At 52.7% G+C, this 57346-nt stretch overlaps 2 protein-coding genes across 2 annotated transcripts; one reads left to right on the top strand and one right to left on the bottom strand.

Annotated features, from left to right (window-relative positions):
• Nucleotides 1-26614: 26614 nt before the first annotated feature.
• Nucleotides 26615-34153, top strand: LOC123373734 (interleukin-8-like). Its single transcript, XM_045022836.1, has 5 exons — nt 26615-26980; nt 27071-27203; nt 27908-27997; nt 28268-28356; nt 33445-34153. Exons 1-4 carry the CDS (start codon nt 26911-26913, stop codon nt 28341-28343), a joined length of 369 nt encoding a protein of 122 aa, XP_044878771.1. The 5' UTR covers nt 26615-26910; the 3' UTR covers nt 28344-28356; nt 33445-34153.
• A 1308-nt stretch (nt 34154-35461) lies between these two features.
• Nucleotides 35462-50980, bottom strand: TMEM72 (transmembrane protein 72). The gene is made up of 5 exons (XM_045024817.1): nt 50707-50980; nt 39306-39372; nt 38911-38982; nt 37940-38079; nt 35462-37634 (listed from the first exon to the last, which is right to left on the bottom strand). The coding sequence occupies exons 1-5, from the start codon at nt 50774-50776 to the stop codon at nt 37156-37158; spliced, it is 828 nt and encodes a 275-aa protein (XP_044880752.1). The 5' UTR covers nt 50777-50980; the 3' UTR covers nt 35462-37155.
• Nucleotides 50981-57346: the final 6366 nt, after the last annotated feature.

Here is a 57346-nt window from a genome sequence, read left to right as displayed (position 1 = left end):
AACCTGCTCCAGCTCACCACTGGGTGTGTTTGTTTCTTTGAAAGCAGCGAACCAGAGAGTTCTGTGAGCGTCCAGTGGGGCAGGGGCTGGGCACTCCAGGGACCGTCCGAGGGCTCAGGATTGGTATGTGCCCGTTGCTCACCTGTACTGAGAGCGAGGCCTGCGGAGGCCTGGTGGGCAGGGCTTGTGCTGCCAGAGGCCGGTGGAGTTGGGGAGCTGCCCCCCAGCAGGCACAGACAAGGCTACCCCTGGGCAGCGTCATGGTCAGGGATGCAGGCTCAATTCCCTACTCTGCTACAGACTCACTGGGTGCCCTTGTGCCAGTCACTTCGTCCCTCAGATCCCTGTCTGCCAGTTCTCCCAGGGTACACACATGAATGGCTGTGAGGTGCTCAGACGCAATGGCAAAGTCTTGTGGCTGGTCGCAGGGCAGGGTTACATACAAGGTCCTTGGGTGAGGGGCTGCCCCAGCAGGGTGTGCCTGTACCCCATCAGAGCGCGTGGGCCCCTCGTTGTCCCAGCACGCGAGCTTGAATGACAAATAGCTGCTGTCCATGTACATAAGACCGTGCACTTGCAGAATTGTTAAGCACAGTGACTCACTGGGAACTTCCCAACCACGCTGCCTCCCAGCGTCTCCTTTTCCCAGTCACTCACCTCTCTGTGCCTCTGCTGGTGACGGTTGTCCATCTGTAACAGGGGAAGCCACTGCATCCTAGAAGCACAGAAAGGCAGGGTCTGAGCAGATGAATCACTGGGCGAGATGACACATCTCATCCAACTTCCCTTCCCCAGAAAAGAAGCAGAACTCAGCACCCCATGCCTCTGTGGGGCTGAGCCCCCACGTGGGAGGCACCAATCAACCCAGCCTTGGGATTTTCCTGAGCCTACCATGGGGCCAGTCCTGCCAGCCCACCTCTCCGGGTTCTAATTCACACGCAGGTGGGATGAATACCCCGGTGTGCAGAACAGCCAGGCCTGGCCATACATGCACCACCTTGAAGGCCATACAAGTGCTGAGGGGCGAAGTGGCTTCTGGCCCAGAAATACCACTCTGCTCAGGAAGAGCTCACCCCTGTGGCAGGCACTGGGCCAGGCAGGCATAGCACCACTGAGCTACACCCACCGCCGGCAAATCTGCATGGCAGGTGGCACAGAGAGGATGGCAATAGATGCTTGTGGCTCAGGTCAGGAGGAGCTTGAAGACCTGGGGCCATGCTCCCCGGCCCACTGCAGCTGCCAACAGAGAACTGCCTTGTGCAGGAGAACTCTTGTGCCTGCCACCCCCTCTTTGTGGCACGAAGGAAGGAGGGGTGCTTTGGGGGTGTCTATGCCCAAGTGGGGTGCCAAATCAGAGCCCCACTGGTGTCAGGTCACTCTGGGGCCTTATGTCAGTGGCATAAGTCAGAGCTGCCCCTTGTCCTGCCCTAGCATATGCCAGGGCTGAGTGCTACTGGTCCTTAGGCCTTCCCACAGTTCCCCCATGCACCCAGGAAGGACAGACAAGGTCTCCCATGATACACTGCAAAAGAATTCAAAGAAGGGCTCTGCTGGCTCCTGCGCTAAGCACCATGGGATGTGCCCTAGCAGTCTTAGTGCCATGTAGTGCAGTGCCAGGGCAGATGCAGGCACTCAAGGTTTATACTGCAGCACCCCTGCCTCCCTCTAGCTATGTGGAGTCACATGAGTGCAGATCACTCCAGGGAACTCTGTAATGAAAACAGAGCTGCAGCTGCCAGTTCTTAGACTTTTTGGCTGTCCAGTGGTTAGACGTTTGCTGCTGGTCCTTAGGCCACATCTACACTACAAACATTCGTCATCTCAAGTTACATCGGCATACAGCGGCTGCAGTTAGTACATTACGTGTGTATGCACATGAGGCACCTTGTGTCGGTGGTGCGCGTACTCTCCAGGAGCACTTGTATCAACGCAGAGTGTGGTGCACCATGGATAGGTATCCCATGGTGCAACTCACCACTGTCTGGCACATTGTCTTTTGGGAAGTTTTGGCAATGCATGATGGGGCTGAAATGAGTCATGCAGGGGTGACTGGGAGCAGGGGGTCAACTTCCCAGTTTGCAGCTGTCTCCTTCCCACAATGGCATCTTTTTTTCACCTTTTTTTTCCGAAATCGCACATACTCATGCAGCCTTCCTCACTGTCCTCCATCTCCGACAGAAGCACGGCACCTGCATAGCTCTGTGCTATTGTTGTGAACGTTGCAAGCACAGGGCGTGTGATCCTGCTATATTTGCCGAGCCTCAAGAAGAACTGAATGAGTGTGGAACATGATTCTTTGGAGGACAGATTGCTATGGGACATACTGAGAGCCAATTCAAGGTTGTTGGTGGCGTTCACAGAGCAGCCGCAGATGGGGGAGTGCCGCTTCTGGGCCCGAGAAACAAGCACTAACTGGTGGGATCACGTCGTAATGCAGGTTTGGGATGATGAGCAGTGGCTGCAGAACTTTTGGATGTGCAAGGCCACGTTCCAGGATCTGGGCGCTGAGCTCACCCCAGCCCTCCAGCACAGGGACACCAGAATGAGAGCTGAGCTAACAGTGGAGAAGCGAGTGGCAATCACAATGTAGAAACTTGCAATGCCAGATTGCGTCCAGTGAGTGGGAATCAATTTGGAGTCGGGAAATCCACTGTAGGGGCCATTGACTCTCAGCAATGTGCAGGACATAGTGGATGGATTTGCAGCAACGGGCTTCTGTCAGCGGTCCCTGTTATAGTCTCACATGGGATCTCTACTGCTCCCTGTCTGGCTCTCTTTGGTTAGCCCCTAATCAGGGAGGTTCTTAGCCCCCTGGCCTCTAATTAGGCCCTGGAGTCTGCTTTGGTCCCTGTTTCTGGAGGCAGCCTGGGACAGAGGTGTTGCTCTTTCACTGTCCCAGGCCTTTCCACCCCCTTTCCTTCTCTGAGCCCTCTCCTTTTATAGTAGGCCTTGTTTCCCTTATTGGTTGCAGCTGTGGGTGCCTGCCTCCATGACTGGCAGTAGTGGCAGCTGCATAGGGGTGTGGTTAGCCTCCCCTCCCTCTACTGCCTCTGCTCAGTATGAGTTTTGTAGACCCCATTACTGCAATGGGGCAATAGCTGGCATGCATTTTGGCACTAGCCCACCCTGCCCCAGAATACCTCAACAGAAAGGGCTACTTTTCTGTCATTATTGTGACAAAGTTCCTCCTCTACCTTGGTGGGTCCTGCACTTATTGGTGGATTTGCTCACCTCAGTGATCTTCCCCTCAGAGGGAACCCACAGTCTGGGTCAACTCATCCTGTGTCTGATCAGGAATTGGGAGGTTTGGGGGGAACTCAGGCCCGCCGTCTACTCCGGGTTCCAGCCCAGGGCCCTGTGGATTGCAGCTGTCTATAGTGCCTCCTGTAACAGCTGCATGACAGCTACAACTCCCTGGGCTACTTCCCCATGGCCTCCTCCAAACTCCTTCTTTATCCTCACCTCAGGACGTTCATCCTGGAGTCTGATAATGCTTATACTCCTCAGTCCTCCAGCAGCACACCCACTCACTCTCAGCTCCTTGCACCTCTTGCTCCCAGCTCCTCACACTAAGTGGGAGGTTTTTAACTAGTTCCAGCCAGCCCTTGATTGGCTTCAGGTGTCCCAATCAATGTAGCTAGCTCCACTGCCTTCTAGAAGGATCTTAATTGGCCCCAGGTGTCTTGATTAACCTGGAGCAACTGCCATTTGGTTACCATGGTACCAGGGATTTGTTTAGCATGGGGCTAACATACCTGTTCCTTACTACTTTACTGTAGTCATCTGGCCTTGCCCCATCACATAATACAAGCACTGGTGGATCACTGGGGATGCTTCACTGCCATCAGTGTGGGCTGGTCAGGGAAGGTGCATGCCACTCACATCTTTAAGAACACAGGCCTGTTCAGAAAGCTGCAAGCACGGATGTTCTTTCCTGACCAGGACATTACCACTGGCGATACTGAAATGCCAGTAGTAATCCTGGGGAACCCAGCCTGCTCCCTGCTCTATAGGCCCATGAACATAAGAACGGCCATACTGGGTCAGACCAAAGGTCCATCAAGGCCAGTATCCTGTCCTTTGACATGGCCAATGGCAGGTGCCCCAAAGGGAATGAACAGACAGGTTATCATCAAGTGATCCATGCCCTGTCACCCAATCCCAGTTTCTGGAAAACAGAGGCTAGGGACACCATTCCTGCACATCCTGGCTAATAGCCATTGATGGACCTATCTTCCATGAATCTATATAGCTCCCTTTTGAACCCCATTCACAACACCCTCTGGCAAGGAGTTCCAGAGGTTGACAGCGCGTTGTGTGAAAACATACTTTCTTGTGTTTGTTTTAAACCTGCTACCTATTAATTTCATTTGGTGGCTCCTTGTTCTTGTATTATGAGAAGGAGTAAATAACACTTCCTGATTTTCTCTATACCACTCATGATTTTATAAACCTCTATTATATCCCCCCCTTAGTTGCTTCTTTTCCAAGCTGAAAAGTCCCAGTCTTATTAATCTCTCCTCATACAGAAGCCGCTCTATACCCCATATCATTTTTGTTGTCCTTTTCTGAACCTTTTCCAATTCCGATATATCTTTTTGAGATGGGGCGATCTGCACGCAGTATTCAAGGTGTGGGCGTACCATGGATTTATATAGAGACAACATGATATTTTCTGTCTTATGATCTATCCCTTTCTTGATGATTCCCAACAGTCTGTTCACTTTTTTGACTGCCGCTGCACATTGAGTGGATGTTTTCAGAGAACTATCCACAGTGACTCCAAGATCTCTTTCTTGAGTGGTAACAGCTAATTTGGATCCCATCATTGTATATGTATACTTAGGATTATATTTTCCAATGTGCATCACTTTACATTTATCAACATTGAATTTAATGGGGCAAAGAGTTGTGTGGCACCTTATAGACTAACAAACATATTGGAGCATGAGCTTTCGTGGGTGAATACCCACTTCGTCAGATGCGACGAAGTGGGTATTCACCCATGAAAGCTCATGCTCTAATACGTTTGTTAGTCTATAAGGTGCCACAGAACTCTTTGCCACTTTTACAGATCCAGACTAACACGGCTACCCCTCTGATACTTGACATTAAATTTCATCTGCCATTTTGTTGCCCCATCACCTAGTTTTGTGAGATCCTTATGTAGCTCTTTGCAGTCTGCCTGGGACTTAACTATCTTGAGTAGTTTTGTATCCTCTGCAAATTTTGCCACCTCACCGTTTACCCCTTTTCCCAGATTGTTTATGAATATGTTAAATAGGACTGGGCCCAGTACAGATGCCTGGGGAACACCACCAATTACCTCTCTCCATTCTGAAAACTGACCATTTCTTCTCACACTTTGTTTTCTATCTTTTAACCAGTTACCAATCCATGAGAGAACCTTCCCTCTTGTCCCATGACTGCTAATTTTTCTTAAGAGCCTTTGGTGAGGGACCTTGTCAAAGGCTTTCTGAAAATCTAAATACACTGGATCCCCTTTGTCCGCATGCTTGTTGACCCCCTGTGACGTTATTGATATAAATTGGGACCATATAGAACATGGGTTGCAACCAAGGTCCTGTAGTGGCACCAAATCTTAGGTAAAGGGGGTCATATAAGGTGGCTAAGACCAGGTTATGGGTTGCTGGTTATGATTATGCTGTCTGTGTGCATGTATCATTTTTAGTTGAAGTTATGTATATTGGCTCTATACTGTCTGTATTTCAAGTTGGTGATGTGCTTCTGGGTGATATCCCAGACAAGTTGGTGTTAGCTCTGCTTAGCCTGCTTGATGGCCGATTAAGGACCATCAGCTACACAATTGACCCATGGAGAGAAGGCAAACACGCCTTATGACTCAGCAAAGTATGCAGGGACTGGCCCATATGACTCCAGACTCCATTTTGCTGTAATTTTCCACAGTAAGGACAAAGAGGTTCTTACACCTGGAAAAGCCTATATAAGGCTGATGCATCATCTCCATCTTGTCTTCAATCCTGCTTCTTACCTCTGGAGGGACTTTGCTACAACCTGAAGCTCTCCACAAAGGACTGAATGACCCATCCCAGCGGGGGATGTTCCAGAGACTTGATTTGAACCTGCAGTTTGTGCCATCGCTGCTGCAAGCCTGAACTAAGAACTTTGCCATTACTGTATGTAATTGATTCCATTTAACCAATTCTACCTCTCATCTCTACCTTTTTCCCTTTATGAATAAACCTTTAGATTTTAGATTCTAAAGGATTGGCAACAGCATGATTTGTGGGTAAGATCTGATGTGTATATTGACCTGGGTCTGGGGCTTGGTCCTTTGGGATCGAGAGAACCTTTTTCTTTTATTGGGGTGTTGGTTTTCATAACCATTCATCCCCAGGACGAGTGCACTGGTGGTGATATTGGGAGACTGAAGTGTCTAAGGAAATTGCTTGTGTGACTTGCGGTTAGCCAGTGGGGTGAAACCGAAGTCCTTTTTGTCTGACTGGTTTGGTTTGCCTTAGAGGTGGAAAAACCCCAGCCTTGGGCTGTGACTGCCCTGTTTGAGCAATTGGTCCTGAATTGGCACTCTCAGTTGGGTCCCACCAGAACCGCATCGTCACACCCCCTCAAAGAATTCTAGTAGATTGGTGAGGCATGATTTCCCTGTAAACGGGTCGACTCACCCCTGAGGCACCTCCGGCTGGTTGCTCTGTGAAGTTAGCTCAGTCCAGCCCTGGAACACCCTCTGCAGGCTGGTGATCCACCTGTTCGTAGGCCCCCGTGTTCCTCCCTGGACCCGGTGCCCTTCTACATGGGGCGCTGCCCCCTAGCAGTAACCCCTTTCTCTCTGGGTCTCCCTTTCTCTGTCAGGGAACCCCCACCCTCTATCCCTACCTTGCCTCAGTATTTGGCTACTGCCAGTCATTGTCTAGCCCCACACTCTGGGGCAGACTGCAGTCTTAGCCAACTCATCCCTGGCAAGGAGGGTTTGGACCTGCTGCTTTGTCCTACCCCTGGGCTGCCCTCTGCAACCCCCAGTACCTTTGGCCCACTGCTAGGCCGCAGCCTGGGGCTTTCTAGGCTGGAGCTCCCCGGCTCCTCAGCCTTCCCCAGCCCTGCTGCACTCAGGTACCTGGTCTCAAGCTCCTAAGCAGCCAGGCCCATCTCTTTCTGGAGGCAGAGAGAGACTATCTGGCTTCTGGCTTCCCTGCCTTCTTATAAGGCCCTGTTGCTCTGTTTGGGGCGTGGCCCCCAGCTGCAGCCACTTCCCTGATCAGCTCAGCCTTGAGAGCCACTGCTCTCAAGCCCTGTCAGGCCACTTTTTAAACCCCTTCCAGCAGGGGCAGGGTCCACCCTGCTACACCCTTTACAAAAACCAAGTTGACTATTTCCCAACAAATTATGTTCATCTATGTGTCTGACAATTTTGTTCTTTATGATAGTTTCAACCAATTTGCCTGGTACTGAAGTGAGGCTTACTGGCCTGTAGTTGCCAGGGTCACCTCTAGAGCCCTTTTTAAAAATTGGTGTCACATTAGCTATCCTCCAGTCATTTAGTACAGAAGCTGATTTAAATGATAGGTTACAGATGACAGTTAGTAGTTCTGCAATTTCACATTTGAGTTCCTTCAGAACTCTTGGGTGAATACCATCTGGTCCTGGAGACTTATTACTGTTTACTTTATCAATTTGTTCCAAAACTTCTGTGATGGGTTGGATCACAGAACCCCCCTTGGGAGCTGCCACCCAATGTGCCAAGACTGCTTCTACCCCTGCCTTCTTTGCCTGCTTGGGGCCCCAGCACCCTGTCTTGCTGAGCCAGACACTCCCGTCTGCTCCAACAAAGACCCAGGGTCTGAATTACCTGCCCCAAAGCTGCAGGTTTACCTGAAAGCAGCTAACAGAAGTGTTCCTGTCTTTAACATTCAGATGCCCAACTCCAAATGGGGTCTAAACTCAAGTAAATCCGTTGTATCCTGTATATAGCTTATACGGGGTAAACTCATGAATTGTTCGCCCTCTATAACACTGATAGAGAGATATGCACAGCTGTTTGCTCTCCCAGGTATTAATATATACTCTGGGTTAATTAATGAGTAAAAAGAGATTTTATTAAATACAGAAAGTAGGATTTAAGTGGTAACAGACAGATTTAAGTAGTAACAAACAGACAGAACAAAGTAAGTCACCAAGCAAAATAAACTAAAATTCGCAAATCTATGTCTAATCAAACTAAATACGGATAATCTCACCCTTGGAGATGCTTCAGTAAGTTTTTTCCTCAGACTGGACACCTTCCAGGCCTGGGCACAATTCTTTCCCCCGGTACAGCTCTTATTCCAGCTTAGGTGGTAGCAAGGGGATTCTTCGTGATGGCTCCTCTCCCTTTATTCTGTTCCACCCCTTTATATATCTTTTGCATAAGGTGGGAATCCTTTGTCCCTCTCTGGGTTCCCACCCCTCCTTCTCAATGGAAAGACACCAGGTTAAAGATGGATTCCAGTTCAGGTGGCATGATCACATGTCACTGCAAGACTTCATTGCCCACTTGCCAGCAGACAGGTATACAGGAAGGCTTACAGGTAAAACACAGCCATTTGCAGACAATGGTCCTGGTTAACGGGAGTCATTAAGATTCCAAACCACCATTAATGGCCCACACTTTGCATAATTTCAATAGGCCCTCAGAGTTATATTTCATATTTCTAGTTTCAGATACAAGAGTGATACCTTTATACAAATAGGATGATCATACTCAGTAGATTATAAGCTTTGTAATGATACCTTACAAGAGACCTTTTGCATGAAGCATATTCCAGTTCCATTATATTCACTCATTAGCATATTTTTATAAAACCATATAGACTGCAACGTCACAACCTCCTCTAATGACACCTCAATTTGGGACAGTTCCTCAGATCTGTCACCCAAAAAAGAATGGCTCAAGTTTTGGGAATCTCACAGACTCATAGACTTTAAGGTCAGAAGGGACAATTATGATCATCTAGTCTGCCCTCCTGCACAATGCAGGCCACAGAATCTCACTCACCCACTCCTGTAACAAACCCCTAACCTATGTCTGAGTTAAGTCCTCAGATCATAGTTTGAAGACCTCAAGCTGCAGAGAATCCTCCAGCAAGTGACCCGTTCCCCATGCTGCAGAGGAAAGTGAAAAACCTCCAGGGCCTCTGCCAGTCTGCCCTGGAGAAAAATTCCTTCCTGACCCCAAATATGGCGATCAGTTAAACCCTAAGCATGTGGGCAAGACTCACCCGCCAGCACCCAGGAAAGAATTCTCTGTAGTAACTCAGATCCCACCCCATCTAACATCCCATCACAGACCACTGGGCATACTTACCTGCTGATAATCAAAGATCAGTTGCCAAATTAATTGCCAAAATTAGGCTATCCCATCATACCATTCCCTCCATAAACTTATCAAGCTTAGTCTTAAAGCCAGATATGTCTTTTGCCCCCACTACTCCCCTTGGAAGGCTGTTCCAGAATTTCACTCCTCTAATGGTTAGAAACCTTCATCTAATTTCAAGTCTAAACTTCCTAGTGTCCAGTTTATATCCATTTGTTCTTGTGTCCACATTGTTACTAAGCTTAAATAATTCCTCTCCCTCCCTAATATTTATCCCTCTGATATATTTATAAAGAGCAATCATATCCCCCCATAACCTTCTTTTGGTTAGGCTAAACAAGCCAAGCTCTTTGAGTCTCCTTTCATAAGACAGGTTTACCATTCCTTGGATCATCCTAGTAGCCCTTCCCTGTACCTGTTCCAGTTTGAATTCATCCTTCTTAAACATGGGAGACCAGAACTGCACACAGTATTCCAGATGAGGTCTCACCAGTGCCTTGTATAATGGTACTAACACCTCCTTATCTTTGCTGGAAATACCTCGCCTGATGCATCTTAAAACCGCTTTAGCTTTTTTAACAGCCATATCACATTGGCAGCTCATAGTCATCCTGTGATCAACCAATACTCCAGGGTCCTTCTCCTCCTCTGTTACTTCCAACTGATGTGTCCCCAATTTATAACTAAAATTCTTGTTATTACTCCCTAAATGCATGACCTTGCACTTTTCACTATTAAATTTCATCCTATTAAAATCTCTCTCATCCTCAGCAGTGAAGACCGATAAAAAGAATTTATTTAGTTTCTCCGCAATGGCCTTATCGTCTTTGAGTGCTCCTTTAGCATCTCAATCCTCCACTGGCCCTACTGGTTGTTTAGCAGGCTTTCTGCTTCTGATGTATTTAAAAAAATATTTTGCTATTACATTTGGAGTCTTTGGCTAGCTAGTCTTTCTAATTATATTTTTACACTTCATTTGCCAGAGTTTATGCTCTTTTCTATTTTCCTCATTACGATTTATCTTCCACTTTTTAAAGGATGCCTTTTTGCCTCTCACTGCTTCTTTTACTTTGTTGTTTAACCACAGTGGCTCTTTTTTGGTTCTCTTACTATGTTTTTTAAATTGGGGTATACATTTATGTTGAGCCTCTATTATGGTGTCTTTAAAAAGTTTCCACGCAGCTTGCAGGGATTTTACTTTTGGCGCTGTACCTTTTAATTTCTGTTTCACTAACCTCATTTTTGTGTAGTTCCCCTTTCTGAAATTAAATGCTACAGTGTTGGGCCGCCGTGGAGTTTTCCCTGCCACAGGGATGTTAAATTTAATTATATTATGGTCACTATTACCAAGTGGTCCAGCTATATTCACCTCTTGCACCTGATCCTGTGCTCCACTTAGGACTAAATGAAGACGTACACCAGCCAGCCTGACAGCACCAAGGAACAATTCAATTACTGGCTCAACACGTACAGAATCTGCTTTTGGTAGATTGAAGGGGCACTGGCATTGTTTACTGAACAGATTGGACCTCAGTGAGAGAAATATCCCAGTGGTTAGAGCTGCCTGCTGTGTCTTGCATAGTGTCTGTGAAGCAAAGCAGGGGGGGCGGTAGGAGGAGTTTCTGCTGGGGTGGAGTGACTGTCTGCTGAATCTGAACAGCCAGATACAGGGCTATTAGAAGAGCTCAGCGTGGAGCTATATGGCTCAGGGAGGCTTTGGGAGACCATTTTAACAGTGAGCCAGAGTAGCGTGTGCTCTACCTGGCTGTTGGGATTTCCTCTGAGACCTTTTCCATTCGGCTTATCCAGAACTCCTTGTCCAGTTCTGGGAGAACACTTCCTTCAGTTCTCTGGGATCCAAACACTCAGGTTCCTTTATTTGGCACCCCTAACACCAGGGCCTGCATGGAAGCGCCCAGCTGCCTCCTGTTCCTGGAGAGAGGAGTCACCGCTGTGTGGTCAGATGATTTCTCAGCCTCGCAGTGCCATGAGCTGTAACTGCATGGTCAGGCACTCTCGGTTCACTCATGGGGATTGGAGGAAGTTTCCCGAGGGGAAGACAACAGTCAGGGGTTGCAAAAATGAAACTGTCTATACCTCATGGTCATTGCCCTGGGAGCTGGCTTTCCCTGGCCCCGGGGCCTCGTGCCGTGGAGGAGAAGGGGGACTAGGCCAGCAGCGTTCGTGCCGTGTCATACAGAAAGATTGGAAGCACAGCAGTGGATCCTGTCCCCCAGGAAAGCCCCACAGGGAAAGTGGAGCTGGCATCAGCCAGGCAGTGAGCCAGGAGTTGGACTCTTTGTTGGAGGGGCCCCAGGTCTGCCAGGGAGCCTTGGTGGAGCAAAGCCCCTGGGAATGAATCACCAGCACTAGGCCATGCCACAACACATCCCGGTATGGGGGGGGCATGGAGAATGAGGGCGTCTGATAGCCCATGGTCCCTGCTCCTCCCCAGAAACACCCCTCACCCCAACCTGTCAGCAACCCTGCCTCACGCTCCCAGCCACACCAACAGGCTAGGCATCCCATCCCACCCACATTCAGACTGGATACTGGCTCCCTGGTAGGGCAGAGCTGCGTGGCTGTGCCAGTGGGGAGTGTGTCCCTGGGGTGGGAGCAGAGGGCACGTACTGTTAGATGTGTTCTCATTTCATAGATTCACAGACTCCAAGGCCAGAAGGGACCACTGTGATCATCCAGTCTAGCCCCCCGTATAACAGCCCGGTCACTGGATCCACTCACTGCTAGCAGTGCCTCCTGCTGGTCACTCCGGGTATTTGCTCTTTGCAGGTGCTGCACCCTGCTCTCACTGTCTCTTCAATCGTTCTGTGATGCCCTGTGGCCCCTCTGGAGCTGCAGTGTCCTCTTTGTGGCGTGGCCCTTGGGCCAGGTTGGTGTTACCTAGGTTCCCCTAAAAACCAACCCAGGGTCACACTTGTATTAGTTTTATTACAATGCCGCTGTTAGGTCAGATAGAAAAGAGATGGAGCTTATTCATACACGCACACATTCACTGCATTCATACCCTCATGCACCACACACTTACACGGGCAGAGAGTTACCGGAGACAGCATGGAGGCCGAGAAGCCAAAGCGTGGTAGATCTGGCGTGTCCGCCTGCAGTCAGGGCTTGTGTGCATGCCTTCTTCCTCTTATATTTGGAAATGGGAGGCTCCTGTCACATACACTGAGTTTCCTTTCTGCGTCCATTACCGAGAAGCATTCCCAGACCAGTTCCTTTCATGAAGATTCTTCTTTTCTTTTCAGCACTTCATGACTGCCTTCTCCGGGCAGATTATATCAGATACATCTGTCTCCTGTCTCCTGGCTCCTCTCCGCCCAGTCCCACATACACTCCCTCGTTCACACTCTCTCTGAGGGATGGGATATTACAAAGCTTGGAAGTTCATACAAGTGGCAACCTGAAAAGGCCACAGAGCTTGCAAAGGTTACAAAACTTAAAAGGCTATGCTAACAATAACTGAAGTTACAAAGTCTGCAAAAAGGTTGCAGAACTTAATGATAGGAGGCTTTACATAACATTTCCCACCCCTTGGTCACCCCAAATTGTGGTGACCATCCAAAGGGGGACGGCATGCCTCCGCTCATCCATGCCAGTGCTTCAACTGCCGGAACAATTCCGGATTTTCATTACACATAGCGTGTCCACATGAATTTCTGTTACTATCAAAATATTGACCGGAGGATGTAACAATGAGTGTCAAACAGCCCTTCTCATGTACAACATTGAGATGAAAATCAGAACATTTGGTGGGAAGGTAAACAATTGGTAAAGGGGGTAGTTATCACAGGCTTTTGGACGGAGGTGGCCACCATGGGGGTAGGTATGTGACTGACAATTTGGCAGGAGACAGAGGGGTCAGGAGAGGGAGGGTTCTAGTTGGAGTTAAAGAGGGCTGTGAGAATGGTTTGTTGCTATTCCTTGTCTAATACGGTATCTTCCCTTTTCCCAAACACCACACACCATAATGCTAGCAATGAGACAAGCGCTACAAGACAAACATAAAACATGAAACATAAAACACAGAACATGAGACAACATAGAAGTTTTGTCGCGACGATGCACCATGGTACGTTTCAGTTGTTCTTCAGCTGGTACCAGCTCTTTCTGGTGTTCTAAAAAAACAGAAGCTGCGACAAGGACTTAAACATTGTAAACTGTAGGCTATCGTAGGGAGGAACATGAAGTCGGGGTCGTCCCCCCTATATGCTTGAGCTGTCCCCAATGGTCCCACTTCCCCTGGAGGCCTCAGTCAATTTGGAACACTGTATCACTTCCCTTATTACAAATAGTAAACGGCCCCTCCCACCTTGCTTGGAGGGGCTTAGTGTTCCATTTCATGTACATTACCTGATCACCCACCTGCCAGGCGGGTGGTTTCTGTCGCCCCTTGTCCATTTTTTCCTGAGCCTGTCCTATTGTTTGCTGCATGAGTTGAACAGCTTGAGCAAGCTCCTCCCTTGGAAGTTTATACCATTGGATCAGTTCCGGACCAGTGGCGTCGGAGGGGGAGGGGACCGATTGTGCTTGCATAAGGCGCATTGGTCGTCCAAACATTAATTGGAAAGGCATCACTGAGCTACTGTACTGGGATCTGCTCCTGATTACAGCTAACACTAAAGGCAAATGTTTAGTCCAGGCTCCCCCCTTCTCTGACAAGACTTTAGACAAGGCTGTTTTGATGGTACGATTCATACGCTCCACCTGCCCAGAGCTATGAGGGTGCCTAGGAATATGCAGCTTCCGCTGTATTCCCAAAGCATCCAACAATGCTTTCCAGACCGCCAACACAAATTGGGGTCCCCTGTCTGAATCAATTACCTTGGGAGATCCATATCTACAAATGATCTCCTTGAACAGAACCTTAGCTGTTTTTTCGGTGCTATGGGTTTTCATGGGGAATGCTTCTACCCATCCCGAAAACGCGTCCACTATCACCAAATGCGAGGTACATCCTCCTTCCCCGGGTGGTAACCCTTCAATAAAATCTACCTGAAGGTGAGCCCACGGACCTCCCGGCTCTCACTGATGACCTAAAGGCAGCTGATCCTCGGATTCCCCTGGTCGGCGTAGGTTAAAAGCAGCACATGTAAGGCAATTTTGTACCCAATTGGTCACGTCCTGTCGCTGTCCTGGCCAGCGGGCTATGTCTCTAGCTCGTTGCAGAGTCCCTTCCACGCCTTCGTGGGCCAACGCATGGGACCCACATATAATTTCCTGTTGATCCCACCGTGCTGGTACTACTATCGGGTGATCCTCTCGGTGTCCATCTTGCTTCAGCTGCTGACGCAGGGCCCCTCGTGTGGTGACAGCAGCCACCACTGGGGTTCTTGCTAACCCATCCACTTTACTGTTAAAAAGGGCTTCCACTGACGAGTCTGCACTTTGATGACCTTTAACATATCCTACTAACAATTGATTAGGGTTAGCAGTGACCCACTGGTGCACATCCTCCCAGTCCTTACGATGGACCAACTCCTTCCCGTCAGCACTATGTTTAGCTGAAGCCACCACGGACAGCTAAATATAGAAGCTACTGCCGAATTGCCACCACCGCGGAAATGCACGTGCCGCCCTAAGGGCACACGGACTGCCCCCGCTGTCCGCGGCGGCAATTCGGTGAGCTGCTTGGGGACAAAACGACAGGGACTAACGCCTCTTGCAGATTGCCGCCCCAAGCACCAGCTTGGAATGCTGGTGCCTGGAGCTGGCCCTGTGTTCAAAGTTATGAACATTGGCTGTATAATTGCTTGATTTCTAAGTAGCCTTAGTTAAAACATTTGGTCACTTCTTGGGAAAGGAATGTGCAAATTAAGTGCTCAGTCCAGAAGCACTTAACAGACAAAAGAGCTTGGAAGGCTCCAATCCACATAAGAAGTCTTCCTGGAGACATACAAGATACCATGTGTAAATTGGCTTCTGCCTGTAAAGACTGAGTCATGCATGGACATGTGACTTGCCCAGGTGACTCCAGAACTCCATCTTGGAGCTGGACTTTGCATAGGAGTGAGGAAGGGGGTCTCCACCCACAAGAGAGAGTCTATTTAAACCCGTGAGAGATCCCTCCATTTTGTCTTCAGCTGGCTAAAGAAGGAGCCTCCACCCTCCCAGGATACTTAAAGGAAACTGGAACAAAGGACAGTAACTACAGGGACGGGGTGAGATTAGCCTGTAAAAGGGAGCATTCTGGAACTGGTGAGGATCCTATCTGTATTTAGTTTGATTAGACATAGATTTGCACATTTTATTTTATTTTGCTTGGTAACTTACTTTGTTCTGTCTGTTACTACTTGGAACCACTTGGCTCCTACTTTCTGTATTTAATAAAATCACTTTTTACTTATTAATTAACTCAGAGTATGTATTAATACCTGGGAGAGCAAACAGCTGTGCATCTCTCTCTATCAGTGTTATAGAGGGCGACCAATTTATGAGTTTACCCTGCATAAGCTTTATACAGGGTAAAATGGATTTATTTGGGTTTAGACCCCATTGGGAGTTGGGCATCTGGGTGCTAAAGACAAGCACACTTCTGTGAGCTGTTTTCAGGTAAACCTGCAGCTTTGGGGCAGGTAATTCAGACTCTGGGTCTTTGTTGAAGTAGACAAGAGTGTCTGGCTCAGCAAGACAGGGTGCTGAAGTCCTGAGCTGGCAGGGAAAACAGGAGCAGAGGTAGTCTTGGCACATTGGTTGGTAGCTCCCAAGGGGGTTTCTGTGATCCAACCCATCACAGGAGCAAAATTTTGCTCAGTAGGGGACAGCTTTTTGCTTAGGTACGCCACAGGATGTCTTTTACCCACCCCTTGTGCATTAGCACTGCGCCCAGTTTAATATTGGAAGCATTTGTACATAGCAAAAAAGGCTTTTTAAAATCTGGGCAGGCCAAAACAGGCTTTTTGGCCAAAGCGCTCTTTATGCTTTGAAATTCCTTTTTGCAGGCCTTCGTTCATTGCACCCGGTTTGGCTTCTTCTTTTTGGTTAGGTTTGTGATGGGAGCAACAATGTTACTGAATTCCTTTACAAACCTCCTGTAGTAGTTGGCCAGACCAATGAACAATTGGACCTGCTTCTTAGTTCTAGGAGAAGGCCAGTTTTTAATGGCCTCCACCTTTAAAGGCTCTGGGCGGAGCTGCCCATTGCCCACCCTGTGCCCCAGGGAGGTTACCTTAGCAGCTCCCATTCTGCGCTTAGAAATGTTAACAGTAAGATTGGCCTCCCTGAGCCGGTGCAACACAACCCCTATGTGATTTAGGTGATCTTTCTACGAATTGCTGAATGTGGCTAGGTTGTTTATATAGGCCCTTGCAAAAGATTTTAGTCCCCGTAGGACCTCATTTATAAGTCTTACGAAAGTAGCCTCTGAATTGTGCATACCAAAGGGCAACACTGTGACCTCATACAGGCCCGATTTGACTATGAAAGCAGATTTTACTTGGGCATCAGTATTCAGGGGTATTTGCTAGTACCCCCATGTCAGGTCCAGGGTGCTTATAAACTTGCCCGCCCCCCCAGTGTATCTAACAGATTCTCTATTCTGGGTGTTGGGTAAGGGTTGGGCTGAGTGATAGCTTTTAGCTTTCTGTAATCCACACACAATTTTATGGTTTTAGCTTTTTTGGCACCATCACAATGGGAGAGGCCCAAGGGCTCATGAATTGGGTAATTACTCCTATTGTCAACATGCTTTTCACCTTTTCCTGGATTTGTTTTCACATCTTTCCTTTGGCCCTGTAAGCTTTGCTAGGAGCAGTGAGCCCTGGCCTGTTGGAGAATGTTTGCTTGTAGTGTTTTAACAGCATTAGCAGTTCCTTTCTTTGAGGGAGGTTAAACCCTCCCCCATCTTAATACTCTCAAGAGGCATTTCCTCCTGGCTTTCAGCAACCATGTCAATTAAAGGGACAGACACTGCCTCTTTCTTAGCAGGACAGATTATGTTGACATTTACCTCCCTCACATGGTAAGCCTTCATTTTGTTCACATGCACTGACTGCACACCTCCCCGACCCTGGGGTTTCCTTACATCATAGGTAACCTCATTCATTTTTTCCACTACCTTTACGGGTCTAGTTCAAACATCTTTTATTTTCTTCTTCCGGACAGGCTTTAGCACCAACACTACATTCCCTATTTTAAATGCTTTTTCCTTAGCATCTTTGTTATACCAGACTTTTTGAGTATTCTGGCTTTTTTTTAGATTTTGCTTAACCAACTTTATTATCTTTTGCAAACTTTCCTTGAACTGAGCCACATATTCAGCCACTGGCTGCGCTGTCTTCTTCACATTACCGTCCCACGAGTTACGAACCGAATTTAGGGGCCCCCAGAACCTGCCTCCCATAGAGCAGTTCAAAGGGAGCAAACCCAGTAGACTCTTGGGGCACACTCCTGTGTACATATAATAGATACGGCAGCATAACATTTTAGTTATTCTGGCATCTATTCACATACTTTTTAAACATAGACTTTAGGGTTTTATTGAACCTTTTCACTAGACCGTTAGTTTGGGAGTGGTAGGGAGCAGCTTTTAGGTGCTTCACCCCACATAATTTCCACAACTGCTTGAAAACCACAGACAAAGTTAGACCCACAGTCAGACAATATTTCCTTGGGAAAATCCACTCTGCTAAAAATAGAGAACAAGGCCATTGCCACTGTCTTTGCCTTAATATTAGCCAAGGCTACAGCCTCAGGATATCTGGTAGCAAAATTTACCAACACCAGGATGCATTTCTTCCCATTTTTGGAAGGTTTGGGAGTGGCCCCACAATATTCACAGCCACTTTGGCAAAAGCCTCCCCAATAATGGGCAGAGGCTGGAGGGGCACCTTGCTAGGCCCCCTTAATCCCTTACGCTTTTGGTACAGTTCGCAGCTCCTGCAATACTCTCTCACTGACCTAAAGAGGTGAGGCCAGTAGAAATTTTGCTTTAGCCTGTTACACGTTTTGCCTATACCCAGATGTTCTGCAAATGGACCATCATGAGCCAACTTTAACAAAACATTGCCGTAACTCATAGGTACCACAAGTTGTTTGCAAACTGCTGTTTGGGGAGTCTTCCTTCCCTTAGGAGGCTTCCTATACAACAGTTCATCCTGCATGAAAAACCTGCCTTTCTCTTTACTGGCTGGGACCTGCCTCTGAGCATTATTTCTGGCTCTTTCTAGTGACATATCACTTTGCTGATGATGAATCCCTGCTGGGTTTTGTTCGAATTTAGAACCATTTTGGGTATTTTAGACAAAGCCTTGCCTGATTTATCTTGAGACACACTCTGTCTGTTTGCAGTCCCCCTCACTGCCATCAGTCAGGGTATTTGCCACAGAGCTGCACTCTCTCTGTGACCTGGTCACCACATTAGCTCAGCCAGGCACCTGCAGTATGTTATTTTCTACCAAAACATCAGTCGGAATTAAATTCCGGACAGCAGCCTTTACGTTCCCTTCAAAGCCATTCCACTTGAGGTGGATTTTAGCTCTCGGCAGGTTCACAGAGTATTTAGATAGTGCCACTATTGTTACATACTCCCCCGGCAACATGTTCTTTGGCTTTACCAGATATCCCTTAACTATAGTCACATTAGAGCCAGTATCTTGCCATCCTATGCATTTAGCACCATTGATCTTTGCCTTCTTAATAAACCCCTCACTTCCTTGCCATGCCTTAGCGCTGACGTAATTGGTGAGCTCATCACCTCCTCCCATACTATTGGAGACGATGGGGTTGGCATTAGCCACTGATTTGCTTGCACCTGGACTTACAGTGGTGCTGTTGTGGCTTGGTTCAGCCTGGGTGCTCAGGGTAATGGAGTTGGCATTTACTGTAGCTTTTGGGGTTGCTGGTTTTGGGCTGCCCTTCAGGGTCGGGCAATCTGGTCTCATGTGGCCAAGCATACCACAGTGATAGCATTTAACCTGTTTATTCTTGGGGTGAGAGTTTCTATCCTCTGGGCCCCCATGAGCAACTTTATAGGAGTCAGGGCCAGGTTTACCATTAAATCCTTCACTCCTCTTGAACTGGGGAGAATGGTGATTAGTTTCCCCCAGGGGTTTATACCCTTCCCGAGCCCTGTTTTGGGTATGGGCATCCGCAATCTCTGCAGCCCGTAGGACTGACTCAGGGTTCCTATCACACACAGCTGCTCTCACATGGTCAGGCACAATGTCTAGGAACTGTTCCAAAGTTATTAAATCCATCAGTTTTTCAAAACTCCCATGCGCCTTGGCTTTCATAGCCCACTTTTTAACAAAACCCATCACCTTATGAGCACATTCTACAAAAGTACAATCATTAGACATCTCAAACTTTCTAAACTTAATTCTTTAAGAATCAGGAGTAACCTTGAACCGCCTTAACACAGAATCTTTAAACCGCCCATAATCCAAGGCTTCTTGTTCCCCCAATTCATTAAATACCTCCCTGGCTTTTCCAGTCAGTCTGGTCAGCAGGACAGGCATTCACTGATCATCAGAGATCTGCTACAGATTGCAGAGGCGTTCAAAGGTAGACAAAAACTCCTCTATATCCTCAGTATCGTTGTAGATGGGACACATCCTTTCCCAGGTTTTCTCATGGCGGTGGGGAAGTGGAGTACCAGGTGGTGATGACTTTCTTTGCTCTTCCATTACTTGGAGCTGAACTTTGGCCATCTCCTGTTCTATCTTGCGAGTCTTCTGTTTAGCAGCCAGCAGTTTCAGACGCCCCTTACGAGCTTTTTCTTCTCTCTCAGCAGCTTCTTTTTCTAATTCAGCTACTTTTTGCTTTTCCAGCAATTGAAGATTTGCTAGTTTCTGTTCGTAATCCAGTTGCAGTTTATTTGCTGCCTTTTTCATTCTAATTGCTTCTGCAGTTTCTGTGGTATTAGGTAAGGGCTGTGCTTCTGCCTCCTGATTACTGGCCATTACCAGATCTTTCAGTTCTTGATTTGTAGCTTTCTTTCTAAAGCTTACCCCCTTTTCTGAACACAAATCTTCCAGGGCTTTTTTGTCAAGACCCTCATATGCTCTTTGCTCATCCATTGCAACTGCTCTTTAACCAACCAAACTCTCAATACCAAAATTCAAATTTGGATAGCGTGAGGTTCTGACCCAAAGCTTAATTGACCTGGTTCTGTGGATCCTGCCGACTACGCCACTGTGACGGTGCTGCCCATGGGAGCCAACTGAGGTCACTCGATTAGACTGAACTGCAAACAAAACGGGGCAGACAAACCCCCGAAGCTGGTGGTTATTCTAATACTTAGATTTACCAAGCCAGCACAGCACAGCTTCTACAGTGCCTCACTGGTTACTTAGGCCTGGTCTACACTACGATTTTAGGTCAAATTTAGAAGCGTTACCTCGATTTAAGCCTGGACCTGTCCACACGATGAATCCCTTTTTTTTTACTTAAAGGGCTCTTTAAATCTATTTCTTTACTCCACCTCCGACAAGGGGATAAGTGCTGAAATCAGCCTTGCCGGGTCGAATTTGGGGTAGTGTGGACGCAATTTGATGGTACTGGCCTCCAGGAACTATCCCAGAGTGCTCCATTGTGACCGCTCTGGAGAGCACTCTCAACTCAGATGCACTGGCCAGGTAGACAAGAAAAGGCCCACAAACTTTTGAATCTCATTTCCTGTTTAGCCAGCGTGGCGATCTGCAGGTGAGTGCAGATCTCATCAGCAGAGGTGACCATGATGGAGTCCCAGGATTGCAAAAGAGCCCCAGCATGGACTGAACAGGAGGTATGGGATCTGCTCGCCATATGGGGAGACGAATCCGTGCTAGCTGAACTCCGTTGCAGTAAACGAAATGCCAAAACATTAGAAAAAGTCTCAAAGGGCCTGAAGGACAGAGGCCATAACAGGGACGCACAGTAGTGCCACGTGAAAATTAAGGGGCTAAGGCAAGCCTACCACAAAACCAGAGAGGCAAACGGAAGGTCCGGGCAGAGCCGCAGACATGCCGCTTCTATGCTGAGCTGCATGCCATGCTAGGGGGTGCAGCCACCACTACCCCAACCCTGTGCTTTGACTCCATCAAGGGAGAATCACGCAACAAGGAAGTGGGTTTTGGGGACGAGGAAGATGATGACGAAGAGATTGAAGATAGCTCACAGTAAGGAAGCGGAGAAACCAGTTTCCCCAACAGCCAAGATATATTTTTTCACCCTGGACCTGGAGCCAGTACCCTCCGAACCCACCCGAGGCGTGCTCCCGGACCCTGTAGGCGGAGAAGGAACCTCTGGTGAGTGTACCTTTGTAAATATTACACATTGTTTAAAAGCAAGTGTGTTTAATGATTAATCTGCCCTGGCATTTACGGACAGTACAGCTACTGCAAAAGTCTGTTAACATGTATGGGGATGGAGCAGAAATCCTGGTGTTTGCTTGCATTCAGACATCCTTTCTTTATCTCTCTGTGTTATCCTCAGGAGAGTGATATCATTCCTGGTCACCTGGTTGAAATAGGGTGCTTTTATTAAGGGGACATTCAGAGGTGCCCGTTCCTGCTTGGACGTTTGGCTGTGGCTGAACAGAAATGTTCCCCACTGTTAGCCATGCGGTGGGGGGAGGAGTGAAGTGATCATCCCAGAGAATAGCGTGTGTGGGGGGGGTTATTTGGGTTTGTGCTGCACGCTAACCCGCAAACCACAGCCCCTCCTTTTAAATTGCAAACCCATTTTAAATGGCCAACCCAACGGCTGCTTGGTATGGGAAATGAGGGCCCTGCTGTTTGAAACCATTCCCACGTGTTATGAAGGTTAAAGAAGCCAAAAGACTGTGGCTTACCATGGCTGCCTGCAAGCCAAATTCTGTTGCCTGGCCCTGCGTAAGTGTTCTCGCACACGACACTGGCAGGCCCTCAATATAAGAGGCAAAATTCTACCTTGTAACGAAAGCACATGTGCTATGTAATGTGAATAGCAAGGTTTAATGGGAAAGAGTGATCCTATTGTTCTCTAAAATGTGTCTTTTTCACTACCAATCTCCCTTTTCCCCCCCACCAGCTGCAAATGTTTCTCCTTCGCAGAGGCTAGTGAAGATTAGAAGGCAAAAAAAAAAAAACGCACTCGGGATGAGATGTTCTCAGAGCTACTGCTGTCCTCCCACACTGACAGAGCACAGCAGAATGTGTGCAGGCAGACAATGTCAGAGTGCAGGAAAGCGCAATATGAACGTGAGGAGAGGTGGTGGGCTGAAGAGAGTAAGTGGTGGGCTGAAGATGATAGGTGGCATCAGTTTGCTGACAGAAGGCAAGAGTCAATGCTCCGACTGCTGGAGCATCGAACTGATATGCTCCAGCGTATGGTTGAGATACAGGAAACGCAGCAGGAGCACAGACCGCCGCTACAGCCCCTGTGTAACCAACTGCCCTCCTGCCCAAGTTCCATAGCCTCCAGACACCCAGCCACTCCACCCCAGAGGATTGCCCAAGCAACAGAAGGCTGCCCTTCAATAAGTTTTAAAGTTTTTAAGTTCAAGTTTTAAAGTGCGGTGTGGCCTTGTCCTTCCCTCCTCCCCCACCCCACCCGGCGCTTCCCTCCGCCCCCACCCCTCCCGGGCTACCCTGGAAGTTATCCCCCTATTTGTGTGATGAATTAATAAAGAATGCATGAATGTGAAGCAACAATGACTTTATTGCCTCTGCAAGCGGTGATCAAAGGGAGGAGGGGAGGGTGTTTATCTTACAGGGAAGTAAAGTGAATCAAGGAGAAACAAACAGAACTTTCACACCGTAGCCTGGCCAGTCATGAAACTGGTTTTCAAAGCTTTTCTGATGCACAGCATGTCCTGCTGTGCTCTTCTAACCACCCTGGTGTCTGGCTGTGCATAATCAGCAGCCAGGCGATTTGCCTCAACCTCCCACCCCACCATAAGTGTCTCCCCCTTACTCTCACAGATATTGTGGAGCGTACAGCAAGCAGTAATAACAATGGGAATATTGGTTTTGCTGAGGTCTATCCGAGTCAGTAAACCGCACCAGCGAGCTTTTAAATGTCCAAAGGCACATTCTACCACCATTCTGCACTTGCTCAGCCTATAGATGAATAGCTCTTGACTACTGTCCAGGCTGCCTGTGTACGGCTTCATGAGCCATGGCATTAAGGGGTAGGCTGGGTCCCCAAGGATAACTATAGGCATTTCAACATCTCCAACGGTTATTTTCTGGTCTGGGAAGAAAGTCCCTCCCTGCAGCTTTTGAAACAGACCAGAGTTCCTGAAGCCGCGAGCGTCATGTGCCTTTCCTGGCCATCCCACATTGATGTTGGTGAAACATCCCTTGTGATCCACCAGTGCTTGCAGCATCATTTAAAAATACCCCTTGTGGTTTATGTACTTGCTGGCTTGGTGCTCATAATTGCCGTGGTGATCTGAGCAGGCTCCATGATCTCAGTGCTATGGCATCTGGGCTGAAAAAAGGTGCAAAACGATTGTCTGCTCTGATGGAGAGAGGGGCGACTGATGACATGGCTTACAGGGAATTACAGTCCACAAAGAGGGTGGCTTTGCATCAAGGAGAAACACAAACAACTGTCAAACACAGAATGGCCCCCTCAAGGATCGAACTCAAAACCCTGGGCCGTTGATTTCATCGAGGGAGAAAACAAATGAATACAAAACAAATTGGGTCTATTTCTTGTTTTGATCCACTCCATCTATCTTTTACATCTTTAGGGTGGCAGCAGAGGGTGCAATTTGACTGCTAGCCATCATCATCTCCTGGGTGCTCAGCAGAAGATGCTGTATTATGACTGCTAGCCATTGTCATCTCCTGGGTGCTCAGCAGAAGGTGGGAATGACCTGGCTGAGTCATTCCCATGTCTGCCCAGGCGCCCCTGACTGACCTCACCGAGGTCGGTTAAAAGAGCACCCAGGAATACAACGATAATGGCTACCAATCACAACACACTGTCTGCTGCCAAAAGGCAATGAACTGCTCCTGTGTAGCAATGCAGTCCCATGTCTGCCAGCACCCAGGAGACTTACGGTGATGGTCAGCTGTGCGGGCTCCATGCTTGCTGTGGTATGGCGTCTGCACAGGTAACCCAGGAAAAAAGGCATGAAATTATTGTCTGCCGTTGCTTTCACGGAGAGAGGGAGGGAGAGGGGGGCTTGACGACATGTACCCAGAACCACCCCATCAGGCGACACTGTTTTTGCCCCATCAGGCACTGGGATCTCAACCCAGAATCCCAATGGGCAGCGGAGACTGTGGGAACTGTGGGATAGCTACTCACAGCGCAACGCTCGAAGTCGACGCTAGCCTCGGTACTGTGGACGCAGTCTGCCAACTTAATGCACTTAGAGCATTTTGTGTGGGGACACACACACAATCGACTGTATAAAAATGATTTCTAAAGAACTGACTTCTATAAATTCGACCTCATTTCGTAGTGTAGACATACTCTTAGAAGTTCAAACAACACAGTTCCCTTAAAGTGCCCAGCCTCAGGCCTCCGTCCAGACACACCTGTCAGATATGATGATGATTACTGAAAATCTTATCTCATCATACAAAAGAAAAAGGTTCTTCCAATCCCAAAGGATCAACCACATATCCAGGTCCAATTATAACTTAGATCTTACCCCAAATACACACTATAAGCCAATTCTTATTAACTAAGCTAGAATTTATTAAAGAAGAAAAGAGAGAGAGGGTTGGTAAAAAGATCCATATACATACAGACTTGAATTCAATTTTTGAGGTTCAGATACATAGTAGAGATGAGCTTGTAGTTGACAAAAGTCCTTTTAGAAATAGTCCATAGGTTATAGTCCAATGTCCATATTCAGGGTGACTCCAGTCAGTGACTGGGAATCTCAATCCTTATGGCTTAAGATTTCCCCTTCTTGAAACCTAAAGCAGATTTGAGATGAAGCAGGATCGTGTCCCAGGGTTCATCTCACACATTTCCAGCAGCCTTTCGGCCTGAGAAAACAGTAAGCTTAACTCCTTCTCCCAAACATCCTGGTAATTAGCACAGGGTAATTCATCCATTAAACAGTTCAGATACAGGTTACCACAATCTTCAAAGAGACACAGACAATAATACTATTTTACTTAAGTATCTTCCTAAATGTTATATATTCCTTTTTTGATCTTCGAATCAAAGCTATAGCGATAGACAAGACTTGTTTGCTTACATCACAAGACCTGAGCAAACATCTACCCTTCTACCTCTAACAATGCAGATTGCATTTTAAAGCTCTATTCATTCACAGATTTTCCTAATAAGTCTCTAAAGTTTGTCCATGGGCTAGGTCAGCCTGTGAGTTAATTAACTCTTTCTGGCCCTGTCATCTTTCAATGAGATATTATATTACACTCATAACATCACACCTCCCAATACCTCCTCCAGTGCCACCCAAGTACTCCCAGCAGCACCCTCCAACTACCCCCACCAACTCCCCCAGGTAACCCTGGGCTGGGCACCATACTCACAGCAGCCTGGGGCAAGGCAGCAAGGGGTGCACGGGGTCGTTCTGCTGTATGCAGGGAGAGTGACCTGGCTGCAATGGCAGGTCCCTGGTCAGCATGAGAGGTGTGGTTAGGCTGCTGAGAGGTAGGTGCCCAAGGGGTTGAGTACTGCAGGGAGCACCTCGGGGCAGGGGCGGCTCTAGACCCCAGCATGCCAAGCGCATGCTTGGGGTGCCATGCCGCGGGGGGGCGCTCTGCCGGTCGCCGGGAGGGCGGCAGGCGGCTCCGGTGGACCTCCCGCAGGCATCCCTGTGGAGGGTCCGCTGGTCCCGCGGCTTCGGTGGAGCATCCGCAGGCACGTCTGCGGGAGGTCCACCGGAGTCACGGGACCGGCGACCGGCAGAGCGCCCCCCGCGGCATGCCGCCGTGCTTGAGGCGGCAAAATGGCTAGAGCCGCCCCTGCCTCGGGGAGCATCTCAGGGCAGCCAGGCTCTGCAGCAGGGGCCAGCTCCAGGGGGCAGTGGCAGCTGGCGCCAGGCTTCTTCGGGGCAGAGGCAAGAGCGTGTCAGGAGCTGCCCTGAGCTGTGCTGCCCACTCTGCCTGGGGTGTGCCTGGCAACGCAGAGGCAGCCTGGCTCTGGGAGCAGGGCAGGGAGGGCTGCCGGGCAGCCAGCCAGCGCCCCGGTTCCCACAGCACGAAGAGTCAGGAGTGGGCCAGGTGGCTCTCCCCAGCTTCCGGTCCACCAGTTCCTGGTGAGAGGTGATGGTTTTTAAACTGTGGGGTGCGCCCCCAAGGGAGGTATGTGGCACAGAAATTGGTAGGGGGGGGGGGACATGACTCCATGTGCTCCTCCATATTCTACCTCTAAGGGGCGCAAATATTCTTGCTCTCCCTGGGCTCTAAACTGCTCGGTTAGGGTTAGGCTCTGTTCAAACAGCAAATCACAGCACACGGGAGAGCTCCCCAGTCATTCTGGCTTTGTAGCTGTCTCGCCCTCATTTCCATGGAAAGCAGAAACCCTGCCAGGAAGCAGCTGATACTATCCCCTTGCTGCTGGGTTGGGCATGGGAACGCCCCCTGCCTGCAGCTGCCTTTATAGAGCCCAGTGTGCTGCTGCTTGTGCCACTCTCCGGAGCTAGCATGTCCCCCATGCCCAAGGCGGCCTTCGTAGGCATGCTCTTCTTCTGCCTGTGCCCCAGGCACCAAACAGGTAAGCAGCAGAGGCCGTGCAGACTCCCTGCGGGCGGGACTGCAGAGGGCGTTCACCCAAGGACTCTTAGCTGTGTCTTTTCCCATGCAGTCCTGCGGGCCCAGGCGCTTCATGTGCCCACGAGGTGCATGTGCTTGAAGTTCCAAGAGAAGGTTAATCCCAGATTCATAATGGATTTCCAGATCATTGAGAAGGGAGCCCACTGCCACCGCCATGAGATCATGTGAGTAGCGTCTGGCTGCTGTGCCAGCCAGAGTCCGAGCTTACCCCCTCCCTGCCCCCGGTGGGCTGTGATTCAGGCTCTTTTGGTTGAGAGAACCTGCCGTAACCATGGCCATCCTCTGGCCAGGTGTCTCTGTTACCAGCAGCAGCCTTCCAGTTGTGTTACTTTTGCTCTGGGCCTGGGGAGAGACCCCAGAGAAGGGTATCTGGCCATCCTCCTTCCCTGCCTATGTCTCCCCACACCCAGCTACCACAGGGCCCAGCCTCTCTGCTTTTCCAGGGAAGTTTCACCTGGGCCGGTGTGACTCACATCTCCCTGTGGAGATGGGTGGGGTGGGGGGGGGCCTTCCTCTACCCCACTCCCAGTCACGTATCTGATTGTAGACAGGAAGGTACACAGTCTTTCCTTTGTGCTACAGGCCAGGGAGGAAACCCCTCCTTCTCTCCACTAGCCAAGCTATTCACATTGCCACTCTCCTGGCTTGCTTGGTTCACACCTTGGATGTTGCAGGAACAGGCCCGGAACTTTGTCTGAAAATATGTTCTTGTTTGCCTGGTGTAAATCTGGAGTGACTCTCCAGATCAGAATCAGGCCCATGATATTCGTCTGGCTGATAGCAAGACCCCAGTTCCAGCACAGGCCCCTCGGGCCCTGCCAGGGTACCAGGCACTGCAGGGGACCAAATGCACCTGCTTGTCTTCCAGATTAACCGTGAGGCTCGAGAGAGGCCCGAGAGAAACATGTCTCGACTTATCCAAGAAGCAAGGGAAGGATCTGCTGCATTGCTGGAAGAGGTCAGTGCTCGGAGAAATGGGCCCTGGGCCCAGTTGGCAACTGCCAGCACCTGCTCCCCAGGCTGGCCCTTCGCTGTGTGCAGTGGCAGCACTGGCCCAGATTGCGATGCTGGCTGCACAGCTGCCCGGGCCGCAGGGAGGGCAGTGGGGTCACTGCAAGCTGCTGCCAGTGTACAGAGAGCAGAGCCTGGCCTGTTTGGCTTGTCCCTCTGGGTCCCAGTGGCTGAGAGGCCCTCGGTCCTGCTCTGAAGGAGCCTCCTTCTCTTACAGGAACCTGAAGAACCCCAGGAAGCAGCACCACTGCATGAGGAGGGGGCAGCGACACAGGACCAGGGCAAAGCAATGAGCACGATGCACAGGCAAGGCCACGCTCTGGGCTCCAGGTGCAGGCCTCCCGGGGCTCCCCCTGCACGGGAACTAGCTGCGGCCACGTGAGATGAAGCAGGGAGAACTCCCCGCCCAGCTCGTGGCCCAGAGCAGGACTTGGATCCACAGCCTGTCAGCCCAGGCTGCTCCCACAGTGAGATGACAAGTGAGCGCAGCCTGGCCAGGCCAGGGTGGGGCTGGGCCAGGATATGGGACCACACACCTTGGGTTTGCCACACCTTTCCTCCCCAGTCAAGGCGTATGAGCAGGGTATCCATTATGCAGAGGGATCAGCCAGAACCTAGGGTTGCCAATTTTCTAATTGCACAAAACCGAACACCCTCGCCCGGCCCCTTTCCCTTCCCTGCCCCTTCTTTGAGGCCCTGCCCCCACTCACTCCAGCACCCCTCCCTCCATCGCTCACTTTCACTGGGCTCTGGGCAGGGGGTGTGGGCTCCTGGGTGGGGCTGGAAATGAGGGGTTCAGGTGCGGGAGGGGGCTCCAGGCTGGGCTGAGGGGTTTGGAGTGTGGGAGCAGGCTCAGGGCTGGGGCAGGGGGTTGGGTGTGGGAGGGGGTGCAGACTCCAGCTGGGGGTGTGGGCTCTGCAGTGGGGCCAGGGATGAGGGGTTTGGGGTGCAGGAGGGGGCTCTGGGTTGGGGCTGAGGGGTTTGGAGTGTGGGAAGGGCCTCAGGGCTTGGGCAGAGGGTTGAGGTGTGGGAGGGCGTGCGGGGTTGAGGTCTCTCGGAGGGAGTTTGGGTGCAGGAGTGGGTTCTGACCTGGGGCAGGAGGTTGGGTGGGGGTGCAGGGTCTGGGAGGGAGTTAGGGTGTGGGAGGAGGTTCCAACCTGGGGCAGGGGGTTTGGTGTGTGGGCTCTGGCTGGGTGGCGCTTACCTCAGGCTCCCTGCCTGCCCTGGCTCGGCATGGTTCCTGGAAGCAGTTGGCATGTCTGGCCCCTAGGCAGAGGCACAGTCAGGTGGCTCTGCGTGGTGCACGCTGCCCGTGCCTACAGGCACCTCCCCTGCAGCTCCCATTGGCCATGGTTCCCAGGGCCAATGGGAGCTGTGGAGCCGACGCTTGGGGCGGGGGCAGCACGTGGAGCTTCCCTGATTGCCCATGCACCTAGGGGCTGTAGGGACATGCTGGCCACTTCCAGAGAGCTGTGTGGAGTCAGGGCAGATAGGGAGCCTGCCTTAGCCTTGCTGTGCCACCAACCAGACTTTCAATGGCTTGGTCAGCAGTGCTGACTGGAGCCGCCTGGGTCACTTTTAGACCAGGCGTTCTGCACCATGCTCCCAGTGGCTTACGGGAAGAGTGGAAAGCTCCACCCTCGCAGTGGCTAGAGGAAAGCAAAGCCCCTGTCCACGCTCTTTCCCAGAGATTGAAAGCTGATAAAGTTTAGGGCTCTTTCCTTTGGACAGGAACAATCTCAGACTGCCCTTATGTCTGCAGGCACCGTAGAAGTTAAACTGTAAACCCGCTTCCCCCTTTCAGACTCGCTTTTCCGCCCCGCAGCCCCGCAGCAGGATCAGTTACAGTTACACCTGACTTAACACTGCCAGGTTCGAGGCCATGCCATGCCACTGTGCCCAGCCTGTGCTGCTCAGCCCAACCCCACTGCAGTTGTGACACCTCGGGAAGATAGCTGCATTATTTCTTGTTTGTGCTGTTGGCACCATATTGGCCCCAGGATATGACAGAGACAAGGTGGCGGAGGTGATCTCTTTTATTGGGCCAGCTTCTGTAGGTGAGAGAGACAAGCTTTTTGAGCCACACTTAGCTCTTCTTCAGGTGTGGAGAATGATGTCCTACAACACTTGCGAAGCCCTTATGAGTCACAGTCTGTCCCCGCCTTAGTTTCCTTCCCCAGGCCTGAGGATAGAGCTCTGTGAAGCTTGACAGCTTGTCCCTTCCCCCACCACCAGAGACTGGTCCAATAAACCTTCTCTCTCGGTCAGTACTTATTCTGTGTACCAGCTGTCTCCTCGCCTGCCCAAATGGCTCCAGCCCTCCACAGGAGGGTTGCGAAGGAACCAGGCAGGAAGGATAAAACAATAGCTCAGGGCCATACCTCCATCTCAAAAGGACCAGTTCTGCAGAGAGGGTGGTTAGGTTGGGTGGTTTGAAACCTCTGCCAAGGATAACATTGATGAAGCTGCTCGATTCAGTGGGAACATCCCTGTCAACAGGGGCCCTGTAGCCTCGAGCCGGTGCCAGGGCTGCGCAGCCAGCACTGAGGAGAGAGAGAGCTGTTAATGGTGCCACTGGCAGACGGAGGGGGCACTGGTCGGCTTGGCTGGGAGCTGACAGACACAGAGTCCGGGGGCAGCAAGGCTGACCCAGAGACTGACGGACGGAGAGCCAGGCGCTGCAGGGGTAACTTGGTGCCCAGAGAGAACAGGGATGGAGGAGAGTGCCCAGCATAGGGAAGGCACTAGAGGAATGGGTCTCAGTTGTTTTTAAACCTACCTTGCTAAGCTCTAATCACTGTTTGGGAAATAAATCACACTAGGTTTTGGAGTCTGTCATCACTGCAAACTTCCTGAGCGCAGGCTCCTGGGGGAGCAGGCAGACAGGGTCCAGTCCTGGCTGGAGCTACTCGGGGTTACGGGCGGTGACCTGGGAGTTGTCATCCAGGGAGCCAGTGGGCGAGCAACTGGGTGGCAGGAACCCACCCCAAAGAGAAATGGAGCCATAGCTGGATGAGAGTGTTCAGGGACTGCAGTCCCCCTGCTTGGATCACACCCCCGAGTCTCACACTGGAGAACTTAGCAGACACTGGTTCCCTGGCTGGCCCCAGCCAGGGATGGAGATGAATTGGATTGAAATTTCCCCTATTTGCAGGAACTACTCGGCAAACTCACAATGCAAGAGACACTGAGCCACCTTGTGGCCTTGCCGTGCCACTGCACAGCACACGGGCTCCAAGCCCCCTTGCTTGGGAAATGCCTCATTAATGCCGTGATATTAATCACTCAGTGGTGCAACCTCCTCTGGAACTTGGTGGGCAGGGCTGGGAGGGACCAGGGAAGGGCAGCGAGGGTGATCAGGGCCTGGAAAAAAACCCTGATCATCCTCACTGATTGAAAAGCTGGGCTTGTTACCAAGAGAGGAGACCAAGGAGAGGGATGTGATAAAAGTATATCAAATAATCGGTGGGACCCAGAAGGAAGGTCAGGGTGTCTGTTCTCCCTGTCTCTTCACACCACAACAAGGGGACATTTAACAGCTCTGAAAGGTGGGAAATTCTGAACTAATGGTTCTTCACACAGTGGGTAGTTAGCCTGTGGGACTCACTGCCACAGGATTTTGTTGCGGCCAAAAACATAGCACGAGTCAAAGCCAGATTGGGCATTTATATGGAGACCAAACCTAGCCAGAATGAGTGTGACAGGGCACCCTCTGCTCCCGTCTTCTTGGCTTCACACACAGGCTGCTCAGGGACCTTCCTTTTGTAGCTCCCAGCGTCTGGTTTGTTTCCAGTGCTTTGCCTCCCCACCTTTTCCATACTTCTGTAGCCAGGCTGTTTCTGGAGAGATTAGGTGTAACTACCCCTTCTCCCAAGGGCTGGGGGTGGGAAGTTGTCTCTCCACACAGCTGGATCCCTTTATCCAGCCCAGGTAGTCTTTCCCTTTGGGCATCCTTCCTGTGCTTTGGGCTGGTGTGAGGTTGGGGTCAGAGGGAAGCCCAGGGCTGGCCTCGCTCGGCATGGGGCTGCAGGCAGGGAAGATGGCGCTCTCAGCAGAACAAAGAGCTCCTGGCATCACTCACTTTTCCTGGCCCCGAATCACCATTGGGGGCAATGGAGCATGGTGCGGGGAGGGGGTCAGTCCCTGGGGCGAGGGGCCAGCCAGGGGCAATGGGGCATGGTAGGGCAGAGGCGGCCCTGCCCAGCCCAGCGTGAGGGCACTATTAACAAACCAGCAGTTGCCAGACGCAGTGTCCTGCCCAGCCCTGTGCTGCCAGCGTGCCCCTTCCCCTCGGGGGCGGGCCCATGCCATGCCATGCCACACAGCCCCCCACCTTGACTCCCAGAGCCCCCGCCCAACCCTCCCATAAATGCACAGCGCCCTGCACACCAGCACCCTGCCCAGCACCCCCCTGCCCACAGCCCCACCACAACTGCCCAGCACCCCCCACAGAACCACACTCCCTCGTGCTTCAACACACACAGATCTTCCCCACCCCCTCACAGCCCAGCACCCCCCCAGACCATTCAGAGACCCACTCCCCCATGCCCTGCCTCCCGGCTGCACTCACCAGCCTTGCTGGGAAGTGACTGCGTCTGCCGGGCTGAGCTGGCAGCGCAGCCAGGGCTTGTCCCGGGGTGGGGAATCGCTCCGGCCCCTCTGGAGTGGCGCAATCAGCCAGGGCCTGCCCCGGCCAGGCTCCCTCAGGACACACTTGCCTGGAGGGGCCAAGCCAAGCCCCCAGCACTATTCTGCTCCCCCCCACTCTGACTGCTGAGATTGGCCAGGCTTCTGCACCAGTCCCAGGCAGTTCAGCTCCAGGGAGACAGGTGGGGACTCACAAAGCAGAGACTGCCTGGAGCCAGAGATGCACTGGGGTCCAGCCAGGACGCAGAGAGAAGTGCTTGGCTGACCGGCGGCAGGCCAAGAGGAGCAAGTAATGGGCGGGGAGGAGCCAGCGGGCTGGTGGGGTCTTGCACAGTGCAAGCGGAGCAGGCCGGGGCCCCTTCTGAGCATGGGCCCGGCTCCATGGCACCACCGCCCCATTGTAAACCCGGCACTGGGTGTCAGCGCCTGCCTGAGGGGCAGGGCAGCGGGGATTCGCCCCTCAGGGAATGTAGCTGACACACTGGGATAGATGGTGCATGAACACCCCAGCCTGGCGGGTTCGCTGAAGGACTCCCAGGTACTCCAGTGTCACTGCACTGGGCTGGTTGGGAGGGAAACCAAGGCAAAGTTTATTCACAAAGAGCAGAGATGTGAGTGATACCAAGCCAGCACAGACGAGCCAGGGCTGGTCCCCACCAAACCAAACCCCACCTGCTTTCTGGTGATGAAAATGTCACTGGAGCCAGTTACACTCTTTGCTTAACCTGTTTTCTTACTCACATCAAGGTACTGGCATCTCCAGCCCTGCAGACAAGGGGACCCGACTTTCAAAAGGCTCTCAGTGTGCTGCATCCTGTGGTCCCTTGGCGCCAGATGCTTTTTGTTTTCTGCTTGTATTTCCCAAGCCTCGCTGATCTGTCCCAGAGGCAAGCTGACCCGTGGCTCTTCCATCCCCTGCATGTTCATATGGATACGGGCTTCCATTGCTTTGACTCCGTACTGCTCCGCTTCATTGGAGACAGGTCGACAGCCGCCTTCCACCCCGACTGGGGGAAGCCTGCGCTTCCCCGCGTTTGGGCACCAACTTTAAAGCAGCCCACCAGCAAGCGACTGTAATTCCGCCCAGGGTGTTAACACATTTCACAAGGACATTCATCCCTGGCACGTCACCAGCTTTCATGAAAGCCCTGCCTCACTCCTCTCCTACCGGACACAACTGGCTGATTCTTTGGGGTTCAGGCCCTCTGTTCTCCCCTGGGATGGCTGTGAGACATTCCACTCCATATGTTTTATGGAAATATGCTTATGAGTGTGAATATTCTTTCTGCAAAAGGTCTCTTGTAAGGTATCATACCAAAGGTTATAAACTACTGAAATATTCCTCCTATTTGTATGCATTGTGACAAAGTTCCTCCTCTACCTTGGTGGGTCCTGTGCTTATTGGCAGATTTGCTCACCTCAGTGATCTTCCCCTCTGGTGGAACCCACAGTCTGGGTCAACTCCTCCTGTGTCTGATCAGGAGTGGGGAGGTTTGGGGGGAACCCGGGCCCACCCTCTATTCCGGGTTCCAGCCCAGGGCCCTGTGGATCGCAGCTGTCTATAGTGCCTCCTGTAACAGCTACATGACAACTACAACTCCCTGGGCTACTTCCCCATGGCCTCCTCCAAACACCTTCGTTATCCTCACCACAGGACCTTCCTCCTGGTGTCTGATAACACTTGTACTCACTCCTTAGTCCTCCAGCAGCACACCCTCTCACTCTCAGCTCCTTACACCTCTTGCTCCCAGCTCCTCAGATGCACACCACAAACTGAAGTGAGCTCCTTTTTAAACCCAGGTGCCCTGATTAGCCTGCCTTGATTGGCTGCAGGTGTTCTAACCAGCCTGTCTGCCTTAATTGGTTCTAGCAGGTTCCTGATTACTCTAGTGCAGCCCCTGCTCTGGTCACTCAGGGAACAGAAAACTACTCATCCAGTGACCAGTATATTTGCCCTGTACCAGACTCCTGTACCCCACTGGTCTGGGTCTGTCAACATGTATCATTCTTGTATCTGAAGCTAGAAATATAAAGTATAATGCTAAGGTCCTATTGTAATTATGCAAAGTATGGTTTAGAATCTTGATGGCTCCCGTTGACTAGGGCAACTAGTTGTAAATGGTTTATTTACCTGCAAGCCTTCCTGGGTACCTGTGGGCCAACCAGGAAGAATGGAGACTAGGGGGGGTCTTACAGTGACGTGTGACCTTGTCACATGATACTGGAATCCATCTTAATCCTTGAACTTTTCCATTGATGAGGCGGTGGTGGGGACAAGCACAGACAAAAGATTACCGCCTTGTGCCAAAGCTATAAAAGGGGGTGGAGCAGGCCAAAAGGGGCTGCCAGTCACGAGAAAACCCCTGCTTACCACCTGAGATGCCTGCTGGATCTAACAAAGACTGTACCAGGGGAAAGGATTGAGCCCAGACTAGGAAGGAGTCTAGTCTGTGAGAGAAGCTTATTGGAGCATCTTCGAGGGTGAGATATTACCTATATTCAATTTCTTAATGTATTAGGCTTAGACTTGTGTGTTTTGTTTTATTTTGCTTTGTGACTTACTTTGTTTTGGCTGTTATTACTTGAAACCACTTAAATCCTACTTTTTATACTTAATAAAATCACTTTTGTTTATTAATAAACCCAGAGTAAGCGATTAATTACTTGGGGAGCAAACAGCTGTGCATATCTCTCTATCAGTGTTATAGAGTGTGGACAATTTACAAATTTACCCTGTATAAGCTTTATACAGAGTAAAATGGATTTATTTGGGATTTGGATTCCATTGGGAGCTGGGTGTCTGGGTGCTGGAGATAGGAAACCTGCTGAGCTGTTTTTAGTTAAAGTCTGTAGCTTTGGGAGCGTGGCCCAAACCCTGGGTCTGTGCTGCAGCAGGCTAGCATGTCTGGCTCAACAAGGCAGGGTTCTGGAGTCCCAAGCTGGCAGGGAATGAGCTCAGAGGTAATTTCAGCACATCAGGCGACAGTCCCAAGGGGAGCTCTGTAACCAAACCCATCACAGGCTGGGCCCTGATCGTCAGCCCCCCTATCCCTGGAGGTGCTGCTCCCCATGGCGGTGCAGGGCAGGGCAGACGTTGGCACTGGAAGATGGACCCACCCCACTCTGTCCCAGGGCCATGCTAGGGCATGGGAGGAGGGGTGTGTGTGTGGCTGCAGGGACTCAGGCAACCAGCCCTCTCCTGCAAACAGCAGGCTGGTGGGAGTGCTGTGTCCCTTGTTCCCACATGGCCCCACAGCCGCCCCAGTGGGAAGCACTGGGAGATGGCATCTGATGCCCCTAGGCTGGCTCTGTTCCCTGTGGCTTATCAGCGATGCTGCTATGAGAAAGCCGGCAGCCCAAGGGGCTGGGGGTTAGATCCAGCTGGCTGGGGAGCATGGCCCATGGCCAGCCACACAGCAGGATGGGGAGCTAGGGCAGACGCTGCAACTCCGCTGGTACGACCATCTAGCACTGAGCAGATGCTGACGGAGGAGCTGGAAAATGTCTGAGAGCGAAGGCTTCACTGTCCTGGAAATACGTTGAGCAGAGTCTGGCCGGGGCAGAGCTTGCATGGATCCCACGGGGAGTGGGGCCGGATGGTTGCCACGGTGTACTGACACATGGCCAGAACCTGCCAGGATCCCACGAGTGGGCGGGGAGTGCCCAGGGTTTTACCAAAGCTATTATTTGGTTTTAACTGATTTTCATCTGAATTTTGGACCGCTCAAGTACATGGAAACAATGATTAGGTTAAGAAAATCCAACCCATCCCACTAGCAGATGCCTCTCTATTAATAGTAAGTTAGTGGCAGTGTGACTGTGAGGCTGCCTGTTAAAGGAAGGCAACAGAGTGAAAGCCAGACAGACAGACACACTCACCTGTGCATGTACAGCTGATGTACAGCTTACAACATAAACCACAGCATGGAAGGGCTGTCAGTTCACCATTCTGTCTGGGCTCGATTGCTCTATCTCCATCCTTCCCAACCCCCCTAGGATTAACTCTGATATTTACCCATAAAACTAGGAAGTGGATTTGTCTGCCCTAATTTCCACCCGTTTGCAGTGTTTGGAACACACACTGATCAAGTCCCAGGAACCATTCAACTAAATAAAGATGGGAACTGAAGGGCTTTGCCCAGAGGCTGGTCCGGCCCCAACAGGTGAGTAGCCAGGACGGGTCTCTGAATGCCAGTGCTGCAGCCAGCCCCGGAAGCTGGCACTGCACCTGCCAGCCCTGCCCTCCAGCTGGTAGCAGCGTTAGTTGTTGGGGGGTTGGCTGGGCTCCCGGGCACCAGGACCCCACCTTGCGGGGGCTGCCCTGCTCCAGATAGGTCGGCTCTTCCCTTGGCACCTGGGCGAGGGAAGCCGAGTCCTGAAGCCAGGTCCCAGGCCAGCAGGTGGGGAGCTGCAGGCTGTTGCCACTCACCCCAGGCTGCAGGCGAGGAGGGCGGGCGCTCAGAACAGGCCTGTGGCACTGAGGGGCGTGACGAGGAGCGGGGTCTCCGTGGGCCCGAGGATTGGGGCTGTGTCGGACGTAGTCTCCTCGGCATCGCTCTCCGCCTCGTCTGGGCTCTCGCTGATGGAGGGGATGATCCTCACCAGCTTCTCTTGGAAGTGCACCTGCTTGCCTGGGGCCAGGGTGGGCAGGGTGGTGGTGGGTGGGGATGGGGTGGGCTCGGCTAACCAGCCAGCACCCTTGTCCTTGCTGCCCTTCAGGATGCTCTTCATGTGGCTGAGCAGGGAGGCGCGCTGCTCTCGGCGCCCCCCGGGGAAGGTGAAGGTCTGCTCGGTGTCACCACAGCCCATGGAGGTGGCAGCCATGGCACAGGGGTCCACATACTGCTCCAGTGGCCCCCGCACCTCCCCGTGCACCGGGCTCTTCTTCCGCTTGCTCAGCAGGAAGTAGGCCAAGCCAGTCAGCACCAGCATGGAGCCTGGGAAAAGGCACCGGAGATGAGACATAGCAAAAAGCTGGGGAGGGGTCGCCAGGAAAACCGGGCCATGGCCCCTCCCTTCCATCACAGCTGGGCCACGGCCCTCTGCCTGGCACCCCTGTCCCATCACAGCTGGACCACGGCCCCCTGCCTGGCACCCCTGTCCCATCACAGCTGGGCCATGCCATCCCAGCCTGGCACCCCTGTCCCATCACAGCTGGGCCATGCCATCCCAGCCTGGCACCCACCGCCATACCCCATTCCCCGCCCCCCCATGCTGTCTGTGGCTCCAGCGCGCTCCTCACCGGGGATGGTGACGTGCCAGACCAGGACAGGATGCAGGAAGCAGGCTACCGAGAGCAGCACGTAACCCAGGAATTTCTGGAAGCTCGCTGGCTGGGTGCTTCGCTTCCAGAAGGCATGTGCCAGGGAGCCCGGCTGGTAGCTGGGGAGAGAGGGGCAGGCGAGGGCTTGGGCAGGGAGAACTGGTCACCACCACCAGAGGCACATGGCTGGCAGGGCTGGGTCAAAATGCCACTCTGGTGCCCACTGGCCCCAGAGCTCAGAGCACCAGGCCAGGCCTGGACATGGGGCTGGCTAAGGCTTGAGTGGCCCATGGAGTTCAGGGGGCACAGAGCTGAGCGCCAAGTATTCTCACCCATTCCCCCATCCCGGGGACACACCCATGGGTGCCCAGGCCCTGAGGCAGAGGAAGTGTGAGTGACACATACAGGCCCTGGGGGCAGCAGCCTGGCCAGCATGCAGGGTTTGGTGCTGCCAGCAGGGGCACGGCTCATAAGGGGTGCATGGGTGTGGGATACCCAGAGGGCATGGGCAGGATACACGGAGATGGGGATGTGAGGTGGGTGGAGTCCACAGGGGACATGGGTGGGAGTATGAGCAGGGTGCACGAGGATGCAGATGTGGGGTGGGCGGGGTGCATGGGGGCATGGGCAAGGCACATAGGGTTTGGGCATGGCGTGAGCAGAGGGCATGGACAGGGTGCAAGGGGTGTGGGGTGGGCGGAGTATATAGGGGCATGGGCAGGCACACAGGGTGTGGGTGTGGATGTGGGCTGGGTGCATGGGATGTGGGCGTGGGGTGGGCATGGGTCATCGGGTGTGGGCATGGGCAGGGTGCACAGGTTGTGGATGTGGGGGTGTGAGTGGGGTGGGGGTGGGGCCTGGGCAGGACACGCGGGGCGTGGGCATTGGCAGGGTACACAGGGTGTGGACGGGGGGTGGCAGTGGGGTGGGTGTGGGCAGGGAGTACTCACGTGATACACATGCCCAGGAGCAGGCTGACGAAGAAGGAGACTTCGCAGATGGAAACCGCTGCCCCTGAGAAACTGAAGTGGGGGACCATGAGGGCCAGGCCTGGCCACAGCCATGGGGGCGGCAGGGCCAGCGTGGGGCTCGAGGGCACTACCTACTGCCGGCCAGCTGGGCTCCAGAGCCCCAGCTCCCCCTGCCCAGCCATTGCACAGGTAAGGTCACAGCGCGCTGCGGCCCCTGGCCAGAGCTTGCAGGGCTGGGTGCAGCTTGCAGGGCTGAGCTGCCCCATGGCTCACAGGGTCCCAGACTCCTACACTGTGAGGCCAGGAGAGGGCCGCTCGGCCTGCCACCTCCTGACGGCAGAGCCACTCCCCGCGGTAACCCCAGTGATACTCACAGCAGGTAGACAGCCAGGCTCTGGAACTGCCCGCGCTGCAGGGTCTCCACTCCCACTCCAACCAGCACTGCAGAGAGAAGGCAGCACTGGAGTCATGGCAACGCCCACCCCATCACTGCCCTGCCTGCTCTTCACCTGGCCCTTGGCTGGGTGGGGGTGGGGAGAGAAGGCAGAGTGTCCAGTGCTTAGAGCAGAGGGCTGGAGCCAAGAGGGCTGGGGTCTGTCCTTGGATCTGCCACAGACCTTTGGCCAAAAACTGAACCACTCCATGCCTCAGTTTCCCTAATGGGCTAATGCTGCTGCTCCCCACACTTTGCATACAGTATTGGGACTCCCTGGGGCTCAATGAGCATTAGAGTCTCCATGGCGCCCTTCACTGGGAACAGCCAGTTCCCCCTGTATAATAGTCCACTCCTCTTCTGTATTGATGGTGCATCCCAGCTTTGTGCCATCATGGCAAAGGACCACCAGCCCTGGAAACACTGTCTCACTGTCGGCCCTTTCCCAGCGGTGTGCATGGACCCCGCGGTGTAGGAGGTGGGATTGTCATCCTGGCTGGGGCTATCATCCCCTGCCCCCAGTTGTCCAAGAGCTTGTGGGAGGGGGTGTGGGTTCCAGCTGGGGGTGTGGGCTTTGGGATGGGGCCAGGGATGAGGGGTTGGGGTGCTGGAGGGGGCTCTGGGCTGGGAGGTGGAACCGAGGGGTTCAGAATATGGGAGGGGGCTCTGGGCTGAGGCAGGAGGTTCAGGGGTGGGAGGGGGTGAGGGCTCCTGCTGGGGGTGTGGGCTCTGGGGTGGAACCAGGGATGAGGGATTTGGGGTACAGGAGGGGGCTCTGGGCTGGGATTGAGGGGTTTGGAGGGCGGGAGGGGGATCAGAGCTGGGGCAGGGGGTTGGGGTGCAGTAGGGGGTCAGGGAGCTGCAGATCCAGTGCTTGCAGCGAGGGCAGCACGCAGAGCCCCCCGGCTGCCCCTACACGTAGGAGCTGGAGTGGGAATATGCCACTGCTTCCAGGAGCCATGCGGAACCAGGGAGCCTGCCTTAGCCCCGCTGCACAGCCGACCAGACTTTTAACGGCCCAGTCAGTGGTGCTGACTGGAGCTGCCACAATCCCTTTTCGACCGGGCATTTCAGTCGAAAACCGGACACCTGGCAACCCTATTGTGAGGTGCGCCCGGGGGCGGGGCAGGACCAAGGGAGGCCTTGGCTGCTGTGGGCTGGCCAAGAGGCTTGTGAGTGAGTTAACCCATCTCGGGCCCTTCACGTGCCTTGAGCTCCAGGCACCAGCGTGCCTAGCACCCGCCACAGGGCCAGGCCTCGAGTGTGGCTCTGGGGCCAGAGCTGGAGTTTGCAGCTGGGCCTGTCTCTGCACTGGGCAAATCTGGGGTGGCGCATCCCAGCCTGGGAACAGGCTGCCCCATGGCCTAGCCAGCAGCCCAGTCCCACACACCGTTCAGCCTACAACACTCGAGCAGGGCAGGGGGCAGGCCTAAGTCTTGGCCTCTGTACTTGGCCTTCATCCCCACAGGCGCCCCTTCCAGCCGCCAGCATCCCATGGTGGCTGCAGCCGCTCCTGCCCTCCAGGGTTTGCTACCGTACGAGGGGGCAGGGTTTGAGAGACCCAAGGTGCCTCCTGCCCCAGGCCTTTCGGGCCGCATTGGCCGGTGGACAGACCTGGTGCAGGGGGTGGCAGGGCACAGTGACCATCCCATTCTCCACCAGGGCAGTGCCATGAACACCCACTGCTCCTGCACAAGCAGCCCCCAGCCTGGCCTGCTCCCCAGGGGACTGTCTGTGGGTGGAGGCCAGAGGGCTGGACAGCCAGCCCTGAGCCTTTGGGGAAGCCTGCAGCTACTAGGGTCCTGGGGCCATACCAGGGCCAGAGAGACTCAGCCAGGCTGGGCATGGTGGAGGGCACCAGGCTGCCTGCCCCTTGGGGATGGGCTGGCACAAGTGCCCTGGTGCTGAGCCCATGTGGGAAATGGGCTGTAGCCACAGGGCCCCATGCAAATCCATGATCCCATGGCAGGCCCCAGAGGAGTCTTCTGTGTGCATGAGTGTGTGTGTGTGTGTGTGTGTGTGTGTGTGTGTGTGTGTGTGTGTGTGTGTGTGTGTGTGTGAGAGAGAGAGAGACACTGGATGTGTGTTTGTGACTCTCGTGTGACTATTTGTGTGTATGACCTGTGTGTATCTGAGACTGTGTCTGTGTGTGAGAGACTGGGTGTATGTTTGTGACTCTCATGTGTATGACTATTTGTATGTGTGAGACTATGTATTTGTGAGACTGTATGAGAGGCTGCGTGTGTGATGCTTGTGTGTGTGTGTGTGTGTGTGTGTGTGTGTGTGTGTGTGTGAGAGTGATGGGGATAGTACATTAGTGAGATCTCTCTGTGTCACTCTGTGTGTGTGTGTGTGTGAGATGGGGATAGTACATTAGTGAGATCTCTCTGTGTCACTGTGTTTAAGCGGGAGCAGCTAGCCACAACCACCTAACACACGTTTGCAAATCATTGCAGCAGGTGTGGGGCAGGACCAGTGCTTTCCTTGGTGGTGTGTGTGCAGCGTCTGGCACAATGGGCAGCCGATCCCTGGCCGGTATCTCCAGACGCTGCTATAGCACACACTAGCCATTTCCAATGACCTGCTGTGACGTTATTGATATAAATTGGGACCATATAGAACATGGGTTGCAACCAAGGTCCTGTAGTGGCACCAAATCTTAAGTAAAGGGGGTCATATAAGGTGTCTAAGACCAGGTTCTGGGTTGCTGGTTATGATTATGCTGTCTGTATGTCTGTGTATCATTTTGTAGTTGAAGTTATAAGTACTGGCTCTGTACTGTCTGTATTTTGTATTATGCTCTGCTTCTGGGAAATATCCCAGACAAGCTGGTGTTAGCCCTGCCTAGCTGGCTTGATGGCCCATTAAGGACCATCAGCTACACAATTGACCCATGGAGAGAAGGCAGACACGCCTTGTGACTCAGCAAAGTTTGCAGAGACTTGTCCATGTGACTGCAGACTCCATTTTGCTGTAATTTTCCACAGTGAGGACAAAGAGATTCTTACACCTGGAAAAGTCTATATAAGGCTGATGCATCATCTCCATCTTGTCTTCAATCCTGCTTCTGACCTCTGGAGGGACTTTGCTACAAACTGAAGCTCTACACAAGGGACTGAACGACCCATCCCAGCGGGGGATGTTCCAGAGACTTAATTTGAACCTGCAGTTTACTCCATCACTGCTGCAAGCCTGAACTAAGAACTTTGCCATCACTGTATGTAATTGATTCCATTTAACCAATTCTACCTCTCATCTCTACCTTTTTCCCTTTGTAAATAAACCTTTAGATTTTAGATTCTAAAGGATTGGCAACAGCGTGATTTGTGGGTAAGATCTGATGTGTATATTGACCTGGGTCTGGGGCTTGGTCCTTTGGGATCGAGAGAACCTTTTTCTTTTATTGGGGTGTTGGTTTTCATAACCATTTATCCCCAGGACGGGTGGCACTGGTGGTGATGCTGGGAGACTGGAGTGTCTAAGGAAATTGCTTGTGTGACTTGTGGTTAGCCAGTGGGGTGAGACCAAAGTCCTTTTTGTCTGGCTGGTTTGGTTTGCCTTAGAGGTGGAAAAACCCCAGCCTAGGGCTGTGACTGCCCTGTTTGAGCAATTGGTCCTGATTTGGCACTCTCAGTTGGGTCCCGCCAGCATCGCTCCGTCACACCTGCCCCGAGTGTGACAGTGCTTGGCTCCTGTCCACACAGCCAGGTTAGCAGCCTCCTTCGCAGCTCAACCAAAGTGGCATCAAATATCGGTGTCTGGCTCTGATCCCGGCCAGTCATGGCCTTTGGGGACTCACAGAGAGAGCAGGCTCCCCAGGGACAAGCCCTTCCCTGAGGCTGCTCTGTCGCCCAGGAGCGGAGGGCGAAGCCGGGTGCTGCAGGGCTGCAGGCCAGGGGAGGGGCTGGCTCGTCAGTGCCCTGTGCCGTGGTTGCACGGGAGGCAGAGCGGTTTGTTTGCCTTCCCACGGTGCCTGCCAGGACGTTGTCACAGAGCTGTGCCAGGCAGCTGCGCTGCTTCGGGTCAACGCCTCTTGCAGGGGGACTGTCCTATTGCTGATGCTGCCTGCGTTCGGCCGCAGCTGCCCGCCTCCCTGGGGCAGGGCGAGCTTGGCATGAGGCTCTGTCTAAGCTGCTGGCATTGCTGATTCAGGAGCCATGTGTGTCCTGGATGACAAAGTGATGGCCCCAAGCCCAGCATCCACAGAACAGGACTAGTCTGACCATCCGTGTGTCATGGGCCCACTGCCCTGGGCTGAGCCCGCTACTTGGGTTTGACTGAGCACAAAGTCTGGAGACTGGCACTGGCTCCAGCTGGGGAATGTGGATCCTGCAGTTTGGCCCAGGGCCTCTCTCTACCTGATGCACATGGGCACACTCACAGCCAGGGCCGGCTCCAGACCCCAGCGCGCCAAGCGCTCGCTTGGGGCGGCGTCCCGCGGGAGGGAGGCAGGCGTCTCCGGTGGAGCATCCGCAGGCATGCCTGCATGCCTCCACCAGAGCCGCAGGACCAGCGGACCCTCCGCAGGCATGTCTGCAGGAGGTCCACCGGAGCCGTAGGACCAGCGGACCCTCCGCAGGCATGTCTGCGGATGCTCCACCGGAGCCGCGGGACCGGCGACTGCCAGAGCGCCCCCCGCAGCGTGCCACCGTGCTTGGGGCAGCGCAAATCCTAGAGCCGTCCCTGCTCACAGCATCCAGTCAGGGGCCCCTTCCCTGCCAATCTCCTCAGGCTCTGCCCTGCATGGACTGGGACCTGCTGTCCCCTTCCCCCCCCACCCCCCACTCCCCTGGTGGGGTCTCTCCCTCCCTCAGCACACATGGCTAGAGGGGGATAAACATTTTCCACTCATGGGGGCAGGGGGTAAAGCCAAGACTCATTGACTTTGCTCCCACCAGGTCAACACTGACAGCTGCAGAAGATCCCACCCTCAGTCTTTATCCAGCTCCCTGTAGCCTCCTCAGCTTCCTGTCCCTAACCACCCAGCCAGATTTCTTGGCCTCCTTCCCTCCCGCACTGTGCTTGTCCTTACTGGAAGGGCCATCCCACTGGCCTCGGCCTCCTGCCCCTACCAAGCCCTGCCCTGGCTACCTGGGGGTGGCAGATCAGTAGCAGCAGGGGAAAGCATGCCAACCATGCCAGCTATGTTAATAGTGGCTGTAGCCATGGTGATAATGCCACTTACTAAAAAACAGAAAAGCACAAAGACGGGCAGGCGGCTTAGCAGCTTGGAATGAGCTTTCGCTCTGTGCTACACGGCACGGCCCCTTGGCCAACACAGCCAGGCGGAGGATTATGCACTAAGGTGGATTAAGGGTCTGAGCGCATTGAGACCCTTCCTTGGCTTGCAACTGGGTCCTGGGAGCTGCACTCCCGGGAAAGCTCCAGCCTGCCTCATTAACCCCTGAAGGGAAGGGCAGAATGGGTGTGTTCCTGGGATGGTGAATGGGGTAGGGGTGGGGGGGCTGCAGGGGGCTTTGATCCTCACAAAGGCTGGTGTGTGATGTGAAAACAAAAGTGTCTCCCAAGCCTGTGACATAACTCTCTAGGTGTGTAACGCACAACACAACCACACACTGTGTGGGTCTGAGCTGAGTCAATGAGCTTTGCGCTGAGACCACAGCTAGGTTCCAGATACAAACATGACTAGAACCTAAATCCTCCTGCTCCAAAATCACACACCCCTTCCACTCCCTCTAAAGGAGAATCACTGTCAGCAGTCTAGGGACTAAGACACACAGGTGTTCAGTTCTGGATTCCTTCCTGAAGAGGGCAGCAGTGCACACAAGACAGTTATACTTCCAAAAGGAGGAAAGGGGAAATTGTTAATAATGAATATAAATCAGAAGTTAGGAATTGTAGAAAACGGATATGGGCAGCAAAGGGATACAAGAAGAAACCAATGGCCAGCACAATTAAGGATAATAAGAAGGAGTTTTAAAAATATATTAGGAACAAAAAGAACCCTGACAATGGTGTTGGTCCACTGCTAGATGGAAATAGAATTATCAGTAATAATTCAGAAAAAGCAGAAATATTCAACAAATATTTCTCTTCTGTATTTGGGGAAAAAACAGATGAAACTGTCATATCACATGGTAAGGGGAACTCTCTTTCCATTTCACTAGTATCTATGGAGGATGTTTAACAGAATCTACTGAAGCTAGATATTTTAAATCAGCAAATCCAGATAATTTGCATCCAAGAGTTTTAAAAGAGCTGGCTGAGGAGCTTGCTGAACCGTTAACATTGATTTTCAATAGCACTGGGGAAGTTCCAGAAGATGTGAAGAAAACTAATATGTCAATTTTTAAAAGGATAAATGGGATGACCTGGGTAATTCTAGGCCTGTCAGCCTGACATCAATCCCAGGCAAGATAATGGAGTGGCTGATATGGCACTCAATTAATAAAGAATTAAAGGAGGGTAATGTAATTAATGCCAATCAACATGGGTTTATGGAAAATAGATCCCGTCAAACTAACTTGATATCTTTTTTTGATGAAATTACAAGTTTGGTTAATAACGGTAATAGTGTTGACATAATATACATAGACTTCTGAAAGGCATTTGACTTTTTACCACATGGCATTTCGAACATATAGAACAATATAAAATTAACGGGGCACACGTTACATGGATTAAAAACTGGCTAACTGATAGGTCTCACAATGTGACTGTAAACAGGGAACCATCATGGAGTGGGTGTGTTTCCAGTGGGGTCCCACAGAGATCAGTTCTTGGCCCTTCGCTATTTAATATTTTTATCAATGACCTGGAAGAAAACAAAATCATCACTGACAAAGTTTGCAGATGATTCAAAATTGGGGGAGTGGTAAATAATGAAGAGGACACGTCACTGATACAGAGCCATCTGGATGGCTTGGTAAATTGGCTGGAAGCAACAATATATGTTTGAATACAGCTAAATGTAAATGTGTAAACCAGGACTCTGAAAAAGATTGGGGGCCATGATAGATAATCAGCTGAACATGAGCTCCCAGTGTGATGCTGTGTCCAAAAGGGTTAATGTGATCCTCAGATCCATAAACAGGGGATTCTCAAGGAGTAGAGAGGTTATGTTACCTCTGTATTTGGCACTGGTGTGACCACTGCCGGAATCCTGTGCCCAGTTCTGGTGCCCACGGTTCAAGAAGGATGTTGATAAACTGGAGAGGGTTCAGAGAAGAGCCACGAGAATGATTAAAGTCTTAGAAAACCTGATTTATAGTGATAGACTGAGCTATCTGAGTCTATTTAGCTTAACAAAGAGAAGGCTGAGGGGTGAGTTAATTACAGTCTATCAGTACCTACATGGGGAACAAATATTTAATAAATATTCTAACTAGCAGACAAAGCTGGAACACCATCCAGTAGCTGGAAGTTAAAGCTAGGCAAATTCAGACTGGAAATAAGGCATCAGTTTTTAGAGAGGGAGAGCAATTAACCATTGAACAATTGACCACGGGCGGTGGTGGATTCTCCATCACTGGCAATTTTAAAATCAGGATTGGATGTTTTTCTACAAGCTCAGCTCTAGGCATTACTGTGGGGACATTTTCTGGCCTGTGCAACACAGAAGCTCAGACGAGATGATCACTGCCGACAGGAGGAGGTAGTGTGGATATGCCAAACTGATTTAATTACTGTGACGTAACTTAGGTCGATTTAATTGTGTGGTGTAGACTTGCCCCTCTCCTGTCACCTCCCCCAACTCCTGGTCCATTGTTCTCCTTCGGCAGACCCACGCTGAGGTCACTTTCCGCCTGCAAGAGTTTCCCCCTCAGTAGGGGTCAGTTCTTCAGTCCTTGGGGTTACCACTGTCTTTCCAGATCCTAGGTTCCAGGCAGTCCTTAACAACCCATCCCACGCACACCCCTCCTGGCTGCTGCTCTGCCCCACAACCAGCTTTTTAATCCTTCTGCACCCACAGGGCAGCAATCCCTAGCCAAGTCAGTCCCTGCCATGAATCTCACAGCACAGAAAATTCCCACTGCCTCACCTCGAGGTCCTGTGGGTTCATGTCTTCTCTGCCAAGCTGGGGCTTTACTTGGGATCTCGGGGGTGCCATGCTCACACCATGAGGGCGGGCAGGGAATGAGGCTGGAGTTTCACAGCAAAGCCCTTTCACTGCATAAACCCACAGGCGGGTCATGGCACAGCAGGGTGTTCGGGAGGGTTTCCAGGTGCCACCCAGGCCCAGATCAGCCCATGTGCTAGTGGAGCCAGAGCTTACCTTGTGAGTGCACCTTTATGGTTCTACATGACGCCGAGATGGAGGATGACCATGCCCGAAAAGCCAACACAGAGGCTCTGTCTGGTGACTGCAGGGGGCAGGCCGCTTGGTGGCTTGGGCGGGAGGTGCTGAGCCTGGAAGAGCTGTTCCCAGTAGCATCCTGCCCCCTTTTGGGCAGACTGTCCCAGGGGTGTCACTGGTCAGTAACTCACCCTCTGGGGCTTGCCTGTGGGGGGATTCCTGGAGGCACAGGCTGAACTCCTGACCCCACAACAAAACTCCCAGGGACTGACTCAGTGGGGACAGGAGTAGTCCAGATGGCTGACGTGGCGACATTGACAAAATCTGTCATGAGGAAGCGCAGCCATCCAAATGGTCACAGCCACCAAGACACAGCTGGGTGTATGTCCCCCCCACCAAGTGCTGGTTCACAGGCGTGGGTTCACAGTGACCCCTGCTGGTGGGAGCACAGCGGGGCATGCAGTGCAAATGGGCCCTTTGCTTGGGGATCTTTGGCAATGCCTGGAATCATCTGTGGTTTCTGACCCTATGAACTCAGGCACATCTGTTGCACCCATTTCATCTCAGCTCTGAGTCACGAGCTCTGGGTACAGGAGAGCCCCCTCTGGCCGGCTAATGTGCCCACCATAGACCATCACCGTGGGAACTGAAGACACTGGCTTGACTCCAGAGCTGGTCAGGAGTGCCAGTGGCTATTTGGATGCCTTTGTACAATGTGTCAGGTCCTAGGGGAGTTCCTGGGGAGACTGCATTGGTCAGTTCCTGCGGAGACTGCATTGTAACTGACCAACAACAAACCACATGGCTCCATCAATCATGGGACTGCCTGATCACTGACCATCAACAAACCACACGGCCCCACCAATTACGGGGCTGCCTGATCAGTGACCAACCACGAACAACATGGTTTCACCAATCAGAGGGTTGCCTGATCAGTGATTATCATGGCTCCACCAATCATGGGGAGCCAGCATGCTCAGAGCTTGGGGTGGTGGGGGGTATTTTATTTGCCTCTCCAACTGACTCTATTGAGGGCCAATCTATGGAATTGCCCAACACTGCCCAGACTCTATGAGTGAGGCTGATCCATTAGCCTCTTCCTTTGGCAAGTCTCTTCTGACGGCTCTGAGCTCTGGGGACTCTTTTCCCTGTGGTCTCCATTTCCCAGCCTTTTTAGCATTAAAATAAAGGATGCAAAACCACCTGTACCTCATTGGGCAGCGAACACCATACTGAGCTGGCTGCTCCCTCCAGCGACAGCCTCAGACAACATAGGGAGAAATGAAACATGGAGACCCCTCGCTCCTTTCTGGGCCTTTTGGAGAAGGCAGGTGATGCTGGGCAGAGCTCAGAATGGAGAGATGGAAAAGTACAGGGCTCTGTAGCTCAGTCCAAGGCAGTTTCCACATTGTAGGGGTGCTGACTTTCACTAACTTCCAGAGGAGCTAGAGAAGACAGCACGAGATACTGCAATGTAAACACCATGAGAGAGTGAGATTACACTCCAGGAAGACATCTCAACTTCATAAGCTATTTATGATTTCAGCTTTTTATACTCTGTTGGCACATGGCACTGGAGTCGGGCTGTCCCCTGGGCAGGCATCCACTATTATCACTGGAGCGTTAGGGGAGAGTGTGAGTCTCACTCCGCGTGTGTGTGATCGAGGTCTGCAAAGCTGCGATCCAGCTCGTCTCCTGTACAGGCTCACCCCGCCGTGCTCCTATGTGACAGTTTGTAAGAGCCCCAGAGGGGAGAATGTCTGCAGTCCACTTGTCCTGCAGCATTGCCCTTTCTATCGGCCCTGGCTGGCGCAGTTAGCTGTGGGGAGTACATTCCACAGCCAGCAGCCAGCGGTCTACCTGGGTGCTGTCTGTCCACGCGTTCAGCCCTGGGATTGTGCTTGGCTTAGTTGAGCTGACCTCTTTGTCTCTTGCCCCCTGTTGCCCCGGGGCTGTGTGAGGTGTCTCCCAGATCATGCTGCTGCTCACCTGGGAAATGCTGAGAGACACGAGTTTGCAATGCCCTACTCCGACAAACTAGCATCTGGAATGAAGCAGGATCTGCCTACAGGACCCACTCGCCAGCTCTAGTGAGGTGCACAGCTACATCTCCCAGCCAAGAATTACAGAAGCAATCACCTTCAGCACCCAGGGGTAGGTGTCATTGTCCCTGCTTTATAGATGGGGAAACTGAGGCACAGAGTGATTAAGTGAGTTTCTCAAGGCTCCAGCAAATTGATGCCAGTGCCATGAATATACTTTGTTGCTCCTGCCCCCACTCTCTGCACTCGACTCTCTGCCTCCCCCCAACAATTTTTACCTGCAATAGCTATTCTACACCGTTGGGGTTTGCAGGGGGAGATTTTCTGCATATTCCACCATGGAGAAGTCAGCTCAAACAGTCCCTTTTCAGCTCTCACCTGGTATGTCACCCACAGCCAAACACAACCTCCTCCAACCAAAATTTGGTCCTTCAGCCTCGGCTATTTGGCAGAGGGAGCCAAATAAACAGGTGGGGGAGTTTATTTGCATTGCAAGGAAAGAGCAAACAGCTCCCTGAATCTGCTCTCTGACAGCTTAGCAGGAAGGCAGAGGAGCATTGCTGCAGCAGCATCTCCACCAGCACTGGGGCTCCTCTCTTCATCCCACTTGGGACAGGACAGCTTTTCCCCCTAGCTTTGCTCAGGATTTGGAGACCCCCCTCAGCCCCTTCCACTGAGCAGGAGGACCTTCCCTCCATGGATCCAGGTTACTCTGCTGCCCCAGCTCGTACCATGGGGAACTAACCTTCCTTCCCAGCAGCAGTCCCAGTGGCCCCCAGCTTCCAGGCTTTGCTGAGCCCCATCCAGCAGCCCCACCTGCCAGAGGATGCACCGACTGAGACTTAGCGATGGGGAGTAACAATACCTCATGCTTTGCTTCCTAGGCCCCAAGGCTCATCATCCCCAACGGGCAGATGGAGGAAGGGAGGGTGGCACAATCAGAGCCAGGAACAGAACCCAGGCGTCCGGATACCCATGAACTGCCTGTTACTTTGCTCCAGCTGTTGACTCCCCTGAGCGTGAAGGGCAATGCTGCCTCTTACCTGCTGCCGTGGAGATGCCCAGCAGTCGGCAGGTGTATTCCAGTGCAATCCAAAAGGCCCTGTGCTTCATGGCTCCGGGAGACGAAAGCCTTCGAGCCGCCGGCTGGAATTCCTTCCCAGCCTACATGCCTCCCTGGCCAGCTCCTTCTGCCTCCCCACCCGACCTTCCCAAGGCAAAGGCCCCGCCTGGGTCAGGTGCTGGCAGTGGAACAAGCTGCCACCACAGGGAACCGGTCAGTGCTGCCCGCTCCAGCTCCCCGAGGGGCTGGGAAGTGCTGGCCTTCTCCTGGCTGTTTGTTTGTTTCCGAGGGCTGCGATTAATGATTGCCCAGGGGAGCGGCCCCTGGAGCCGGTGGGACAGGCAGCAGGGGGCACTGGGCCTTTCCTCCTCCTCCGGCCGGGGGCAGAGCAATCCGATTAAATGCCACAGAAAGGCCTTAATGCACCGCAGCTCTGGCAGCTCAGATTAACCACTTGGCTGGGGGGGGGAGGGGTGCATGGGGATTTGGTCTCTGCTCGACAGCAGCCTGCTGCTGGCAGTTCCTCAGGGATTGAGAGCATCCCGCAGACCCAAACCGCACCCGCTCTGTGCTGACAGGCCACTGGCCGAGGATTTCCCTGGGCACTGAGCACGCGGCTGGGAACGCCCCGGGGAGCACCCAGCACCACTCAGGGTGGAGAAGCATGAGCAGGGTCAGGGCAGGCACTCAAATCTATTTGGATTGTCTTGGCCCTGCAGAGCCAGCCTGGCCACGGGACAGGGAAATGGAGTGTGCAGGGCGCGCATGCCAGGCTGGCACTGAGGACAGATACCATCTCGCTCGGACCTTGAGTCCAATTGCTCCAGCCTCGCCAAGAGACAAACACGGAGCTCCCAGTTCCTCTCTCGGGAGCAGAGTCCCCCGCCAGCATTTACACCGTGCCCTGGGGCCACCTCATCGCCTCTGGCATCTGCACAAGGAGGGTGGATGTCACCCAAGAGGAGGCTCCGGGGTTTGATGTCTGGGGCAAAGCGTCCATTCCAGGGGCATTTCACCGCTCTGCTGCCAACTGGTCAAGTGCAAAGGCCACCGCAGGAGCAGCATGCTGGGCATGTTCCCGCTCCTGTCAGCCAGCCCGTGGGTGGGTTCCCCACCAAGTGCTGCGGGGGAAGGAAGCACGGGGCTCACTGGGCACAGACTGTATGAGCTGGGGTCATTCATTGCCACAGCACCTAGAGGCTTCTGCTGAGCTCAGGGCCCTGCTGCGCCTGGTGCTGCACACACCCTGGGAGAGACAGGCCCTGCCCTGCAGGGCACTGTCTGAAGGGGCACAGAACAGGCTCTGCCAGGCTCGTGTCCTGCTCACTAGCCCACAGGGCCTCAGGAACGGACGGTGTTTCAAAGGGCAGTTGCTCAAACACTCCCCTGCCCCCGGCACCAGAGCCCAACTCCCTGCCGGTAGCTGCTAGCCCTGTGAGTACTGGGCTGGCTAACCCTCCTGGGGTGGGGCTACATGGTCACTGGCCCTGCCCTAATGCAAGCACGAAGGAGAGGCTTTGGAAAGGGCCGTGTGAGTGGGGGAGTGTGGGAGCCAGGCTCCATGGGCACTGGGTGCAGGGGAGTGCCGGGCACTGTGGATGCCCTCAGCACACCCGGATGGGGGACCCAGGGCAGACCAGCCATCGCTGTTGGATGCAGGACACCCCATGCCGGTGAGTCCAGCATCAGAGGGGCCAGCCAGCACATGCTGCATACTGCCCGTGAGGACTGGCACGGATGGCGAGCAGGAGCCGTCCTCTTAGTCATGCACCCCAGAGCTGGGCATGCAGATCCCCAAAGGGGGGCATGTGTTTGAGATCCTGACTGACCCTGCCCTCCAGCTGGCTCCTTCCACTGTTCCAGGACAGACAGGGCAACAGGGACCACTGAGGCGGCAGAGGAAGCACGAGGCTCCTTGCCCAGGGGGCACTGTGCATTCCCAGGAGCACAGCAGGCTGTGTGGGAGGAGGGCAGTCTCTGCATCTCACCTCTTGCTGGCTGGGGAAGTGGTGATTTCAGAGGCCTGGGTTAATCATTGCAGTGGCTGCAGGGCGACTCGGAAGGTGGCTTCCACCATCGCCAAGGTCAATTGCTCATGCTAATTGCGGTGCGAGGACTGTGGGCTTACAGCTGATGCAGGTTGTCAGGATGCCCTGGTTCCATAGCGGCTCTGCCACCGACCCCCTGAGTCACATCAGGGGAGTCACCTCATGTTGCTGTCCATCAGTGCACTCCTCTGTCATGTGTCCTGTCGCCAAAGGGCAGGAACTGAGGGAGCAGATCACCAGAAGCTGGGAATGGGTGACAGGGGATGGATCACTTGATGATGGCCTGCTCTGTTCATTCCTTCTAGGGCACCTGGCATTGGCCACTGTTAGTAGACAGGATACTGGGCTAGATGGACCTTTGGTCTGACCCAGCTCCCAGTTTGGCCATTGATCAGTGTGTGGAGCACCAGGGGCTCCAGGCCTGAACTATGCTACAGGGAAGCAGTGCATCCAGATGAGACTTTCCCAGGGGGTTGATTGTCAAAGCTGCTTGGAGACAGAAAAGCTCAGCCTGAGGTGCAGACAGTAATGCTCCATCCTGGGGACCAGGACTGGGACCCTTTGCACAGGAGCAGGTATTTTGCAGGCTGTCATTTCCCCAGAACCCTGAGGGATCTGGGGATGGTGATCTGCTCCTGACTCCCCTACATGCCATTAGATAATCTCAGCCAAGCAGTTACAGGACCAGAGAGCAGCGGCACCACAGGGCTTCTGGGAAGCTGGGAGGAAAATTCTCCCCTGAACAGTTTTCCATTGGAAAACACACTGGTAAGTGGAAATCAAAAGTTTTCAGGAACGTGTCAATTTTGAGAAGTTTTGCAATGGCAAATACTGAACCGATTTGAAAGCGAAATGGAGTATTTCGTCAAGAGTTTTGTTTCATTTCAGTTCAACTTTTTCAGTTAGCTGAATCTTTTCTATGACAGTATTTCATTATTGTATTTCAATGAATATCTTCTGCTTTATTATAGTTCATATTTTATATGAATTTATACTGTTTCAACGCTCCCTTAAGCAAAGCATTTTGAGACCATCAAAACATTATAAGAGTCTCAAAACACCTTGAGTTGGTCGTTTCAATGTTTCTGAAACACAATATTTTGGAATTTCCATTCCACAAAAACAAAACAAAAATTTCGACTTTGTGGGGCCAAACCAAATGTGGCAACGTCAGAATTTACTGCCAGGCAGCAGTTCCATTTTCTGACCAGCTCTCCTGGGAGGTTTTTGCTAAGGAGCCAGACGTCTGGATGCATCCCCACTTGTCTGAGGCTGGATCTGTAGATCTGCCCAGTATTTCAGTATCCCCTTCCCGCTGGAGCCAGGAAATGCCCACCTGATCTCTTGTGTGCCGTGAGTGACCCAGCACTGGTAATCAGGCCTCTGAAAACCATGAGATTTAAAAAATAATAAGGTTGAGGTCTTTTTATTTGCTGTCTGGTTTGGGGGTCCCTTTCCAAGCTTTTCTTTGTGAGCCCCAATGGCCAGAAACACCCCTTTTAAAAAATGGCAGCGGAGTCTCTCCCATTCACATGCTTCCAAGAGCGGGGACATGATGAAAAACAGCAACTCTCACAATACAATCCCATGAGCTGGCAACACTGCATCCCTGTCCAGGTCTGAATTTCCTAGGCTCCCACGTCCTGGGTCCCAACTCTGCCCAGGACACAGTGCAGCATGGCCAACCCTGCGGATGTCTCCTAGATCACGATTCCTCAAACCAGCCTGTAGAAAACCTGCGGTGCTTGGCCTGTTCTCAGACCAACACCTTGTGCTGCTGCCCTGGGCAGCAGCAGGGACGATAGCTGCCCTCTCAGCTGACACCGCAGGGAATGAGCAGGACTCCCGAGCTAAAAGCAGGCATTGCAACAGCTTGAGCTATGGAGACAGGCTCCCTAGCTGGGCCTGTCACAGACTCACATCCTCTGTGGATTGGGCACAGGGGGACCTGTCACACCCACCCAGCCAGCAAGAGACTGGACTATTCCATCCAGCCGGGCCCGAAGCTACCCATTGGCCCAGCCCCTCCCGCAGCGACAGTGACAAATGGCAGCATGGAGGGGGGGCACTCTGAGTCCCCGTCTTGGGTGAGATGACAATCTAGCATAGCTGCCCCCACATGATGCTGTCACCACAGCATGGGGCCCAGAGCTGGACACTTGCTGCTCCCCTCCTGCATGCCTAGCCCGCAGCAAGATCAGCCCCATGCAGGGTGCCAGCCTCTGGGGGCCACCCTGCACAGTCTGGAGCTGAGGGGAGCACAAAGGCCAGTAGTGCACGGTGGAGCTGGGGCTGGGGCTGGGTGCGTGAGCCCCTGCTCCAGGGCACAGACCAGGGCACCAGTGGGGGCGCACCAAGGCTCTGCTACATGGCAGCCCAGGCAGCGTGGCAGTGGAGACCCAATGGGAGGGGTTACTGTAAGTGATCCACCACTCTGATCCAGCGTGATCCCGGGGCTCTGTCAGCTGACCTGCATCTGTTGGGGCGTGGAGTTTTCACCCCCCGAGATGTTGCTTTCCAGGCACCTGGATCTGACCCAGCGAGACCGATGCTGCCATACGGGATGGCATAGTTGCAAGGCTGCTCTGTGCCCAGCAGGTGGCAGCAGGTGCCCATCACTGCTGTGCAGCCCTGGCTGGTCCCTGGTGCAGGCTGCCCTCAGCAGGATCAAGGCAGGAGGAAGCTTTCCTGGCAGAGCAATGACCCCGGCGGGAGCTGGCAGAAGTCCAGCTCGGAGAGGAAAATGAAATGACTCAATAGGTTTCCAACAGAAAGACGTGCAATTAAAGTGCTTGTGAGGCCCAGCCCCTACAGCTGCCCCTCCACACGCTCTCTGCTCTGGGGGGACATTCCACCGGGCCTGCCGCCTCCGTCACGGAGGGGATCAAAGCGCTGCTCACACAGGACCTAGATTGTCAACCGCCCGCCTGCCCGTGGGGCTCCCAATCTGCCGCGATGCAAGCGGCGCGGTGCTCAGCGCCCGGACGGTTCATGGCATCACAGTAGAGGAGTCGGGCGGCCTGGTAAAAAGGCTTTGTATTAACTCACCCTCTCAGACTGTTCCCTGCTCAGGACCCAGGTGAAGAGGCACGTCCGTGTCCTGCTCCCCTGGGAGGCCATCAGGGCGCGTTTCTCTGGGGCAGGCTGGAGGATGCTAGTCTCCTGGGTGGAAGCTCTTTGGGGCAGTCTGTCGCTCTGTGTGTGTACAGCACCTGGCACAACAGGACCCTGATCTGTGCTTGGGGCCTCTACGTGCTACTGTCATGACAATCTATATGGCTTGGATGGGATGGTGCTGCCTATTGGATGCTAAAAAGTGGGAGTGGGGCTCGTTCCTGTTACTGGGACTGGGAAGGAATTGTCCAGGGATGATGAAGTGGGGTATGGAACCTGGAGCAGGGAGGATCCAGTGGGTGGCTCCTGCCCAGCTCGTGGGAGTGTTATGTGGGGACGGGGCTGGGCCTTTCCCATTTTCTGTCCCTTTCTGACGGATAGTTAATCCCATGATAAGCCTGGAACGGCAGGAAATCCCCAGACAAGCCTCCATCCTATTGCTCTCCAGACACAAACAAACAGGCAAGCGGCTGGTGGCCTCTCTCCTCTATCCCATCCCACTGGCAATAGCAGCCTTTGGAAAATCTCTGCTGTCAAGCCCCCATTCTGAATACCTCCCCAAAGCACCCAAAGGATTTAGGAGCAAAGCCCATCAAAAGGCAACGGTGCACAGGCTCCTAATCCCCCCAAACATTTTTGAAGCTCTGAGCCACAGCTCCCTCCCTTCACGTGGAGGGTAAGAGGGATCCCTGCCCACTCTGCCCCCCAGCAAACTTACGTAGGGTGAGACAACTGAACCCAAAGGAAGAAAAGCCTCCTCCCAGTCCCTTGCTGGCAGCACAGACTGTACAACTTCTCACTGGCACGGTCCCAGAGTGGGGCAGGTGCCTCAGCGGAGAGCGGGCCATGCCCAGAGCCAGAGCCCATCAACCCCTGCATGCCCAGCCTCTTCTGCAAGCATTCGACAGCCACCGAACCGCGCTGGGAAGGGCTGCTGGGAGCTAGTGTCATGAACAGCCCCCTGAACAGCAGGGCCTGGTCCCCAGCGGGCCAGTGGGCACAGCTCTGTGGGCTTGGACTGAGCGAGGCAGAACGTCCGGGACTGGCCACGTGTCTGCGCGTCAGAACAAGAGCTGGGGGCGTCTCTTCACGCTGGCTGTGCCCTGGTCCGTCCTTGTTCTCTTTTCCGTGCATGGTTGTGGGAATGGGCTTGTGTTCACACAGCTGGTGGGGAGCGGTTGCTCTCTGTGTACATGGCTGTATCCACACACGAACACAAGGGGATCTGGGGGGGGGGGGGGAATCTGCCACTCTCATTAGGAGCACTTGTCCCATTAGAGCCTGGGCCGTCCGTGCTGGCAGAAGCAGGTACACAGCGCCCCCGATGAAGACAGGGAGAGGGCACGTGGGAGCTTGTGAGTGGCGGCAATATCGTCCTGCAGCATGCTCCATACTCATCACATTCAGAGCCAGGAGCGACGGCAGCCTTTTTGGTGCCCCAGGCAGTGGAAGGTCCCG

This window comes from Mauremys mutica, chromosome 7, assembly GCF_020497125.1.
Source record: "Mauremys mutica isolate MM-2020 ecotype Southern chromosome 7, ASM2049712v1, whole genome shotgun sequence".
Lineage (NCBI taxonomy): Eukaryota > Metazoa > Chordata > Testudines > Geoemydidae > Mauremys > Mauremys mutica.
Note: the sequence above shows the minus strand (reverse complement) of the source record. Positions and strands in the feature narration are given on the sequence as shown.

Bases quoted from the DNA above. Each gene is read 5' to 3' on its own strand.
- LOC123373734 (XM_045022836.1), top strand. From the start codon at position 26,911: ATGTCCCCCATGCCCAAGGCGGCCTTCGTAGGCATGCTCTTCTTCTGC. The intron at 26,981-27,070 runs GTAAGCAGCAGA...TTTCCCATGCAG, and splicing joins GTGCCCCAGGCACCAAACAG to TCCTGCGGGCCCAGGCGCTT. The intron at 27,204-27,907 runs GTGAGTAGCGTC...CTTGTCTTCCAG, and splicing joins TGCCACCGCCATGAGATCAT to ATTAACCGTGAGGCTCGAGA.
- TMEM72 (XM_045024817.1), bottom strand. From the start codon at position 50,776: ATGAAGCACAGGGCCTTTTGGATTGCACTGGAATACACCTGCCGACTG. The intron at 39,373-50,706 runs GTAAGAGGCAGC...TTCTCTCTGCAG, and splicing joins GGGCATCTCCACGGCAGCAG to TGCTGGTTGGAGTGGGAGTG. The intron at 37,635-37,939 runs GTGAGGAGCGCG...GCCTTTTCCCAG, and splicing joins CTGGCACGTCACCATCCCCG to GCTCCATGCTGGTGCTGACT.